At 44.8% G+C, this 72,089-nt stretch overlaps 3 protein-coding genes and 1 non-coding gene across 4 annotated transcripts; 3 read left to right on the forward strand and 1 right to left on the reverse strand.

Annotated features, from left to right (window-relative positions):
* The first annotated feature begins 887 nt into the window (after window positions 1-887).
* Window positions 888-1,457, forward strand: LOC147974437 (uncharacterized). Its single transcript, XM_087519472.1, has 2 exons — window positions 888-1,064; window positions 1,155-1,457. Exons 1-2 carry the CDS (start codon window positions 888-890, stop codon window positions 1,455-1,457), a joined length of 480 nt encoding a protein of 159 aa, XP_087375598.1.
* A 20,454-nt stretch (window positions 1,458-21,911) lies between these two features.
* On the forward strand, window positions 21,912-23,541 carry LOC147974438 (L10-interacting MYB domain-containing protein-like). The gene is made up of 3 exons (XM_087517486.1): window positions 21,912-22,043; window positions 22,517-22,833; window positions 22,919-23,541. Exons 2-3 carry the CDS (start codon window positions 22,519-22,521, stop codon window positions 23,477-23,479), a joined length of 876 nt encoding a protein of 291 aa, XP_087373612.1. The 5' UTR covers window positions 21,912-22,043; window positions 22,517-22,518; the 3' UTR covers window positions 23,480-23,541.
* Window positions 21,919-25,243, forward strand: LOC147974439 (uncharacterized). The gene is made up of 3 exons (XM_087517485.1): window positions 21,919-22,043; window positions 23,773-24,544; window positions 24,625-25,243. Exons 2-3 carry the CDS (start codon window positions 23,773-23,775, stop codon window positions 25,095-25,097), a joined length of 1,245 nt encoding a protein of 414 aa, XP_087373611.1. The 5' UTR covers window positions 21,919-22,043; the 3' UTR covers window positions 25,098-25,243.
* A 31,866-nt stretch (window positions 25,244-57,109) lies between these two features.
* Window positions 57,110-58,648, reverse strand: LOC125553398 (uncharacterized). Its single transcript, XR_015601959.1, has 3 exons — window positions 58,296-58,648; window positions 58,009-58,206; window positions 57,110-57,819 (listed from the first exon to the last, which is right to left on the reverse strand). It is a non-coding gene; the product is annotated as an uncharacterized LOC125553398 (transcript).
* Window positions 58,649-72,089: the final 13,441 nt, after the last annotated feature.

Here is a 72,089-nt window from a genome sequence, read left to right on the forward strand (position 1 = left end):
ACACGTTTTAGATATGAAAATGAAAAAGTAAGTTCAGATCCTTCTTACTCACTCCAAAATGAAGCTATGGAGATTTTTCTGATTTTTTTTCAAACCCTAAACCCTCTCTCCCTATTCTACGAACTCTGAAAATGTTCATAGGTGATAGCTCATTTGTGTGAAGACTTTTTTCATGAAAATGACCTACACCAAGTTTATATTTTTTTCTCATAACCTTGTCACATATGACGGCTATGTGCGCAAGAATTACAACATTTTGAATTTTTTTTGAATTTTTTAAAAACATTTGAACTTGATTTCGACAGATCACTTAAAAAATGATTTTTCAAAAAAACGCCCCTATACCGAGTTTATATATTTTTATGGTCACTACGTCTCATAAAAGGATGAACTACGTTTGTTTTATATTTTTGCGATTTTTTCTAATTTAGTTATGGCCATTTGAAATCTGGTCAAACCCTAATAACCCCGTTGACTCGCTCATAACCCCGCAGAAATGCTCCAAACCCTAGCGTCGAACATGCGCCGTCGGATCCTACCAAGCGCCAAACACCACCCGTCAGATGTGGGGTAGGCATGCGCGATCCGCGTGATGCATCCTAATTGGCTACTGCACTGTCCTTCTCGGGTTTTTTACGATCTGCCCCACTTTACATATGAAATTGTATTTTTCGCACATGACCACCACATGTCAGTGTTAAGAGTTGGTTCAAATATTGAAACTGCAAAATACAATGTGGCAAATCGTCAATATAGCTTCCCCTTCTCCTTTTCTCCATCTGACAGACAAAGGCATCGAGCAGATCGAGCAATTCCTCTGTTTCTTTCCCCATCTTCTCGTTCTTCTTCCTCTCGAGCAATTCCTCTGTTTCTTCCTCTCGGGCGATATGTCGACCTCCTCGTCAGCCCCCCGTTCCACGTGGCCGGTGTATGGTCCAGTGCCGATGACTCGATGCACTGACTGCCCACGGACTGCACCACTGAAGCGGTTGACTTCGAAGGAGGAGAAGAATGGGAACTTTGGGCGCGAGTTCGTCAAATGCGAGAGCAAGCCGGAGGGGCAGGTTAGATCTGAGTTTTCCTCGCATCCTTTATCTCTAATTTCTCAAAAAATCTGTCAGATTTGGATTTAGGTTACATGATTTCATTTTCAGATCATGAAGAAATGCCACCATTTCAAGTGGATGGATGATTACATCCAGAGGCTTCAAGGGTCGGGCTTGCTGGATTCGAGGGGGAATGCAATCAGCGAGTCCAATCTGCCCCATGACAGTGCCGCTCTGGCAGCAGCAGCGCGTCCGGAATACCCGACGGTGGTAGATGTCGAACTGAAGACGGAATTGAAGAAGATGAACAAGAACTTCAAGCAGCTGATTGAGTTGAAGAAACAATCCAATCTGATAGCTTTAGGAATACTTGTTCTAGGAATTTTTTACTTGATGGCCATCTCTCGTTAGAGATGTTTGTCTACTGTTGTTGCCACTGTTTAGCAATCCAAGTCTGTTTATCTCAAATGCAACTCTGTTTAGTGCAACTGTCGATCACTGAATGTATGCAGTTTACTGTTAAGTTTCGACATTTTCAGTTTCGGCAGAAAACAACTACCAGTTCAGTGATAGGATTATTTTGTTAGCTAATAACCTCGAGTATTGGATCATACCATAGCTCATCAGATGACAGTAAGTAGTACTTGAGCAGCACAAGGAATATACATCAAGTTCATCTCTTCTCTCTCGCACTTGCCAAACTTTTGTCCTCGAGTTCGTCAGTTCTGCTAAAAAAAACCTAGTTCGCTGGCCCAAAAAGAAGCCCAGAAACAAGCGATGTTTCTTTTTTTGTTTAGGAAGGATTGCTTTGTTCTTTTTTGTTTCTGATTGCTTTTTTCATTAATTTGATTGCCCAATCTCTTCTATCTCATTGAGGAATTTTTTTGGCTTTCCTTTATGGGTCCCTTCATTTTTTAGAATCAAAGTATTTGCAAACCGCAGTATTATTATGCCTAGCGAACCAATACTTCATGATTAGAAAAAGAGGTCTAAACCTCTTTTTTATATACTTCAAACATAGTGTAGTTAAAACTACACTTTTGACTAAAGCCAAATATCTCAAAGTATTTGATACTTCAATATTTCTGAAAACCAAAGTATTCTTTGAATACCTAAAAAATACAGAGCTCTCAAACCAAAGCCGTGTACAAATGTACAATATGTTCTTATTTTTAGAAGGCATCTATAAACACATCATTTTTAGTTTGTTTGGTTAATTTTTCCCACGCCAATTAGCCGTGTCTAAACTTGGGACAAGCAAAATACAAACATAACAAAGCATTAATATAACACACATAACTTAACTTAGATAGGGTACGGTTGCTAGGGCAACATAAGTTCTTACATAGACACCATAGATAATAGTTAACCTTACATAGATAGCTCGGGCAACACACACACCAAACTCACACTACATAGTAGATAGATAGGGTAGCTAGGGCAACACCGCCATGTCTTCACCTTAACCGCCGGCTTCACCGTCTTCTTCGCCGCCGGCTTCAGTACTCCTCCTCCTCATGGCCGTTGTCGCCGAGGTAGTACGGGAGGCTGTGCATGCGGTTGCGAGCGGGGAAGACGCTCTCGAAGTCGGTGAAGATATTATAGGTCGTGAATGCGATGAACTCGCACCCACACCAATACACCTTGCCGAGCAGGTAGTAGGCATCGAACCTGTTGGTGAAGTGGACGACGAGCCCTACCACTGGAGCGTTGGCGTGGGGACGCTGCTCCACGAGGTTGAACATGGGCGGCGAGCCCGCCGGGAGGTGGTGGAAGCCCACACGGAGGAACCCCCGTGCAAGCTCAGTGCTTCCCCTCCAGCGGGAGAACGCCCACACGCGGAGGGATTCCTCGACGACGACGTTGGCGGGGTACCGCCGTTCCGGCACGGTGGGCGGCGCTTGGAACGTCGGCCCATTGTACTGCATCTTGCTCGCTTCGCTGAGTGGAACGGCTTTGGCTTTTGGGGGAAGAAGAGAAGAAGTTGGAGGCGCAGATGGATCTGTAGAAGAAGAGGCAATGGAGGGCAGTTTAAATAGCCGGGGGAGACGAAGTGGGTACACGCGCAAACGGCCGGCGTAGATCGTGACTCAGTGCGTGCGTGAACCGATGTGATCATCAATGTGTGAACGTGAATCGATGCGAGCGTGCTTTGCGTGCTCTGCGTTGGCGGCTGCCTGCCTCCCCCTTCTGCATGCTCTGCGTTGGCGGCTGCCTACCTTCCATTCACGAGCATGCGTGCAGCCTGCGGCGTGAACCAATGCCTCGTCATATGGACGCGACCGTGCGTGCAGCCTGCCCCTTCTGCCACCGGCACGTATGCCTGCGACGCGTGAAACGACGATGTGGAGCGACTGAATCCACCGGCAACCGTGCGGCACGGATCGATGCGTGCGTGTCGGCTTGCATGCATGCAATTAGGTCTAGGTCACTAGATGCGTGCGTGGCGGTGTTCGCATGCATAGCAGGCTACATCGATGCCAAAGCCGGGCATGCATAGTAGGCTGCATCCATCGATAGCAGGCTTTTTTAATTTATTACCAACAAACTAACGGGCCCGTCCTATGAACACAAACACGGCCCAACCAGCGAAGCCACAGCCACAGTCAACAGAGTCCAACATGGCCCCACAAGCCAGTTAACGGCCAAGACGACAAACGTCTGTTATGAACATTTGTGAGAGTTTTAGCTAAGGGAATGGGGAAAAGTGAGCAAAAGTTTGAAGCGTGGGGAAAACTGAGCACAACTAAGGAATTGGGGGCACAGATGGAATAAGCCCTTATTAATATTATTTTTTTAAAAACTTTTTTTTACTTATAACAGGGGATGGGCCCCACTGCTTAGTGGCCCACTAGGTCACTGGAGCGGGTGTTTAACGGGGCAGGCGCTGCCCCGGGCGAAGGCCAAACCCGCCCAGGTGCGAGGCGAGGCCGGCGGGGCGCCGCGGGGCGCTGGCGAGGCGCGGCGGGCCGGAGCCGGAGCGGGGCGAGGCGCGGGGCTGTAGAGGCGGGGGGCGAGCGACGGCGTGCGGCGGCTTGGCCGGAGCAAAGCCGCGGCAGTGGGCGGCGGGGACGGCGAGCTGCGGCGGTAGCAGGCGAGTAGGGGGGCTAGCAGGCGGCGCAGGGGTCGGTGAGGGGAGCGAGAGGCGGGGGCTGGCTCGGCAGCCGGGCGCGCGGAGCACCACAGCGGGGGCTTCGGCGGCCCCGACCAGAAGCGGCGGGTAAGGGCGACGCGAGGCAAGGGAAGGAGGGAGCGGGCTGCGGGGCGCGCAGGAGCGCGGGCTTCAGGCGGCGTGGGACCTCGGCGGCAAAGGCGAGCGGCTGCAGCAAGTAGCAGTAGGTGCGGCAGAAAGCAGAGAGCAGCGGGAGCAGGGGCGCGGCAGCAATGGCGTCATCAACAGAAGCAACGCACGAGCAGCACATCTGCGACATGGGCAGCAACACCAGCAGTAGGAACGGCAGCTAGCGATTAGTAACAGCAGAGGGCAGGCACGCAGGCGCGCGTGCACGCACAGGCCGCGGCCAGGGCGAAGGCGGGCCCGGGAAGGAGCGGACAGGGGCACACGGGATTCGGACCAGGCATGGCGAGCCGCGAGCGTGAGCTCGGTCACAGGGGATCTGGTGTCCTACGTCGAGAGGAAAACGGGAGGGGAAGTGGGAAAACCGAGGAGAGCTCACTACGGGGAGGTTGTGGACAAGCTCGAGGGGGTTGAGGACGCACGAGGACGGCCGAAGGCGAGCGGATCGACGATGTGGACGACGATGACCGTGGTTGGGGAAGAAGGCCGATGGCAATGGCTCGAGGGCTCCGCGGTCGAGCTCGCCCTACTCCGGTGTCGGGGACGATGGTGCCCATCTCCTGGTCTTCTCGTTGCAGCTCGCGGTGGGTGGCGACCACGACAAAGATGGCGGCGCGACGGCGGTTGCGCCCAGGCGCAGACGAATCTGGGAGGGAGGGAGAGACGATCGAGGGGAAAGTGGGCGTGCTAGGGGTCGCAAAGGGGTCGATGGAGCCTTATCCATCATGGGGAAACGCGGGATGGCCGACACGCACGCCTAACGGCGGACATGGTGGCTGGATGTGTGCCACGATCTCTGTCTTGAACAGGGAAAGGGGATGACCCCCATTGGGCTGGGCCAGTGCATTGTAGCGGTTGGGCCAAAGTGAAAAAGAGACTTTTTTTATTTCTGTTTTGTATATTTCTCAGACGTTTTCCATCTTTACATTTTAGTTAGTAAAAGACTTTTGTTGTACATGAAACTTCACACATAAATTACACACAATAATTCTAGACCACACACAAAGTTTCACAACGTTTGGAAAAGCATAAACATTTGTTTTATTTTGAAAAGGCCAGTTGAATTGTTGCTAGAGTACTAATTTAATTCCCTGGGGGATTTTGGGAATTCAAATGAGGCTGGTTTCAACATGACCATGGCCAGGGGAATTTATTAGACAAAGTGAACATTTTTGCTTTACTGCTTGAAGAAATAAATATTTGAATTTATTTTTAAAATTGAATTTGAATTGGTTTTGAATCTAAGTGAGATTAGCAACAGTAACAGTGATGACTAGGCATCATTAGTAGGGGATTATTGTAGCTTGATTATCCGGGCGTTACAAATCTCCTCCACTACAAGAAATCTCGTCCTGAGATTTAAGAGGTGGAGTAAGGGGGAAGCTATAAGGACGAATGTCTGAAAGGATTAGCATCCGGTAGTTATCTCAAGGAAGGAGATTTTAGAAGCACCAGGACGTATTGAGAGTGCTATACAGAGATTCAACAAGTTTTAATCAAGTAGGCAACCAGCTGATGTCTAAAATAGGTGATGAAGGGGCTCAAAGCAGAGAAGAATAATGTTGCCTCTGATACCGAAATGAAACATGGTGAGGAAATTAGCTCGTGTATTATATACGAAACCGAGTGCCAAGAATATTTCGGAATCAAGGTTGTACAGGAGAGTCAGGTTCCGATCCTATGGAACTGTGGGTTATGGGCCCACCATGTGGTTCAAAAGTAGGAAGGGCGGTTATGTTTGCACAAACATGATAGCAAGGTAGGTCAGAGGATAGCTTGTTAGTTATGTTGGCAACAACGTTGGTACCAAGGGCGAGGGACGAAGAGAACCATTTTCCTGCTCGCAAGGCGAGGCAGGCCAATAGACAGAGTTCTCGTCCATAGGTGGCTACCGGAATGTCATCAACACTAGTAACAAGATCTTACTGACAGAGTTTGTACACCGAGGTGTTTACTTAAGCAGGGATTTATTACTGCTTAGATCATAAAATTTATAAGAGAGGTTAATCAAACCAACGGAAAGGAAAATGTGTCTATCAAACTTAACAGACCAATGGAAAGGAAAATGTGTTTCACACAAGAATTGGGAGTATATCCTTCCCAGAGAAAAGCGAAGCATGATATACATGATAGTACATTAAGTGCAAAAGCATTTAAATAAGGGGCGAGCGAAGACTTAGGATATTACCCATACAACCGTGTTTGGATAATAAATCAAGAAGCATTTAGCATTTCGCTTCAAATGTTCGTGTTGATATTCGGAATACCACAGTCATGCTTCGAGATAGCACTGATATGGTGTTTCAATTAAGGATTGGGTCTGTAGATCATAAGAGATTCAAAGGAACATTTCCAATATTATCTCGGAACGTAAGGTATAACCAAACAAAATCAGGTCTGTGTTGGCAGGGAGTCAAGATGTCATCGATGATATCACAGATCATCGAGGGGCAGGGATGGTATTTCTGGCCATGAATTCAGTTGACATCTCTGAAGAAGCCAAAGTGTTGATGGTGATCACGACAAATTTTGTCGAGAGACTCTATGAAGATGCCATCGAGTAGAAAAGGAAGGATGAAGTGAAAAGGCTATGAGAACCACGGATTCGACACAAGCTCGAAGTCAAGCTTGTTGTTCGAGGTGAAATGATAAGATGAGGAAGATCGACATAAGTTTAGCTCATCGTCGGAAGTTGCTCCGGGCATAAGGACCAGGTAGCACGGTTAGAAATAGCATGATAATGATTTAGTCGATCAGGCTAGGAATAAGATGATGGAGTATCACTTCAATTAAGAATTTACAAGAGGTAGTGCAATGACACAATATCCTCGAGATAACAGGGGGCAATACTCGAGGTAGATCAAAATAGAGATTGGGCAGATGAAATGATAGGCAGAAGACAAGTATTTTAACTTGTCCGGGAAATGGAATCAAGGAGAAAAATAAGGTCGGAACCACGATTGCAAAGAATCAATTTACAGATGCAAGATGAGCTCATACAAGGGAGCATTTGATTATAAGAGAAGCTTCCATGATAAGATCTACATCGTTTCTATGGGCATGAACACAAAGTTCAAGGTCGACTCCCACTTCTTCAATGCATAACCTTTCATTCACTCCTCGTTTTCGAAGAAATTGTAGCGCAGAAAAATTATCTGGCGAAGTACCAAAAGAGTAAGGCTCGTGAGAACTTTTGGGTTCACACAAATTATGGAAGGCATAAGTTCAACCCGTCGGGGCATCTTAGGAACATTTGCAAAAACTTTAGAGGTAATTAACTCAAGCTCGGAAGCGGAGCATGGTTGACAAAAGGAGAGGATACAATTACCAAAGGTGTTATGTATCTGGGAAAGAACGTCACGAGATTCTTTGATTATGAAGGACATTGTCGGATAATAATCCAACCAAGGATATGGCGGTCCATAAAAGATCTGATGTGAGTATCGATACTCACCCAGAAGAAGAAAGAATGCAAAGGCATCGGGTTATAGATATAACTGGATAACTTCCAAGCTTGAATACCAAGGAATTACGATTTTCAAATCAGAAGATCTGAAGCAGAGGCTCTGATCAAAAGATAATTGAGTTGAATCGATACAGATCGACAATCAATCAAGGTTTGATTTTACAAGAACAAGCTCATGTTTGGAGTGACGTCTGAGCCGGAAGGATGAATGCTAGGATCTGATTAAGGATTACGAGCATTTGCGACATATTGGATCAAGGGACTCGGAACGATAGTGACAGAGGATGTCAACGAAGATTACTAGAAATATGGAATTAACCATAATGCGAGCAAACAAGAATTTTAACAACAATAGGCTGCTGAGGATTTTCGGAAGATCGAATGGTATTTCGAAGACTTTTGTGAAATACCTAAACAATTGGGGATGAATGAATCCTCGATAATTGTGAAGAATTATTCGTACAAGTATTCAGGCAGAAAAGGAGCTGCAACATAGCAGGCACAGTGGATTCTCAAAATAACTGAAAGTATTACTAGGCATCTTGTAATAACAAGATCAACTTGGGATGACAATATGAACGACAGGTGTATGTAGTTATCCAGAGGGGTTTATCGGTGATATGGAATTGCAACGGCGAAGGGCACAAGTGTTTCGGGGAAACATCGGAGAGTATCTTCTAAATCTTCTGAAGCAGCAAGCGATCATCTGGACTGAAGAGGCTCTCCGGGAGAAAGTGGGTACGAGATCCTAATGTCAGACTTAGTAAAATGTTTAACCCGAATAGACGAGAGATCAGAGTCCCAGAGTATAGACGAGGAATAAAAGATCCTAATACCACCCAATGGCGACGTGGGCCCGTAAGCCACACATCCAAGTTAGTAAAAGTTTTTCATTGACTAGACTCAACTTCGGCCAAGGAGTTGGAAGGGGGGCTACCTACAGGCAGTCGGCTCTGATACCAACTTGTGACGCCCTCGATTCAATCGTACACTAATCATACACGCAAATGTGTACGATCAAGATCAAGGACTCACGGGAAGATATCACAACAGAACTCTAGACACAACTTAAAATAGTACAAGCTTTATATTACAAGCCAGGGGCCTCGAGGGCTCAAATACATAAGCTCTAATACACAAGAGTCAGCGGAAGCAACAATATCTGAGTACAGACATAAGTTAGACAAGTTTGCCTTAAGAAGGCTAGCACAAAAGCAACAACGATGGAAACGGCAAGGCCTCCTGCCTGGGAGCCTCCTAACTACTCCTGGTCATCGGCGGCCTCCACGTAGTAAGCATCGACGGTGGCATCTGGCTCCTGGGCTCCGACATCTGGTCGCTTCAACCGGAAAGAGGAAGAAAGGGAGAAAAGGGGAGCAAAGCAACCGTGAGTACTCATCCAAAGTACTCGCAAGCAAGGATCTACACTACATATGCAACATTATCAAAGGAAGGCTGTATATGTGGACTGGGCTACAGAAATGCCAGAATAGAGAGAAGGCCTAGTCCTATCGAAGACTAGCATCTTCAGCATCTTCAAGCATCTTACAACATCAGAAGGGATAAGAGTAGCATAAAGTAAAGTAGTAGTAGTGTTATCAACCTCGGCCAGAGATCCTTTCTCAACTCCCTGCGAGAAAGCAATCCCAGAGCCATACTATCCAGTTCTCATCTCCATTTCTCATATCCATTTCTCATCACAGTCCATTTCTCATCTCAGGTATCCAGTTCTAGTTGTATCGATCGGGATACAACTCCAAGTGTCCGTTACCGTAGGACAGGCTATTGATAGATGTTTTCTTCCCTGCAGGGGTGCACCAACTTACCCACCACGCTCGATTAACTCCGGCCAGACACACTTTCCTGGGTCATGCCCAGCCTCAGCAAACAATACGCCGCAACCCGACCTAGGCTTAATAGAGAGGCCAAGACGCCGGTCTAAACCTATGCCCCCAGGGGTCATGGGCCATCTCCCCGGGAACTCCTGCACATTGCGTACGCGGCCCGTGAGCAGACCTAGCTACCTCCCTAAAAAGGTAGGAGCTTACCAGTCCAACCCGGCGCGCGCTGCTCAGTCGCTGACGTCTATTAAGATTCGGCTGATGTATACGACGCAGAACGCCCATACTATGCCCATATGATGGTTAGTCCTATCAGGGCAGAGGCCCCTCGGATCAAATATCCAAATCGTAGTGGATTAGTAACGCGCGGTAATAAGCAGAGACTCACGAAAGATATGACCCCGTTGCCCCGTCTCGAGGACTTGCGGCAAGGGCTAGGAATGCCCGGCCACACCTCGTAATTATCTTGCGGGCACCTTCCAGGTCCGCCCGACTCCACATCACTCGCAATTAAGCTCACACGGGTACCCCTCAGGGCCAACCCGTCTTTAGTAACAGGGTCCGGTGCAAAGTCATAGTAACCATAGTAACCGTGTGTCTAACACCAAGGGGGAAAACCTTAGGAATCACCCTTGTCGGATTCCCACTCGATGTAAACATCAAGGTGAACGTAAGAGGAACCACCCTCGAGGTTCACACTTGAGGGGTTGCACGACAGAGTCGTATCGGAAGTGGTTAAGGAGGAAATCACCCTCGATGACCACGACTGAATAGCTACTCTACAGAGATCTCATCAGGAGTGATGTATGAGGTTCCACCCTCGGCACTCGATGGTAACTCTGCAGAGTCGAGCAACAAAGGGGCGTGATGTGACGTGAGGTGTCAGGGCCTGGTCTTCGATCCCGTTGATCGGGTCTTCTGATAATCCAGCGGGGCAGTCGGGTCAAGTGGGGGGTCACTGATGGGTCTCTAACCAACCTATACTAAGCAGTTTAGGATAAGCAGGTAAGGTACAACAGCAGATACAAAAGCAGGCTATGCAACAGAATAGGAGCAAACAATAACAGTAGCAAAATCTAATGCAAGCATGAGAGAAATGGAATGGGCGATATCAGTATGATCAAAGGGGGGGGGGCTTCCCTGGTTGCTCAGACGAGAAGGAGGGGTCGTCGGTGACGTAGTCGATCACTGGGGCATCAGCATCGTCACGGGGTCTACCGAAGAGAAGAGGGGGGAGAAACATTAAATACATAGCAAGCAAGTGCATAACAGGACAACAGACAGAGCTAGACGTGTTCTAACGCGGTGCTAAACGATACCGGCGAAGGGGGAAGTCAACCGGGAATTTTTCCCGGTTCCGGACCTGTGTCAGACAGATGACCGGAGGAGGAAAGTTCCATGTTCAGCATGCTAGGGGCATGTGACAGATGAATGGACTGCATATTCGGATTCGTTGTATTTTTCTGAGCAACTTTCATGTAGAAAACATTTTCATCCGAGTTACGGTTTAATTTCTATGAATTTATAAAGTTTTAAACAATATGCTGAAAATACTATTAATTCGAAAATAAACAGGAAATTGCTAGGTGTGCCCAGCCCTGCGTACACAGATTGTGCACCGAGGCTGACAAGTGGGCCAGGGGGTCCCGGTTGACCAGTCAATGTTTGACTGGTCAACAGGGGGTGGGGCCATCCTGTCATTGACTGTTTCGTTAACTAACTAGTTAATTTAGTCTAGTTAGGCTATTAGGCTAATTAACTTTAATTAGTTTAATTAAACCTAATTAACTAATTAATTATATTATATTTATTAATATTATTTTTTAAAAACTTTTTTTACTTATAATAGGGGATGGGCCCCACTGCTCGGTGGCCCACTAGGCCACTGGAGCGGGTGTTTAACGGGGCAGGCAGTGCCCCGGGCGAAGGCCAAACCCGCCCAGGTGCGGGGCGAGGTCGGCGGGGCGTCGCGGGGCGCCGGCGAGGCTCGGCGGGCCGGAGCCGGAGCGGGGCGAGGCGCGGGGCTGTAGAGGCGGGGGCGAGCGACGGCGTGCGGCGGCTTGGCCGGAGCAGAGCCACGGTAGTGGGCGGCGGGGACGGCGAGCTGCGGCAGCAGCAGGCCAGTAGGGGGGCTAGCGGGCGGCGCAGGGGTCGGCGAGGGGAGCGAGAGGCGGGGGCTGGCTCGGCAGCCGGGCGCGCGGAGCACCACAGCGGGGGCTTCGGCGTCCCCGGCCAGAAGCGGCGGGTAAGGGCGACGCGAGGCAAGGGAAGGAGGGAGCGGGCTTCAGGCGGCGTGGGACCTCGGCGGCAAAGGCGAGCGGATGCAGCAAGTAGCAGTAGGTGCGGCAGAAAGCAGAGAGAAGCGGGAGCAGGGGCACGGCAGCAATGGCGTCATCAACAGAAGCAACGCACGAGCAGCACATCTGCGACATGGGCAGCAACACCAGCAGTAGGAACGGCAGCTAGCGACTAGCAACAGCAGAGGGCAGGCACGCAGGCGCGCGTGCACGCGCAGGCCGCGGCCAGGCGAAGGCGGGCCTGGGAAGGAGCGGACAGGGGCACACGGGATTCGGACCGGGCATGGCGAGCCGCGAGCGCGAGCTCGGTCACAGGGGATCCGGCGTCCTACGTCAAGAGGAAAACGGCAGGGGAAGTGGGAAAACCGAGGAGAGCTCACTACGGGGAGGTCGTGGATGAGCTCGAGGGGATTGGGGACGCACGAGGACGGCCGAAGGCGAGCGGATCGACGATGTGGACGGCGATGACCGTGGTTGGGGAAGAAGGCCGATGGCGACGGCTTGAGGGCTCCGCAGTCCAGCTCGCCCTACTCCGGTGTCGGGGACGATGGTGCCCATCTCCTGGTCTTCTCGTTGCAGCTCGCGATGGGTGGCGACCATGACAAAGATGGCGGCGCGACGGCGGTTGCGCCCAGGCGCAGACGAATCTGGGAGGGAGGGAGAGACGATCGAGGGGAAAGTGGGCGTGCTAGGGGTCGCAAAGGGGTCGATGGAGCCTTATCCATCATGGGGAAACGCGGGATGGCCGACACGCACGCCTAACGGCGGACATGGTGGCTGGATGTGTGCCATGATCTCTGTCTTGAATAGGGGAAGGGGACGACCCCCATTGGGCTGGGCCAGTGCATTGTAGCGGTTGGGCCAAAGTGAAAAAGAGACTTTTTTTATTTCTGTTTTGTATATTTCTCAGACGTTTTCCATCTTTACATTTTAGTTAGTAAAAGACTTTTGTTGTACATGAAACTTCACACATAACTTACACACAATAATTCTAGACCACACACAAAGTTTCACAACGTTTGGAAAAGCATAAACATTTGTTTTATTTTGAAAAGGCCAGTTGAATTGTTGCTGGAGTACTAATTTAATTCCCAGGGGGATTTTGGGAATTCAAATGAGGTTGGTTTCAACATGACCATGGTTAGGGGAATTTATTAGACAAAGTGAACATTTTTGTTTTACTGCTTGAAGAAATAAATATTTGACTTTATTTTTAAAATTGAATTTGAATTGGTTTTGAATCTAAGTGAGATTAGCAACAATAACAGTGATGACTAGGCATCATTAGTAGGGGATTACTGTAGCTTGATTATCCGGGCGTTACACATCACGTCCGAGACAAGTTGACCGACTCCTGCCTGCATCTACTACTATTACTCCACTCATCGACCGCTATCCAGCATGCATCTAGAGTATTAAGTTAAAAACAGAGTAACGCCTTAAGCAAGATGACATGATGTAGAGAGATAAATTCATGCAATATGAAATAAACCCCATCTTGTTATCCTCGATGGCAACGATACAATACGTGCCTTGCTGCCCCTTCTGTCACTGGGAAAGGACACCGCAAGATCGAACCCAAAGCTAAGCACTTCTCCCATGGCAAGAAAAACCAATCTAGTAGGCCAAACCAAACTGATAATTCAAAGAGACTTGCAAAGATAACCAATCATACATAAAAGAATTCAGAGAAGATTCAAATATTATTCATAGATAGACTTGATCATAAACCCACAATTCATTAGTCTCAACAAACACACCGCAAAAAGAAGACTACATCGAATAGATCTCCACGAGAGAGGGGGAGAACATTGTATTGAGATCCAAAAAGAGAGAAGAAGCCATCTAGCTACTATGGACCCGAAGGTCTGAGGTAAACTACTCACACTTCATCGGAGAAGCTATGATGATGTAGAAGCCCTCCGTGATGACGGCCCTCTCCGGCGGAGCTCCGGAACAGGCCCCAAGATGGGATCTCGTGGATACAGAAAGTTGCAGCGGTGGAATTAGGTTTTTGGCTCCGTATCTGATTGTTTGGGGGTACGTAGGTATATATAGGAGGAAGGAGTATGTCGGTGGAGCAACAGGGGGCCCACGAGGCAGGGGGCGTGCCCTAGGGGGGGCGCCCCCCACCCTCGTGACCGCCTCTTTTATTCCTTGGAGCAGGGTCCAAGTCTCCTGGATCACGTTCGGTGAGAAAATCACGTTCCCGAAGGTTTCATTCCGTTTGGACTCCGTTTGATATTCTGTTTCTTCGAAACACTGAAATAGGCAAAAAAACAGCAATTCTGGGCTGGGCCTCCGGTTAATAGGTTAGTCCCAAAAATAATATAAAAGTGGAAAATAAAGCCCAATATAGTCGAAAACAATAGATAATATAGCATGGAGCAATCAAAAATTATAGGTACGTTGGAGACGTATCACCATATCATATGACTTATATTGATTGCATGTGATGTTTATCTTTTATGCATCTTATTTTGCTTAGTTCAACGGTAGCACTATAAGATGATCTCTCACTAAATTTCAAGGTACAAGTGTTCTCCCTGAGTATGCACCGTTGTGAAAGTTCATCATGCCGAGACACCACGTGATGATCGGGTGTGATAAGCTCTACGTTCACATACAACGGGTGCAAGACAGTTTTGCACACGCACAATACTCGGGTTAAACTTGACGAGCCTAGCATATGCAGATATGGCCTCGGAACACTGAGACCGAAATGTCGAGCGTGAATCATATAGTAGATATGATCAACATAGTGATGTTCACCATTGAAAACTACTCCATCTCACGTGATGATCGGACATGGTTTAGTTGATATGGATCACGTGATCACTTAGGTGATTAGAGGGATGTCTATCTAAGTGGGAGTTCTTTAGTAATATGATTAATTGAACTTTAATTTATCATGAACTTAGTACCTGATAGTATTTTGCATGTCTATGTTGTTGTAGATAGATGACCCGTGCTGTTGTTCCGTTGAATTTTAATGCATTCCTAGAGAAAGCTAAGTTGAAAGATGATGGTAGCAACTACACAAACTGGGTCCGTAACTTGAGGATTATCCTCGTTGCTACACAGAAGAATTACGTCCTGGAAGCACCGCTAGGTGCCAAACCCGCTGCAGGAGTAACGCCAGATGTTATGAACGTCTTACAGAGCAAAGCTGATGACTACTCAATAGTTCAGTGTGCCATGCTTTATGGCTTAGAACCGGGACTTCAACGACGTTTTGAACGTCATAGAGCATATGAGATGTTCCAGGAGTTGAAGTTAATATTTCAAGCAAATGCCCGGATTGAGAGATATGAAGTCTCCAATAAGTTATACAGCTGCAAGATGGAGGAGAATAGTTCTGTCAGTGAACATATACTCAAAATGTCTGGGTATAATAATCACTTGATTCAACTGGGAATTAATCTTCCTGATGATAGTGTCATTGACATAATTCTTCAATCACTGCCACCAAGCTACAAGAGCTTCGTGATGAAATATAACATGCAAGGGATGGATAAGACAATTCCCGAGCTCTTCGCAATGCTAAAGGCTGCGGAGGTAGAAATCAAGAAGGAGCATCAAGTGTTGATGGTCAACAAGACCACCCGTTTCAAGAAAAAGGGTAAAGGGAAGAAGGGAAACTTCAAGAAGAATGACAAGCAAGTTGCTGCTCAAGTGAAGAAGCCCAAGTCTGGAACTAAGCCTGAGACCGAGTGCTTCTACTGCAAAGGAACTGGTCACTGCAAGCGGAACTGCCCCAAGTATTTGGCCGATAAGAAGGATGGCAAGGTGAAAAAAGGTATATGTGATATACATGTTATTGATGTGTACCTTACTAATGCTCGCTGAGGGAGTCCTGGACTAAGGGGTCCTCGGGCGTCCGGCCTATTAGCTTGGGCCGGACTGATGGGCTGTGAAGATGTGAAGACCGAAGGCTGCACCCGTGTCCGTATGGGACTCTCCTTGGCGTGGAAGGCAAGCTTGGCGACCGAATATGTAGATTCCTTTCTTTGTAAGCGACCTTGTGTAACCCTAGATCTCCCCGGTGTCTATATAAACCGAAGGACTTAGTCCGGAGGGGGAATATACTCATTACCATAGTCATACAGTCTAGGCTTTTAGGTTTAGCCATCTCGATCTCGTGGTAGATCAACTCTTCTAATACTCATATTCATCAAGATCAATCAAGCAGGAAGTAGGGTATTACCTCCATAGAGAGGGCCCGAACCTGGGTAAACATCATGTCCCTTGTCTCCTGTTACCATCGACCTTAGACGCACAGTTCGGGACCCCCTACCCGAGATCCTCCGGTTTTGACACTAACATTGGTGCTTTCATTGAGAGTTCCACTGTGTCATCCCGAAAAGGTTCGATGGCTCCTTCAATCATCGACAGTGACGCTGTCCAAGGAGAAACCTTCCTCCCCGGACAGATCTTCGTATTCGGCGGCATCGCGCTGCGGGCCAACTCGTTTGGCCACCTGGAGCAGATCGATAACTACGCCTCTGGCCATCAGGTCAGATTTGGGAGCTTGAATTACGTTGCGAACATCCATGGAGATTTGATCTTCGCCGGATTCAAGACCGCGGCGACCGCTCCTGGTCACCTTGACGAACATGACCTAAATCTGTCGTTGATAGCTCCTATGACCACTCTGGCCTTAGGTCTAGAGCACACTGCGGCATCCAAGGATTGGAGGCTCAACCCCACCACAGAGGCCACTGATTCCCCGGCGTTCCGGACTTAACCTCACACAATATCTGTGTCACTGGAATTCCAGACTCTTCTCTAGTTATAAGTTCCGAACCATGTGAGCCCGCGGACGCCGAACTTGATCGTTTATCGATCTTTGAATTTAGCGCCGCAGACATCTTCCAGAACTCGCCTTTGGGCGATGTGCTAAACTCATTAAAGACCGTGTCCTTGGCAGGGGACTCGCAGCCGAACTATGTCCGGTTCGAACTAGGGGCTGATGATCGAGAATTTTGCTTCCCACCCACCACCCACTTCATAGCCACTATCGAGGACTTAACCGACATGCTTGATTACGACTCCGAAGACATCGACAGTATGGACGGCGATGCCAACGGGGAGCAAGGCCAAGACCCATCATTCACTGGACGTTGGACGACCACTTCCTCATATGACGTATACATGGTAGATACGCCCAAAAATAATAGCAGCAATGACAAGGAAAACCCAGTGAAGGAGGACCCTCCTAAGATACAACCAAAGCGTCGGCGTCAACGGCGCCGCTCTAAATCGCGCCACAGTAGAGACAACAATACCGGCACAGGAAACGACAACACTCCGGATGGTGCCGAAGACACAAAGGAGCCCGAGGAACAAACTGCCGAACAAGACCATCGGGAAGAGGGGCAAGTCAGCCCTGACGAACAGGCCATGGAAGAAGACTCGGAGGACAATAGTTACCATCTGCTCTCCGAGGAGGAGGTGAGCCTCGGCAACGAAGACTTCATCGTGCCTGAGGAACCTCTCGAGCAGGAGCGCTTTAAGCTTCAGCTAATAGCCACTGCGAGGAGCCTGAAAAAGAAGCAGCAGCAGCTTCAAGCTGATCAAGACCTGCTCAATGACAGATGGACCGATGTCCTGGCAGCCGAAGAATACGGCCTTAAACGACCAGCCAAAAGTTACCCGAAGCGCAAATTGCTACCTCAGTTCGATGATGAGGCGCCAGAGCCCGCACCAGCATCACGCAATGCGGTCGATCGGCCAGCGTGTGGCCGGGACAAAACGGCAACCCGAGCCGAAAAACAGACAGTCCCACCTCGCCGTAAAGGCAGGGATAAGACAACTCGGAGCTATACATATGACCTTCGTCAAGACCTGGACAGTAGAGCAGGACATACAAGATCGATCTACGGATCGCGAGGATGTGCCTTGACACGCGATGACGGCTACCTATTCAGACGTGACAAACCTAGTCACGCCCGGGCCGATAACCATAGACGGACTCCATCGGAGCTACGTCGTGACGCGGCTCGATATAGAGGCGCCGCACCCCCCCCCCCTTTGCTTCACCGATGAAGTAATGGACCATGAATTCCCCAAAGGGTTCAAACCCGTCAATATTGAATCATACGACAGAACAACCGATCCCGCGGTATGGATCGAGGATTTTATTCTCCACAGTCACATGGCCCACGGAGATGGCCTCCATGCTATCAAATACCTCCCACTAAAGCTCAAAGGGCCAGCTCGGCACTGGTTAAACAGCCTGCCTGAAAATTCCATCGGCAGCTGGGAGGACTTGGAAGAGGCTTTCCTCGACAACTTCCAAGGTACATATGTCCGGCCATTAGACTCCGATGAATTAAGCCACATAGTTCATCAACCCGGTGAGTCAGCCAGGAAGTTTTGGACTAGGTTCCTAACTAAAAAGAACCAGATAGTCGACTGGCCGGATGCCGAAGCCCTAGCGGCCTTTAAACATAGCATCCGCGATGAATGGCTCGCCCGCCACCTCGTCCAAGAAAAGCCAAAATTTATGGCAGCCCTCACAACACTCATGACCCGCTTTTGCGCGGGCGAGGGTAGTTGGTTGGCTCGCAGCAAAAACACAGCCAGCGAGGCAGGCCCCTCTGAGGCTAAGAACGACAATGGCAAGCTCCGACATAACAGACACAAACGCTGAAGCAATAGTGATAATACCGACGACCCTACAGTCAACGCCGGATTCAGTGGCTCCAAGTCCAGCCAGCGGAAGAAACCATGCAAGAGAAACAATCAGGGACCATCCAGCCTGGACCGCATACTCGACCGCCCGTGCCAGATACATGGCACCCCAGACAAACCATCCAATCATACCAACAGAGATTGTTGGGTTTTTAAATAGGCCGGCAAATTAAACACCGAGAACAGGGAAAAGGGATCACAAAGCGAGGACGACGACGAGGAGCCCCGGCAACTGAACACAAGGGGACAGAAGAAGTTTCCCCCTCAAGTGAAAACAGTAAACATGATATATGTTACACACATCCCCAAAAAGGGAGCGTAAACACGCACTAAGGGACGTCTACGCGATAGAGACAGTTGCCCCAAAATTCAATCCATGGTCGTCATTTCTGATCACCTTTGATCACCGGGACCACCCGACTAGTATCCGTCATGGCGGTTCAGCCGCACGTCCTCGACCCAATCATTGATGGATTTCACCAGACGCGCACCCTTATGGATGGAGGTAGCAGCCTCAACCTGCTTTATCAGGATACAGTGCGAAAAATGGGCATCAATCCATCACGGATCAAGCCCACAAAGACTACCTTCAAAGGAGTCATACCAGGTGTCGAGGCCCGCTGTACGGGCGCAATCACGCTAGAAGTTGTCTTCGGGTCTCCAGACAATTTCCGAAGCGAGGAATTAATCTTCGACATCGTCCCCTTTTGCAGCGGCTATCACGCACTGCTCGGACGAACCGCGTTCGCTCGATTCAATGCAGTGCCACACTATGCTTATCTTAAGCTCAAGATGTCCGGTCCACGCGGTGTCATCACGGTCAACAGAAATACAGAACGCTCCCTCCGTACAGAAGAGCATATAGCTGCCTTAGCAGCAGAATTACAGTGCGGCCTTCTCAAGCAGAACCCTAATTCTGATGCCGAGCCCACAGACACCGTTAAGAGGGTCCGAACTACCCTGCAACAGGACAGCTCGGCTCGTCAGGAGCTCGACTAGCAATCCGGCCTCCGTCTCAGTCCCGATCAAGCGGTGGCATTCGCATCGCACGTACATAACTACGCACTCGAAATTCCATGGGCATCGACGGAGGCACAGCTAGCTTGCGACCCATAGTGCGGCTCAACCGGAACCGGATACGCACATACTTTCATGTTTACTTTTTCCTTTCAGGTCTCAATCCCACAGACCTCATCCGATGGCCTGATCAAGGGTCCTCTCGAAGGACAAACATACCAATACGGCAAGAATAAGAGCGGCCAGGATAGTCGACCTTGGTGGATGGTCTTATACGAGCTCAGCACGGGAGAGCCGCAGACATATGGGGGACTTCTCTATGTGGTTTCGTTAAACGATCACTCTACCTATTTTTCAGGACCCATGCGCAGCTCTCTCTTGGTGAAGGCATAGTAAAATAGCCTTTCTGGTTATTGCACTACTTGTATAAATGCGCTTTAACGCACCAACGAAATTATAATAGAAACAGTTTGCGGCGCAAATTTCCACGGCTCAAGCTTACCGCTGGTTCTTCCTCTTTCTTTCCTTTTTGCCTTTTCCTTCCTGGTAATTTTATCATATAACACCCGCACACTCGGTGTGTTCCACCTTGCCAGGGGCTTCATAGCACCCCACAACATGGCAACCCAAGTCCGAACACTTTTACAGTATAGTTCGGCACCCCGAATTTAGCATTATATGCATTGGCTTCGAATCATGTCTTTGGTCAATAGTTGGGTTGCCCGGCTCCTGTGCTTGCTACCTTACGTTCCGCTATATCGGCTTAGGTAGTAAAGGGAGAACTACTGCGGTTGTGCCCTGGTTTATCCAAAGGAGCACCTCAGTAGAGAAAGCCGAAAATTGTCTGTCATGATACGGCGAGAGCCGGTCAGCTGTTCGGAGGTTGCAAATCGTTGGAGATTTCTTCTGCATTACGCAAAGGATCGGTACTTCCCGATCAGACGCTCATAGCACTCCGGTTCAGATACTAGGGGTTGCGCCTATGTTTTATTGTAAAACTCCTATGGCTAAGTGAGGGCGTTTAAGCCGCATAGTCTGATTGCCTAGTTCGTTGCGCTAAACAACTCCTTCAAGGACCATATAATTGGATCAAGATTGTTTAGCTTCCAACCCGAACACCCCCGTACTGCCTACGTGGGGGCAGAAGCCGACGACTGGCCAACCCTCAGATTCCATACAACACGGCCGCACAGGAGGAAAAAATCAAAACATAACAACCATTATATTACAAACCGACTTTGTTTCATCATACAAGGCAAAGACAACACGAATGTATTCATTCGAAAATAATGTCTTGCTCACACTGTGTTGCCACAATGCGAGACCCCTCTAGGACATTTGCAAAATAGCGCCCGGGTGTGCTGTGCTCCTTGCCCTCTAGCGGCCCCCTGGCCAGCTCGACGGCGTTCATCTTCGCCCACCACATCTTGCAAGGGGCGAAGGCCATGCACGCACCTTCAATACAGGCCGATCACTTGACGACGTCCATCCGAGGACAACCGTTCACCAGCCGCCTCACGAGTCCGAAGTAGCTGCCGGGCATAGCTTCGGTCAGCCATAGCTGGATTATCAAATCCTTCATGGCTAGTTTGGCCACCCTATGCAGCTCCACCAGCTGTTTCAGCTGATCGGTGAAGGGCACGGGATGCTCTGGCGCAAGATACTGCGACCAGAACAATTTCTCCGTGGAGCTCCCATCCTCGGCTCGAAAGAACTCTGCGGTGTCGGACACACTGCACGGTAGATCTGCGAAGGCTCCTGAAGAACTCCGAATCCGGGTTAGTAAGAGATACTTCTTCCTCATATATTTGCTTTGCATACTAAGAGCCCGTTCGGAAGCAGTCCACGAGCTGGCTTCCGAAAATCGCTCCGAGAAGTCGCACCGAACGAGTCCACTTCAAGAATCTGGCTCCGTGGAGACGAGGATTCAGCAGTGCAAAAATCACGGAGACGAGAAGCTGCCCAGGCCCAGCTTCGCAAATATCAGAAGTGGGAGTTGCTCAAAATTACGGTAGCAATGCCACCCCGAAGTAAACTACTCGAATCGTTTTCCTCGACGTCTCCTCTGCTCTCGCACCTCAGCTCGTACTCTGCTCGTACAGAAACGAACGGGGCGACCTCCTCTGCTGTCGCAACCCTAGCCGCCGCCCCGTCGCCGGTCGGCCGCCGCGCCGCCGTCCGCCGCCGCTCCTCGGATCTACAGCCCGCCCCGCAAGTCTCCGTCCATCGACGCTCGCAGCAGCTGCCCAAAGTCCCCGTGGTGTTGTCTCCCCATCTGCCGCCACTCCCTCCGTTGGTCGCCGCCGGCAGCCGCACGAAGTAGAGGTCCCGACGGGCCTGGCCGCAAGATCCACGGTACAGAAGCCATTCCCCCAGGTCAAGGTGAGCAGCCACCTCCCCCCTCTTGTAGTACTCTGATTCAGCCTAGTTCATGCGCTGTGTGTGGACAGCCCCAATTTCCTGTGATATGAACTTGATGTGTGGACTTTTTGCGTATATATGTGTAGTGCAGTCTGTAGTGATATGAATTGATTTCAGATAAAATCAATAATTTCCTTATGTTGGTAGTACATGTTCATGCTGGTACAGTTTATTTTCCATATATTTGGGGACATGATTATATACTGATGGATGATGATTGTTTGCTACATATTCGTGCTGCTACTGATTGTTTGTGAGATGGTAGTGATTGTTTCCCAGAAAATTGGACACATGATTTATACTAATGGACACTGATTGTTGCTACATGTTCATGATGCTACTGATTTTGGTATTTATTTGTGAGATGGCACTGATTGTTTGGCATATATTTTCGAGGAAATGTGTATCCATAAAGTAACATCATTTTTGTATAGAAATGTCGTCAACTGGGTCTGCCGAATGGACCGATGAGAATACTCGGATTATCGTGGAGTTGTTTGTGAAACAAGTGAAGGCTGGAAACATGCCAAACACTCATTTGACACCCAGTGCATATGATGAGGTGGGAAAGGAGTTCTTGATGAGAACTGGGCTTGAGTACACACCAAAGCAAGTGAGGAACAAATGGACCAAGTTAAAATGTGAGTACAACACATTCAAGAAGCTCAAGTTGCGCGAGACTGGAGGGGGTTGGGACTTTGAGAAAAACACTGTTAAACAAGATAATGAGTGGTGGAAAAAGGCGAAAGTTGTAAGTTCGCATGCTTATGTTTCTCAGAAAATAAAATCTGAACTTGTCATGCTTTATGTACTAATGTCTCTCTTTCATACAATAGGACCTTCCAGGTTGTGGCAAGTTCAAGAAGCATGGACTCCGTAACGAAGAAGGCTTGCGCATCTTGTTTGAGGATATCAGTGTTGATGGCACTGACCATTGGAACCCCGCATCTGGTCTGCCTCCCCCCTCTAGTTCGGCATTGAAAACAGCCTTGAATGTTGACGAAATCACCGATCTTGATTTGGAGGATGATAGTGAAGAGCAACCTTCTCCGACAGTAGCTAGTTCATCTAAAGTGAGGCTTGGGGTCACGATTCCAGAGAAGAACAAGAAATCGAAGACTTCACAAGTGATGCAAGAGGAGATTAGAAAGATTAGTTCTATTACCCAAGCTTCACACACATCGTTTCAGTCTTTTCTACAGAAAGATGAGACCATTTCTGTTGCCTCTACCATGGATTTAGTTCGTGCTTGTGGTGCAACAGACGGCACTGATGAGCATTTCATTGCTACTGAGCTCTTTCTGAAGAGAGAGCAAAGAGAGATGTTCTTGCACATGACATCCGACTCTCGAAAGGGTTGGTTGCGTAGGAGGTTTGACCTCAAGTATGGGAACTAGTTTGTTCTATCTTATCTTAGCTATGGGAACAATATTTATGCGTATGTTGGTGAACCTATTATTATCTTGTGCTGTCGGTACAATATTTATGCCTATGTTGGCGACCTATTATTATCTTGTGCTATCGGTACAATATTTATGCCTGTGTTGGCGAACCTATTATTATCTTGTGCTCGAAACAATATTTATGCTTATGTTGGTGAACCTATTATTATCTTGTCGGTGAACATATTTATTCTTATGTTGGTGAACATATTGTTTTGCTTGATGCTAACTATTGTTTGATATGGCAGATGTCATCGGATAGTGATAGTGAGGATGACAATAGTTATGAAACAATGAGGAATTTGGTTATGCATCAACAACATAATATGAACATGCTTTGTTCAGGTGCAGCAGTCATATTTGGCAAGTATTGTGAAAGTTGGGTGATGAAGGCTGAACCTCGGAAATCTATTTTGAGTGGATTTGGATGGCTTCAAGAGACTATTGCCACACCGGGAGAGACCTACACAATGTTGAGAATGACGGCAAGTGTGTTCTTTGATCTTCATGACTTGTTGGTACGTAACTATGGTCTAAAAGAAACAACCTTTGTTAGCACTTATGAGTCTCTTGCTATGTTCTTGTGGACATTGGGAGGTTGTGAATCAAATAGAAGAACTCAAAATCGCTTCAAACATTCAGCGGATACTATCCATCGTAAATTCCATGAGGTTCTACAATGTGTAGTGAACATGGCATCTCACTACCTTAAGCCACAAGACCCAAACTTCCACATTGTGCATGATCTAATTAAAAAGGATAGGAGGGCTTATCCTCATCTCAAAGATTGCATTGGTGCAATTGATGGGACTCATATAAGAGCTTCTATTCCCGATGGGCCACCAAAAGTTAGGTACATTGGGAGGACGGGCATGACAACTCAGAATGTGATGGCGGTATGTGACTTCGATATGCACTTCACTTATGCTTCAATTGGGCAACCTGGTTCTATGCATGATACAAATGTATTATACCATGCAATTGAGAAGGACAGGCCCACCTTCCCCCATCCTCCAAAGGGTGAGCATTTCTTTTCATTACAAGTTTACACATGATGTTCTCTATCCTCCAACTAACATGTATGTGTGTTGTCAATTTAGGCAAGTATTACCTTGTAGATGCCGGGTATCCTAATAGAGATGGATATCTAGCACCATACAAAGGAGAACGGTATCATATCCCTGACTTCCAAAGAGGTTCACCTCCAAATACTCCTAAGGAGAAGTTCAACAAGATTCACTCTTCCAAACGCAATTGCATAGAGAGAACCTTTGGAGTGTGGAAAATGAAATGGCAAATTCTCCTCAAGATGCCAAACTACTCGTTCCAAACACAGATGAAGATTGTTGCAGCTACTATGACATTGCACAACTATGTTCGCCTCCATGACAAAGACGATCTCCACTTTATTCGATGTGAAAGAGATCCGGATTATGTGCCAACAATTCCGGATAGATATAAGAAGTATGTTATTCCTCCGAGTGCATCGGATGCTTCAACTTCAGAGGCAAGTGCTCCTGACATGGATAGGTTTAGGAATGAACTAGCCACGGCCGTTGCTCTTGGTTGGTGAAGTCATGCTTCTGGTCCATACTATTTGTTCCCTGTTTGATTTGCAAACATATGCAAATTTGATGCAGCTTTTGTGGTACTGCATATGTCAAACCTTGTGGTTCTTCATCTTAACTTGAGGGAATTCAAAACTCTACATGTTCAGTACATTTTTTGCATTTGTGCTAGCTAAAACTGCTCTCTGTATAACCAAAACTGCTCTCTGTACAGCCAAAACTGCTCTCTGTACATCGAAATATCTCTCTGTACAGCCAAAATCGAAGGAATCTGTACAGACAAAAAAAAGAACCTACTTCTAATCTGGCCTGCAGCGCACATGTGAGCCCAGCCGGCTTTCACTACTGAAATGGGCTTTACACCTGTCCACCTGAATGGGCTTGATCCTACCTTACTAGGCTGCCAGCCCATGCATACGTAGCTGCTCCCCACTGCTGCACCGAACGCTCGCTGGCTTCACGAGAATCCAGCTAGCACCAACTTCACGAGAAGTTGGCTCGTTTTGGAAGCCAGCGAGCTTCCGAACGTGGCCTAAATGCCTTACCTGCCGCAATCTTCCTGGCCTCCTGGATCTCTTTGAGGGCGCCCTGGGCCTCATTCCGGGCCATCTCCGCGCTCTGACGAGCCTTGGCGAGTTCGGTCTCTCGAACCGACGCATCGCGCTCCAAGGTCTCGCACTTCCTCACCGCGTCCTGGAGCTCTTGTTGAACCTCGCTGACCCGGGCCTTGAGCTTCTTATGGGCGACCTGCTCCTTGACAGCCTTCCCCTCGGCTTCGGACAGGGCTCCCTTCAGGGCCTCGACCTCGGTCGTCGCTTCTACATATATCCCGACATTTCATCCAATGCATATCATTTTACTTTCTTAATATAAAACGGGTTATCACATACCTTGTTTTTCTTGGAGCTGCCTCTTCACCTGGCCGAGCTCCCCCTCGGCCTGCTCCAGTCTCCGCTTCAGTTCGGAGACTTCGGCAGTATGTGAGCCGCGGCCAGCAGCGACGCCTGCATATTCATCCCAGACAAATTTAGTTAGTTTCCTGCAATAAAGGATTGATCCTCTGTCCGGCCTTTTCTTTCCAAAGCACCGGACAGTGTCTCAGGGGCTACTGTCTATATTGGGATTTTCTCTTTTTGCGTCTCTTACCTCAAAACCTGTCAGCAGGCTGCTGCAGGCTTCGGTTAGTCCGCTCTTGGCAGACTGAACCCTTTCAATCACCGTGCCCATAAGAACACGGTGCTCATCCACAATGGAGGCGCGTCGCAGCGCTTCCAGCAGATTATCCAGTACCCCTGGTTGGACAGGGGTCACCGGTGGAATTGGCGCACCCCCCTCTTTCGAAGGAGGTTGCTCGCCGGATTTCGGAGCGGTATTGGTCTCCGAAATCGTATCCGGCTGAGGGCCGAACTGAATACAGCCCTCCTCGCCCGTCTCCATGGGGATCTGTTCCCCCATGTGTCCGGCGGTGGAGGTCTCGCCCTCTACCGCCTCCCTGACAACGGCCTGAGCCTCTCCCCGGATTGGAGCGGCCCTTCGGGTCAGCACCTCGGTGTCGTCCTTGGCCTTGGGAGAATCAGCGGCCAGCGGAGACTCGCTGGCCATCGCCTTTGAGTCCAATGAACCCCCTGATGAGGATCGCTGGAAGCTGTCATGAGTCGGACTGTAATAGCACAATTAACTATGTCAATACATTGAAGAGGAGAAGCTGGACATATGGGTATGCGGGAGTCATAGCACTTGCGATGCAGCTTGAGGCTTAGTGCGGGGGTGTCGCTCCGGACTATTGTCGACGTCCCACACGGAGTTATCCGTGAAGGAGCCTTTCCCTTTCTTGGACGTCCCCGCCTCTAGGTTCATGGAGGCCGCCCTCTTCTTCCTTCCCTCTTCAGGGGGAGGGTTGTCCTCCTACTCCTCCTCATCGTCGTCTTCGGCGGCGGAGGAGCGGGTGTTGTCTTCGGACGTCGCATCCGAAGTGCCCTTGCGATGGGGGCCCCTCCGGACTCCCTTGGCCTTCCCTTTGGCCTTCTTCGCTGGCGCTGTATAGGGCGTCGGCACCAGCATCTTCGCTAAACGTGGAATGAATGGTTCTTCAGGTAGCGGAGCCGGACACTGGATCCGCTTCGCCCTCTCCATCCATTCCTGAAGAGGCAATGATAGTAAAAGTTCAGATATCCTCCATGAAGCAAACAAGTACAGGACGCGTTAGAAACTTACCTCACTGGCGGGATGGTTAATATCGTGCCCACGATCCGAATCCGTGGCTGGTGGTATCTTGTCACCCTTGAAAAGCAACTTCCAGGCATCTTCGTGAGTTGTTCTGAAGAGCCTCTCCAGGGTTTGGTGCCTCCTCGGATTAAACTCCCAAAGGGGGCGCTTTTGGCTTTGGCAAGGGAGGATCCGGCGAACCAGCATCACTTGGACTACATCGACAAGTTTGACATTCTTGTCCACCATGCTTTGAACGCGAGTCTGCAGTGCTATCAGCTCGTCTGGCGAACACCAGTTCGGGCTCTCCTCGACCCTGGAGGTGAGTCGCATGGGAGCGCCGGAGTTAAATTCGGTAGCCGCGGCCCAGTTTGTGCCACGGGGTTCTGTGATGTAGAACCATTGTTTTTGCCATTCCTTGACAGTCTCCACGAAAGTGCCTTTTGGCCAGGAGACATTGGCCAGCTTACTCACCATGGCTCTTCCGCACTCCGCGTGCTGGCCATCCACTACCTTCGGCTTCACGTTGAAGACCTTGAGCCACAGCCCGAAGTGGGGTTGGATGCGGAGGAAGGCCTCACACACGACGATGAACGCCGAGATGTTGAGAAAGGAGTTCGGGGATAGATCATGGAAGTCTATCCCGTAATAGTACATCAGCCCACGGACGAAAGGGTGGAGTGGAAACCCTAGCCCGCGGAGGAAACGAGGGATGAATACCACCCTCTCATTGGGCTTCAGCGTGGGGACGACTTACCCCTGGGCTGGAAGACGGTGGGAGATTTCCTTCGCCAAGTACACGGCCGCCCGAAGCTCAGTAATGTCCTTCTCCTTGACGGAGGAGACCATCCACTTGCCTCGACCTCCGGAGCCAGACATGGTCGGGGGCTTTCTGGATATGGAGAAGGATGGAGACTTGGGCGCTGGAGCTCAGGGATGGAAGGGCAGAGAGAGAAAAGGCATGGGTGAAGAACGGGGATGCTGATCTCCTTATAAAGGCAGTGAATATTGAACGCCTCCCCACTTGCCTTAAAACTTGCCTATTCCCAAGGGTTGTGTAAACGGCACGGTTGTGCAACCCATGCCCATATTGATGAGAATCCCGCAATAAGGGAACGTGATCTCTGCTTTGACAAGACGTGCCAATGGCGACCGCGTCTCGAAACGTGAAGCAGCAGATGAAAAACGGTTTGAAATTGTGATCGGGCAGACGTGATGTCATGATTACAAAAAGTTGTTAGCAGATTGGACTCGTGTAAAAATTATATTCTCTCTGCGGTTGTGTGTGGTGTGTGTTATAGGTCCGGACACGTTCAATTCAGAAGAAGGAACCCGCCTTGCAATGCCGAAGACAGACCTACGCGCCGGATACCTTGTCATTCAAGCCAGGTTCAGGGGCTACTGAGGGAGTCCTGGACTAAGGGGTCCTCAGGCGTCCGACCTATTAGCTATGGGCCGGACTGATGGGTTGTAAAGATGTGAAGACCGAAGATTGCACCCGTGTCCGGATGGGACTCTCCTTGGCGTGGAAGGCAAGCTTGGCGACCGAATATGTAGATTGCTTTCTTTGTAACCGATCTTGTGTAACCCTAGATCTCCCCGGTGTCTGTATAAACCGGAGGACTTAGTCCGAAGGAGGGATATACTCATTACCATAGTCATACAGGCTAGGCTTTTAGGGTTTAGCCATCTCGATCTCGTGGTAGATCAACTCTTGTAATACTCATATTCATCAAGATCAATCAAGCAGGAAGTAGGGTATTACCTCCATAGAGAGGGCCTGAACCTAGGTAAACATCGTGTCCCTTGTCTCCTATTACCATCGACCTTAGACGCACAGTTCGGGACCCCCTACCCGAGATCCGCTGGTTTTGACACCTACACTCGCAGTAGCACCTGGGTATTTGATACTGGTTCTGTTGCTAATATTTGCAACTCGAAACAAGGACTACAGATTAAGCGAAGATTGGCTAAGGACGAGGTGATGATGCGCGTGGGAAATGGTTCCAAAGTCGATGTGATCGCGGTCGGCACGCTACCTCTACATCTACCTTCAGGATTAGTTTTAGACCAGAATAATTGTTATTTGGTGCCAGCGTTGAGCATGAACATTATATCTAAATCTTGTTTGATGCGAGACGGTTATTCATTTAAATCTGAGAATAATGGTTGTTCTATTTATATGAGTAATATCTTTTATGGTCATGTACCCTTGAAGAGTGGTCTATTTTTATTGAATCTCGATAGTAGCGATACACATATTCATAATATTGAAGCCAAAAGATGCAGAGTTGATAATGATTGTGCAACTTATTTGTGGCACTGCCGTTTGGGTCATATTGCTGTAAAGCGCATGAAGAAACTCCATTCTGATGGACTTTTGTAATCACTTGATTATGAATCATTTGGTACTTGCGACCCATGCCTCATGGGCAAGATGACTAAAACTCCGTTCTCCGGAACAATGGAGCGAGCAACAGATTTGTTGGAAATCATACATACTGATGTATGTGGTCCAATGAATGTTGAGGCTCGCGGCGGGTATCGTTATTTTCTCACCTTCACAGATGATTAGAGCAGATATGGGTATATCTACTTGATGAAGCATAAGTCTGAAACATTTGAAAAGTTCAAAGAATTTCAGAGTGAAGTGGAAAATCATCGTAACAAGAAAATAAAGTTTCTACGATCTGATCGTGGAGGGGAATATTTGAGTTACGAGTTTGGTCTTCATTTGAAACAATGCGGAATAGTTTTGCAACTCACGCCACCCGTAACACCACAGCGTAATGGTGTGTCCGAACATCGTAATCGTACTTTACTAGATATGGTGCGATCTATGATGTCTCTTACTGATTTACCGCTATCGTTCTGGGGTTATGCTTTAGAGACGGCTGCATTCACGTTAAATAGGGCACCATCTAAATCCGTTGAGACGACACCTTATGAACTATGGTTTGACAAGAAACCGAAGTTGTCGTTCCTTAAAGTTTGGGTCTACGATGCTTATGTGAAAAAGCTTCAACCTGATAAGCTCGAACCCAAATCGGAGAAATGTGTCTTCATAGGATACCCAAAGGAGACTGTTGGGTACACCTTCTATCACAGATCCAAAGGCAAGACATTCGTTGCTAAGAATGGATCCTTTCTAGAGAAGGATTTTCTTTCGAAAGAAGTGAGTGGGAGGAAAGTAGAACTTGATGAGGTAACTATACCTGCTCCCTTATTGGAAAGTAGTTCATCACAGAAATCTGTTCCTGTGACTACTACACCAATTAGTGAGGACGCTAATGATGATGATCATGTAACTTCAGATCAAGTTACTACCGAACCTCGTAGGTCAACCAGAGTAAGATCCACACCAGAGTGGTACGGTAATCCTGCTCTGAAGGTCATGTTACTTGACCATGACGAACCTACGAACTATGAGGAAGCGATGATGAGCCCAGATTCCGCAAAATGGCTTGAGGCCATGAAATCTGAGATGGGATCCATGTATGAGAACAAAGTGTGGACTTTGGTTGACTTGCCCGATGATCGGCAAGCCATCGAGAACAAATGGATCTTCAAGAAGAAGACTGACGCTGACGGTAATGTTACTGTCTACAAAGCTCGACTTGTTGCGAAAGGTTTTCGACAAGTTCAAGGAGTTGACTACGATGAGACCTTCTCACCCGTAGCGATGCTTAAGTCCGTCCGAATCATGTTAGCAATTGCTGCATTTTATGATTATGAAATTTGGCAAATGGATGTAAAGACTGCATTCCTGAATGGATTTCTGGAAGAGGAGTTGTATATGATGCAACCTGAAGGTTTTATCGATCCAAAGGATGCTAACAAAGTGTGCCAGCTCCAGCGATCCATTTATGGACTGGTGCAAGCATTTCGGAGTTGGAATAAACGTTTTGGTAGTGTGATCAAAGCTTATGGTTTTATACAGACTTTTGGAGAAGCCTGTATTTACAAGAAAGTGAGTGGGAGCTCTGTAGCATTTCTAATATTATATGTGGATGACATATTATTGATTGGAAATGATATATAATTTCTGGATAGCATAAAAGGATACTTGAATAAGATTTTTTCAATGAAAGACCTCGGTGAAGCTACTTATATATTGGGCATTAAGATCTATAGAGATAGATCAAGACGCTTAATTGGACTTTCACAGAGCACATACCTTGACAAAGTTTTGAAGAAGTTCAAAATGGATAAAGCAAAGAAAGGGTTCCTGCCTGTGTTACAAGGTGTGAAGTTGAGTCAGACTCAATGCCCGACCACTGTAGAAGATAGAGAGAAGATGAAAGGTGTTCCCTATGCTTCAGCCATAGGCTCTATCATGTATGCAATGCTGTGTACCAGACCTGATGTGTGCCTTGCTATAAGTTTAGCAGGGAGGTACCAAAGTAATCCAGGAGTGGATCACTGGACAACGGTCAAGAACATCCTGAAATACCTGAAAAGGACTAAGGATATGTTTTATGGAGGTGACAAAGAGCTCGTCGTAAATGGTTACGTCGATGCAAGCTTTGACACTGATCCGGATGACTCTAAGTCACAAACCGGATGCGTGTTTATATTGAACGGTGGAGCTGTCAGTTGGTGCAGTTCTAAGCAAAGCGTCGTGGCGGGATCTACGTGTGAAGCGGAGTACATAGCTGCTTCGGAAGCAACAAATGAAGGAGTCTGGATGAAGGACTTCATATCCGATCTAGGTGTCATACCTAGTGCATCGGGTCCAATGAAAATCTTTTGTGACAATACTGGTGCAATTTCCTTGGCAAAGGAATCCAGATTTCACAAGAGAACCAAGCACATCAAGAGACGCTTCAATTCCATCCGCGATCAAGTCAAGGAGGGAGACATAGAGATTTGTAAGATACATACGGATCTGAATGTTGCAGACCCATTGACTAAGCCTCTCTCACAAGCAAAACATGATCAGCACCAAGACTCCATGGGTGTTAGAATCATCACTGTGTAATCTAGATTATTGAATCTACAGCAAGTGGGAGACTGAAGGAAATATGCCCTAGAGGCAATAATAAAGTTGTTATTTATATTTCCTTATATCATGATAAATGTTTATTATGTTGGAAATATGCCCTAGAGGCAATAATAAATTAGTTATTATTATATTTCCTTGTTCATGATAATCGTTTATTATCCATGCTAGAATTGTATTGATAGGAAACTCAGATACATGTGTGGATACATAGACAACACCATGTCCCTAGTAAGCCTCTAGTTGACTAGCTCGTTGATCAATAGATGGTTACGGTTTCCTGACCATGGACATTGGATGTCGTTGATAACGGGATCACATCATTAGGAGAATGATGTGATGGACAAGACCCAATCCTAAGCCTAGCACAAAGATCATGTAGTTCGTTCGCTAAAGCTTTTCTAATGTCAAGTATCATTTCCTTAGACCATGAGATTGTGCAACTCCCGGATACCGTAGGAGTGCTTTGGGTGTACCAAACGTCACAACGTAACTGGGTGACTATAAAGGTGCACTACAGGTATCTCCGAAAGTGTCTGTTGGGTTGGCACGAATCGAGACTGGAATTTGTCACTCCGTGTGACGGAGAGGTATCTCTGGGCCCACTCGGTAGGACATCATCATAATGTGCACAATTTGATCAAGGAGTTGATCACGGGATGATGTGTTACGGAACGAGTAAAGAGACTTGCCGGTAACGAGATTAAACAAGGTATCGGGATACCGACGATCGAATCTCGGGCAAGTATCATACCGCTAGACAAAGGGAATTGTATACGGGATTGATTAAGTCCTTGACATCGTGGTTCATCCGATGAGATCATCGTGGAACATGTGGGAGCCAACATGGGTATCCAGATCCTGCTGGTGGTTATTGACCGGAGAACGTCTCGGTCATGTCTGCATGTCTCCCGAACCCGTAGGGTCTACACACTTAAGGTTCGATGGCACTAGGGTTATAAAGGAAGTTTGTATGTGGTTACCGAATGTTGTTCGGAGTCCCGGATGAGATCCTGGATGTCACGAGGAGTTCCGGAATGGTCCGGAGGTAAAGATTTATATATGGGAAGTCCTGTTTTGGTCACCGGAAAGGTTTCGGGGTTTATCGGTAATGTACCGGGACCACCGGAGGCGTCCGGGGGTCCACCGGGGGGGCATGGGCCCCAGAGGCATACATGGGCCAAGTGTGAGAAAGCACCAGCCCCTAGGTGGGCTGGGGCGCCTCCCACTAAGGCCCATGCGCCTAGAAGGCGAGAGGGGGCAAACCCTAAGGGCAGATGGGCCCTAAGGCCCATACTCCCTGCGCCTCCCTCTCCTCCCCCCTTGGCCGCACCCTTCCTTGGAGGAAGGGGCAAGGCTGCGCCCTCCCCCTCTCCCTTGGCCCTATATATAGTGGGGGGAAGGGAGGGCAACCATACCTCAAGCCCTAGCGCCTCCCTCTCCCTCCCATGACACATCTCCCTCCTCCCGCAGCACTTGGCAAAGCCCTGTTGGAATCCCGCTACTTCCACCACCACGCCTTTGTGCTGCTGGATATCCATCAACCTCTCCTTCCCCCTTGCTGGATCAAGAAGGAGGAGACGTCGCTGCTCCGTACGTGTGTTGAACGCGGAGGTGCCGTCCGTTCGGCGCTAGGATCATCGGTGATTTGGATCACGACGAGTACGACTCCATCAACCCCGTTCTCTTGAACGCTTCCGCGCGCGATCTACAAGGGTATGTAGATCCACTCCTCCCTCGTTGCTAGATGACTCCATAGATTGATCTTGGTGACACGTAGGAATTTTTTTGAATTATTGCTACGTTACCCAACAGTGGCATCATGAGCTAGGTCTATGCGTAGTTTCTATGCACGAGTAGAACACAAAGTAGTTGTGGGCATTGATTTTGTTCAATATGCTTGCCGTTACTAGTCCAATCTTGATACGGTGGAATCATGGGATGAAGCGGCCCGGACCGACCTTACACGTACTCTTACGTGAGACTGGTTCCACCGACTGACATGCACTAGTTGCATAAGGTGGCTAGCGGGTGTCTGTCTCTCCCACTTTAGTCGGATCGGATTCGATGAAAAGGGTCCTTATGAAGGGTAAATAGCAATTGGCATATCACGTTGTGGTCTTTGCGTAGGTAAGAAACGTTCTTGCTAGAAACCCATAGCAGCCACGTAAAACATGCAAACAACAATTAGAGGACGTCTAACTTGTTTTTGCAGGGTATTCTATGTGATGTGATATGGCCAAAAGGATGTGATGAATGATATATGTGATGTATGAGATTGATCATGTTCTTGTAATAGGAATCACGACTTGCATGTCGATGAATATGACAACCGGCAGGAGCCATAGGAGTTGTCTTAATTTATTTATGACCTGCGTGTCAACATAAATGTCATGTAATTACTTTACTTTATTGCTAACCATTAGCCATAGAAGTAGAAGTAATAGTTGGCGAGACAACTTCATGAAGACACGATGATGGAGATCATGATGATGGAGATCATGGTGTCATGCCGGTGACGATGATGATCATGGAGCCCCGAAAATGGAGATCAAAAGGAGCAATATGATATTGGCCATATCATGTCACTATTTGATTGCATGTGATGTTTATCATGTTTATACATCTTATTTGCTTAGAACGACAGTAGTAAATAAGATGATCTCTCATTAAAATTTCAAGAAAGTGTTCCCCCTAACTGTGCACCGTTGCGACAGTTTGTAGTTTCGAAGCACCACGTGATGATCGGGTGTATAGATTCTTACGTTCACATACAATGGGTGTAAGACAGATTTACACACGCGAAACACTTAGGTTGACTTGACGAGCCTAGCATGTGTACAGACATGGCCTCGGAACACAGAAGACCGAAAGGTCGAGCATGAGTCGTATGGTAGATACGATCAACATGAAGATGTTCACCGATGTTGACTAGTCCGTCTCACGTGATGATCGGACACGGCCTAGTTGACTCGGATCATGTAATCACTTAGATGACTATAGGGATGTCTATCTAAGTGGGAGTTCATAAGATGAACTTAATTATCCTGAACATAGTCAAAAGGTCTTCGCAAATTATGTCGTGGCTCACGTTTCTGTTCTACTGTTTAGATATGTTCCTAGAGAAAATTTAGTTGAAAGTTGATAGTAGCAATTATGCGGACTAGGTCCGTAAACTGAGGATTGTCCTCATTGCTTCATAGAAGGCTTATGTCCTTAATGCACCGCTCAGTGTGCTGAACCTCGAACGTCATTTGTGGATGTTGCGAACATCTGACATACACGTTTTGATGACTAGATGATAGTTCAGTGCGTAATGCTAAATGGTTTAGAATTGAGGCACCAAAGACGTTTTTGAAACATCGCAGAACATATGAGATGTTCCGAGGGCTGAAATTGGGATTTCAGGCTCGTGCCCATGTCAAGAGGTATAAGACCTCCGACGATTTTCTTAGCCTGCAAACTAAGGGAGAAAAGCTCAATCGTTGAGCATGTTCTCAGATTGTCTGAGTACAACAATCATTTGAATCGAGTGGGAGTTGATCTTCCAGATGAAATAGTGATGGTTCTCCGAAGTCATTACCACCAAGCTGCTTGAGCTCCGTGATGAACTATGATATATCAGGGACATATATGATGATCCTTGAGATATTCGCGATGTTTGACACCACAAAAGTAGAAATCAAGAAGGAGCATCAATTGTTGATGGTTGGTGAAACCACTAGTTTCAAGTAGGGCAAGGGCAAGAAGGGATAATTCATGAAACGGCAATTCAGCTGCTGCTCTAGTGAAGAAACCCAAGGTTGAACCCAAACCCGAGACTAAGTCCTTCTGTAATAAGGGGAATAGCCACTGGAGCAGAATTACCCTAGATACTTGGTAGATGAGAAGGCTGGCAAGGTCGATAGAAGTATATTGGATATACATTGTGTTGATGTGTACTTTACTAGTACTCCTAGTAGCACCATGGTATTAGATACCGGTTCGGTTGCTAAATGTTAGTGAACTCGAAATAAAAGGCTGCGGAGTAAACGGAGACTAGCTAAAGGTGAGCTGGCAATATGTGTTGGAAGTTTTTTCCAAGCTTGATGTGATCAAACATCGCACGCTCCCTCTACCATCGAGTTTGGTGTTTGCGTTGAGCATAGACATGATTGGATTATGTCTATCGCAATACGGTTATTCATTTAAAGAGAATAATGGTTACTCTGTTTATTTGAATAATACCTTCAAATGGTCTTACACCTGAAATGAATGGTTTATTGAATCTCGATCGTAGTGATACACATGTTCATGCCAATAAGATAGTAATGATAGTACCACCTACTTGTGGCACTGCCATGTAAGTCATATCGGTATAAAATGCATGAAGAAGCTCCATGTTGATGGATCTTTGGGCTCACTCGTTTTTGAAAGGTTTGAGACATGCGAACCATGTCTATTGGTGTATATGCATGAAGAAACTCCATGCAAATGGACCGTTTGGACTCACTTGATTTTGAATCACTTGAGACATGCAAATCATACCACATGGGCAAGATGACTGACAGCCTCGTTTTCAGTAAAATGGAACTAGAAAGCAACTTGTTGGAAGTAATACATTTTGATGTGTGCAGTCCAATGAGTGCTGAGGCATGTAGTGGATATCGTTATGTTCTTACTTCATAGATGATTTGAGTAGATGTTGAGTATATTTACTTGATGAATCACGAGTCTGAATTATTGAAAGGTTCAAGTAATTTCAGGGTGAAGTTGAAAGATCGTCGTGACAAGAGGATAAAAGATCTATGATATGATCATAGAGATGAATATCTAAATTACGAGTTTGGCACAGAATTAAGACATTGTGGAAATTGTTTCACAACTAATACAGCCTGGAACACCATAGTGTGATGGTGTGTCCGAACATCATAACTGCACCCTATTGGATATGATGCATACCATGATGTCTCTTATCGAATTACCACGATAGTTTATGGGTTAGGCATTAGAGACAACCACATTCACTTTAAATAGGGCACCACGTAATTCCGATGAGATGACACCGTATGAACTATGGTTTAGAGAAACCTAAGCTGTCATTTCATAAAATTTTGGGGCTGCGACGCTTATGTGAAAAAGTTTCAGGCTGATAAGCTCGAACCCAAAGCGGATAAATGCATCTTCATAGGACACCCAAAACAGTTGGGTATACCTCCTGTCTCAGATCTGAAAGCAATAAAGGATTCTTTCTAGAATCGGGTCCTTTCTCGAGGAAAAGTTTCTCTCGAAAGAATTGAGTGGGAGGATGGTGGAGACTTGATGAGGTTATTGAACCGTCTCTTCAACTAGTGGCAGGGCACAGGAAGTTGTTCCTGTGGCACCTACACCAATTGAAGTGGAAGCTTATGATATTGATCATGAGACTTCGGATCAAGTCACTCCCAAACCTCGTAGGATGACAAGGATGCATACTACTTCAGAGTGGTACGTAATCCTGTCTTGGAAGTCATGTTGCTAGACAACAATGAACCTACGAGCTATGGAGAAGCGATGGTGGGCCCGGATTCCGATAAATGGCTCGAGGCCATAAAATCCGAGAGAGGATCCATCTATGAAAACAAAGTGTAGACTTTGGGAGAACTACTTGATGGTCGTAAGGCTGTTAGGTACATATGGATTTTAAAAGGAAGACGGACAATGATGGTAAATGTCACCATTAAGAAAGCTCGACTTGTCGTTAAGATGTTTTCCGACAAGTTCAAGGAGTTGACTACGATGAGACTTTCTCACTCGTAGCGATGCTAAGAGTCTGTTGGAGTTATATTAGCGATTACTGCATTATTTATGAAATCTTGCAGATAGGATATCAAAACATTGTTTCCTCGATGATTTTTGAGGAAAGGTTGTATGTGATACAACCGGAAGGTTTTGTCAATCCTGAAAGATGCTAATAGGTATGCAAAGCTCCAGCTATCCTTCTAGGGACTGGAGTAAGCATCTCGGAGTTGGAATGTATGCTTTGATGATGATCAAAGATTTTGGGTTCATACAAAGTTTATGAGAAAATTGTATTTCCAAAGAAGTGAGTGGGAGCACTATAGAATTTCTGATGAATATATGTTGTTGACATGTTGTTAATCAGAAATGACGTAGAATTTCTGGAAAGCATATAGGGTTATTTGGAAAGTGTTTTTCAATGGAAAGCCTGGATTAAGCTACTTGAACATTGAGCATCAAGATCTATATGGATAGATTAAAACACTTAATGGTACTTTCAAATGAGCACATACCTTGACATGATCTTGAAGGTGTTCAAGATGGATCAGTCAAAGAAGGAGTTCTTGCCTGAGTTGAAAGGTATGAAGTTAAGACTTATAGCTCGACCACGGCAGAATAGAGAGAAAGGACGAAGGTCGTCCCCTATGCTTAAGACATAGGCTCTATAGTATGCTATGCTATGTACCGCACCTGAAGTGTGCCTTGCCATGAGTCAGTCAAGGGGTACAAGAGTGATCCAAGAATGGATCACAGGACAGCGGTCAAAGTTATCCTTAGTAACTAGTGGACTAAGGAATTTTTCTCGATTATGGAGGTGGTAAAAGAGTTCGTCGTAAAGGGTTACGCCGATGCAAACTTTGACACTAATCCAGATTATTCTGAGTAGTAAACTGGACTCGTATAGTAGAACAGTTATTTGGAATGGCTCCAAATAGAGCGTGGTAGCTGCATCTAGGAGATGACATAGAGATTTGTAAAGCACACACGGATCTAAAAGGTTCAGACCCGTTGATTAAAACCTCTCTCACAAGCAAAACATGATCAAACCCCAGAACTCATCGAGTGTTAATCACATGGTAAATGTGAACTAGATTATTGACTCTAGTAAACTCTTTGGGTGTTAGTCACATGGGGATGTGACCTTGAGTGTTAATCACATATCGATGTGAACTGGATTATTGACTCTAGTGCAAGTGGGAGACTGTTGGAAATATGCCCTAGAGGCAATAATAAATTAGTTATTATTATATTTCCTTGTTCATGATAATCATTTATTATCCATGCTAGAATTGTATTGATAGGAAACTCAGATACATGTGTGGATACATAGACAACACCATGTCCCTAGTAAGCCTCTAGTTGACTAGCTCGTTGATCAATAGATGGTTACGGTTTCCTGACCATGGACATTGGATGTCGTTGATAACGGGATCACATCATTAGGAGAATGATGTGATGGACAAGACCCAATCCTAAGCCTAGCACAAAGATCATGTAGTTCGTTCGCTAAAGCTTTTCTAATGTCAAGTATCATTTCCTTAGACCATGAGATTGTGCAACTCCCGGATACCGTAGGAGTACTTTGGGTGTACCAAACGTCACAACGTAACTGGGTGACTATAAAGGTGCACTACAGGTATCTCCGAAAGTGCCTGTTGGGTTGGCACGAATCGAGACTGGAATTTGTCACTCCGTGTGACGGAGAGGTATCTCTGGGCCCACTCGGTAGGACATCATCATAATGTGCACAATTTGATCAAGGAGTTGATCACAGGATGATGTGTTACGGAACGAGTAAAGAGACTTGCCGGTAACGAGATTGAACAAGGTATCGGGATACCGACGATCGAATCTCGGGCAAGTATCGTACCGCTAGACAAAGGGAATTGTATACGGGATTGATTAAGTCCTTGACATCGTGGTTCATCCGATGAGATCATCGTGGAACATGTGGGAGCCAACATGGGTATCCAGATCCCGCTGGTGGTTATTGACCGGAGAACGTCTCGGTCATGTCTGCATGTCTCCCGAACCCGTAGGGTCTACACACTTAAGGTTCGATGGCACTAGGGTTATAAAGGAAGTTTGTATGTGGTTACCGAATGTTGTTCGGAGTCCCGGATGAGATCCTAGATGTCACGAGGAGTTCCGGAATGGTCCGGAGGTAAAGATTTATATATGGGAAGTCCTGTTTTGGTCACCGGAAAGGTTTCGGGGTTTATCGGTAATGTACCGGGACCACCGGAGGGGTCCGGGGGTCCACCGGGGGGGGCATGGGCCCCAGAGGCATACATGGGCCAAGTGTGAGAAAGCACCAGCCCCTAGGTGGGCTGGGGCGCCTCCCACTAAGGCCCATGCGCCTAGAAGGGGAGAGGGGGCAAACCCTAAGGGCAGATGGGCCCTAAGGCCCATACTCCCTGCGCCTCCCTCTCCTCCCCCCTTGGCCGCACCCTTCCTTGGAGGAAGGGGCAAGGCTGCGCCCTCCCCCTCTCCCTTGGCCCTATATATAGTGGGGGGAAGGGAGGGCAACCATACCTCAAGCCCTAGCGCCTCCCTCTCCCTCCCATGACACATCTCCCTCCTCCCGCAGCACTTGGCAAAGCCCTGTTGGAATCCCGCTACTTCCACCACCACGCCTTGGTGCTGCTGGATCTCCATCAACCTCTCCTTCCCCCTTGCTGGATCAAGAAGGAGGAGACGTCGCTGCTCCGTACGTGTGTTGAACGCGGAGGTGCCGTCCGTTCGGCGCTAGGATCATCGGTGATTTGGATCACGACGAGTACGACTCCATCAACCCCGTTCTCTTGAACGCTTCCGCGCGCGATCTACAAGGGTATGTAGATCCACTCCTCCTCGTTGCTAGATGACTCCATAGATTGATCTTGGTGACACGTAGGAAATTTTTTGAATTATTGCTACGTTACCCAACATATTATTCATGCTAGAATTGTATTAACCGGAAACTTAGTACATGTGTGAATACATAGACAAACAGAGTGTCACTAGTATGCCTCTACTTGACTAGCTCGTTAAATCAAAGATGGTTATGTTTCCTAACCATAGACATGAGTTGTCATTTGATTAACGAGATCACATCATTAGATAATGATGTGATTGACTTGACCCATTCCGTTAGCTTAGCATTTGATCGTTTAGTATATTGCTATTGCTTTCTTCATGACTTATACATGTTCCTATGACTATGAGACTATGCAACTTCCGAATACTAGAGGAACACTTTGTGTGCTACCAAACGTCACAACGTAACTGGGTGATTATAAAGGTGCTCTACAGGTGTCTCCGATGGTACTTGTTGAGTTGGCATAGATCGAGATTAGGATTTGTCACTCCGATTGTCGGAGAGGTATCTCTAGGCCCTCTCGGTAATGCACATCACTATAAGCTATGCAAGCAATGTAACTAATGATTTAGTTGCGGGATGATGCATTACGGAACGAGTAAAGAGACTTGCCGGTAACGAGACTGAACTAGGTATAGAGATACCGACGATCGAATCTCAGGCAAGTAACATACCGATGACAAAGGGAACAACGTATGTTGTTATGCGGTTTGACCGATGAAGATCTTCGTAGAATATGTAGGAGCCAATATGAGCATCCAGGTTCCGCTATTGGTTATTGACCGGAGACATGTCTCGGTCATGTCTACATAGTTCTCGAACCCGTAGGGTCCGCACGCTTAACGTTCGGTGACGATCGGCATTATGAGTTTACGTGTTTTGATGTACCAAAGATAGTCCGGAGTCCCGGATGTGATCTGGACATAGCGAGGAGTCTCGAAATGGTCGAGACATAAAGATTGATATATTGGATGACTATATTCGGACACCGGATGAGTTCCGGGGGTCACCGGATATTTATCGGCGTGCCGAGGGCTTATCGGAACCCCCGGGGGATATAATGGGACAACATGGGCCTTGTAGGAGAGAGAGGAGAGGGCCTAGGGCTGGCCGCGCCCCCCCCCCTTGGGAGTACGAATAGGAAAAGGAGGGGGCGGCACCCCCTCTTTCCTCCCTCCTCCTTCCTTCCCCCTTCCTCCTTCCTAGTTGGACTAGGAAAGGGGAGTCCTACTCCCACTAGGAGGAGGACTCCCCCCTCTCCTTGGCGCGCCCCAAGGCCGGCCGGCCTCCCCCCTTGCTCCTTTATATACGGGGGCAGGGGCACCCTAGAACACACAAGTTGATTGTTCCAAGCCATGTGCGGTGCCCCCCTCCACCGTAATCCACCTCGGTCATATCGTTGTAGTGCTTAGGCGAAGCCCTGCGCCGGTAGCTTCATCATCACTATCATCACGCCGTCATGATGACGAAGCTCTCCCTCGAAGCTCTACTGGATCGTGAGTTCATGGGACGTCACCGGGCTGAACGTGTCCAGATAGCGGAGGTGCCGTACGTTCGGTACTAGGATCGGTCGATCATGAAGACGTATGACTACATCAACTGCGTTGTCATAACGCTTCCGCTTTCGGTCTACGAGGGTACATGGACAACACTCTCCCCTCTCGTTGCTATGCATCACCATGATCTTGCGTGTGCGTAGGAACTTTTTTGAAATTACTACGTTCCCCAACAGATATGGGATCATGGAACTACAACCGATTGAAACTGGAATTTCATCAGAAGTTTTATCCTATGCATCTTGTTCATCGTGATCGTAATTATATATATAATTTTTGGCCTTGCGAAGGAGAAAGCATCGCTCAAGCTTGGGGGAGGCTTAAGTCAATGTTATATTCATGACCCAAACATGAGCTCTCAAGAGAAATTATTATTCAAAAAATTTATGCTCGGCTTTCTCTCACTAATCGCTCCATGCTCGATACTTCTTGTACTCGTTCTTTTATGATGAAGACTATTGAATTCAAATGGGACTTATTGGAAAGAAGTAAACGCAACTCTGAAGATTGGGACCTCGACGAAGGTAAGGAGTCAGGTATAACCCCTAAGTTTGATTGTGTTAAATCTTTTATGGATACCGATGTTTTCCGCGAATTTAACACTAAATATGGACTTGACTCTGAGATAGTAGCTTCTTTCTGTGAATCATTTGCTACTCATCTTGATCTCCCTAAGGAGAAGTGGTTTAAATATCATCCTCCCATTGAAGTAAAAGTAGTCGAACCTATTAAAGTTGAAGAAAAGACTATCACTTATAATGTTGATCCTATTGTTCCTACCGCTTATATTGAGAAACCACCTTTCCCTGTGAGAATAAAGGATCATGCTAAAGCTTCAACTGTGGTTCGTAAGAGTAATACTAGAACACCTACACCCCATGAGCAAATTAAAGTTGAACCTAGTATTGCTATGGTTAAAGATCTCTTAGCCGATAATATTGATGGGCATGTTATTTATTTCTGTAATGAAGCTGCTAGAATTGCTAGACCCGATACTAAGGGTAAACATAGACCTGTTGTTGGCATGCCTATTATTTCTGTTAAAATAGGAGATCATTGTTATCATGGCTTATGTGATATGGGTGCTAGTGCAAGTGCAATACCTCATTCCTTATACAAATAAATTATGCATGATATTGCACCTGCTCAGATAGAAGAAATTAATGTTACAATTAAGCTTGCCAATAGAGATACTATTTCACCAGTTGAGATTGTTAGAGATGTTGAAGTCTTGTGTGGGGAAGTTAATTATCCTACTGATTTTCTTGTTCTTGGTTCCCCACAAGATGACTTTTGTCCCATTATATTTGGTAGACCCTTCCTGAATACTGTTAATGCTAAGATGGACTGCGAAAAGGATATTGTTACTGTTGGTTTAGGGGATACGTCTCATGATTTTAATTTTGATAAATTTCGCAGACAACCCCATGATAAAGAATTGCCTAGTAAAGATGAAATTATTGGTCTTGCTTCTATTGCCGTGCCTCCTAATGATCCTTTAGAACAATATTTGCCAGACCATGAAAATGATATTATTATGAATGAAAGAAGGGCAATAGATGAAGTATTCTTTAAACAGGGACCTATTTTGAAACACAATTTGCATGTTGAAATTCTAGGGGATCCTCCTCCACCCAAGGATGATCCCGTGTTTGAGCTTAAACAATTACATGATACTCTTAAATATGCTTATCTTGATGAAAATAAGATATATCATGTTATTATTAGTTCTAACCATTCAGAGCAAGAAGAAGAGAAATTATTGAAAACTCTGAAGAAGCACCATGATGCTATTGGATATACTCTTGATGATCTTAAGGGCATTAGACTCTATGCCAGGACAAAATAAAATTGGAGAAATATGCTAAACCAGTTGTTGATCACCAACGACGGTTAAATCCTAAGATGAAAGAAGTGGTAAGAAAAGAAATACTAAAGCTTCTGGAGGCATGTATAATTTATCCTGTTGCTGATAGTCAGTGGGTAAGTCCTATCCATTGTGTCCCTAAGAAGGGAGGTATTACTGTTGTTCCTAATGATAAAGATGAATTGATCCCACAAAGAATTGTTACAGGTTATAGAATGGTAATTGATTTCCGTAAATTAAATAAAGCTACTAAAAAGGATCATTACCCTTTACCTTTTCTTGACCAAATGCTAGAAAGATTATCCAAACATACACATTTTTGCTTTCTAGATGGTTATTCTGGTTACTCTCAAATACCTGTGTCAAAAGAGGATCGAGAAAAGACCACTTTTACTGGCCCTTTCGGTACCTTTTCTTATAGACGTATGTCTTTTGGTTTATGTAATGCACCTGCTACCTTTCAAAGATGTATGACTGCTATATTTTCTGACTTTTGTGAAAAGATTGTTGAGGTTTTCATGGATGATTTCTCCGTTTATGGAACTTCTTTTGATGATTGCCTAAGCAACCTTGATCGAGTTTTACAGAGATGTGAAGAAACTAATCTTGTCTTGAATTGGGAGAAGTGCCACTTTATGGTTAATGAAGGTATTGTCTTGGGGCATGAAATTTCTGAAAGAGGTACCGAAGTTGATAAAGCTAAAGTTGATGCTATTGAAAAGATGTCGTGTCCTAAGGACATCAAAGGTATAAGAAGTTTCCTTGGTCATGCCAGTTTTTATAGAAGGTTCATTAAAGACTTCTCAAAAATCTCTAGGCCTCTGACTAATCTCTTACAAAAATATGTTCCTTTTGTCTTCGATGATGATTGTGTAGAAGCATTTGAAATACTTAAGAAAGCTTTGATTTCTGCACCTATTGTTCAGCCACCTGATTTGAATTTACCCTTTGAAATTATGTGTGATGCTAGTGATTATGCTGTAGGTGCTGTTCTGGGACAAAGAGTTGATAAGAAACTAAATGTTATCCAATATGCTAGTAAAACTCTAGACAGTTCCCAGAGAAATTATGCTACTACCGAAAAAGAATTTTTAGCAGTTGTATTTGCTTGTGATAAGTTCAGACCTTATATTGTTGATTCTAAAGTAACTGTTCACACTGATCATGCTGCTATTAAATATCTTATGGAAAAGAAAGATGCTAAACCTAGACTTATTAGATGGGTTCTCTTGCTACAAGAATTTGATTTGCATATTATAGATAGAAAGGGAGCTGAGAACCCCGTTGCAGGTAACTTATCTAGGTTAGAGAATGTTCTTGATGACCCATTACCTATTGATGATAGCTTTCCTGATGAACAATTAGCTGTCATAAATGCTTCTCGTACTGCTCCATGGTATGCTGATTATGCTAATTACATTGTTGCTAAATTTATACCAGCAAAAGAAAAAGGTTTTCTATGATTTAAGACATTACTTCTGGGATGACCCACACCTTTATAAAGAAGGAGTAGATGATGTTATTAGACGTTGTGTACCTGAGCATGAACAGGAACAGATCCTACGCAAGTGTCAGTCCGAGGCTTATGGAGGACACCATGCTGAAGATAGAACCACGCATAAGGTATTGCAATCCGGTTTTTATTGGCCTACTCTTTTCAAAGATGCCCGTAAGTTTGTCTTGTCTTGTGATGAATGTCAAAGAATTGGTAATATTAGCATACGTCAAGAAATGCCTATGAATTATTCACTTGTTATTGAACCATTTTATGTTTGGGGCTTTGATTACATGGGACCGTTTCCTTCCTCTAATGGGTATACACATATTTTAGTTGCTGTTGATTACGTTATTAAGTGGGTAGAAGCTATTCCAACTAGTAGTGCTGATCATAACACCTCTATTAAGATGCTTAAAGAAGTTATTTTTCCGAGGTTTGGAGTCCCTAGATATTTAATGACTGATGGTGGTTCACATTTTATTCATGGTGCTTTTCGTAAGATGCTTGCTAAGTATGATGTTAATCATAGAATTGCATCTCCATACCATCCACAGTCCAGTGGTCAAGTAGAACTGAGTAATAGAGAGCTCAAATTAATTTTGCAAAAGACTGTTAATAGATCTAGAAAGAATTGGTCCAAGAAACTTGATGATGCATTATGGGCCTATAGAACTGCATATAAAAATCCTATGGGTATGTCTCCGTATAAAATGGTTTATGGAAAAGCATGTCACTTACCTCTCGAACTAGAACACAAGGCATATTGGGCCATTAAAGAGCTCAATTATGATTTCAAACTTGCCGGTGAGAATAGGCTATTTGACATTAGCTCACTTGATGAATGGAGAACCCAAGCCTATGAGAATGCCAAACTGTTTAAACAAAATGTTAAAAGATGTCATGACAAAAGGATACAAAAGCGTGAGTTTAATGTAGGTGATTATGTTTTGCTATACAACTCTCGATTAAGATTTTTTGTAGGAAAACTCCTCTCTAAATGGGAAGGTCCTTACGTTATCAAGGAGGTCTATCGTTCCGGTGCCATAAAAATCAACAACTTCGAAGGCACAAATCCAAAGGTGGTGAACGGTCAAAGAATCAAACATTATATCTCAGGTAATCCAATAAATGTTGAAACTAATGTTATTGAAACCGTAACCCCGGAGGAATATATAAGGGCCACTTTCCAGAACGTTTCAGACTCCGAAAAGGAATAGGTATGTGGTCAGTAAGTAAACTGACTCCAAAATACTTCTAATGGTAATTTTTCTCTGTTTTGGAATATTTAAGAAAATAGGAAAATAATAAGTAGTCCGGGAAGGACACGAGGCGTCCACGAGGGTGGAGGGCACGCCCCACTGCCTCGTGGGCACCTCGTGTGCCCTCCGGACTCCGTTTTCTTGCACGATACTTCTTTTGGTCGGTAAAAAATCATTATATAATCTCCCGAAGGTTTTGACCACCGTACCACGCAATTATCCTCTGTTTTTGTTTCGAGCTATTTTCTGCCAGAGTTGTCAAGGCCAGGCATCATGTCGTCCCCCTCCTCCAACAATGAGGGAATCGATGCGTGGCTAATGAAGATAGAGCTGAAGAGAGAAAAACCCGGGGAGATCAACAAGGATGATAGGATCAAGAAGACCACGAAGGATCAAGCTCCGGCAGCAGAAGAAGAAGAAGACATCCTTCAACCTCATTACAATCTTCTTACCCCAACTGAGATCGAAGCAACCAAGATGATTGAGTTAGCTCGCATACAAAACAAGTATCTCACACGTGAAAATATTTTGTTGAAGGAGCATATCACCGCTCTTAAGGGCATTATCCACAAATTGGAGGATCTCCTACGCTCGATGTCTGATACTACACCATCAACAACTCCATCATCACCACCTCCGGAGAACTGAGTATCGGGTATGGGCACTCCCCTTGGCAACTGCCAAGCTTGGGGGAGGTGACCCGGTATCATATCACCATCACACTCCTATCTTTACCGTTTTTCTTAGTTCGATCCTTTTAGTAATATCTTGATCTCGTAGAATAAAGTTTTAGTATGATCTAGTTTTGAGCTTTGCTTTATGATCCTTCTATGTAACTGAGTCCGTGAGCCATATATAATAAAGATCAGTTTTGAGTCAAGGGCTTGATTACCTTATTATGATCTTGAGGGAATAAAAATAAAAGATAAAAGAAAGAATAAACAAGAATTAAAGAGATCATATTGATCTTATGGAGAGTAATGAGTTCACATATAAAGAGTATGATGAATAAAAGTTGTTGAGAGTTGACAAACATAGTTTTGGTCATCATTGCAATTAATAGGAAGTAATAAAGAAAGAGAGGTTTTCACATATAAATATACTATCTTGGACATCTTTTATGATTGTGAGCACTCATTAAAATATGACATGCTAAAAAGTTGATGTTGGACAAGGAAGACAACGTAATGGGTTATGTTTTCCTATATCTGAAATAAAGTATATTGCCATGGATCATCCAACATGTTGAGCTTGCCTTTCCTCCTCATGCTAGCCAAATTCTTTGCACCAAGTAGAGATACTACTTGTGCTTCCAAATATCCTTAAAACTGGTTTTTCCATGAGAGTCCACCATATCTACCTATGGATTGAGTAAGATCCTTCAAGTAAGTTGTCATTGTTGCATGCAATAAAAATTGCTCTCTAAATATGTATGATTTATTAGTGTGGAGAAAATAAGCTTTATACGATCTTGTGATGTGGAAGCAATAAAAGCAACGGACTGCATAATAAAGGTCCATATCACCTTTCCTTATGCAAGTATCTTGACTTGCTGAAAAGCTCTTACATTGACTCTTTCTGATGTTATGATAAATTACAATTGCTTCAATGACCGAGATCATAGTTTGTTAGTTCTCAATGAAGTTTTTGATTCATACTTGACATTGTGAATAAATTGTTACTTTAGCATAAGAAATCATATGACAATATATATATATATATATATCTGTGTGTGTGTGTGTGTTGCTGCTATAAGAATGATCATGATGCCCTCATGTCCGTATTTTATTTTATCGACAACTCTATCTCTAAACATGTGGTCATATTTTTCGATATCGGCTTCTGCTTGAGGACAAGTGAGGTCTAAGCTTGGGGGAGTTGATACGTCCATTTTGCATCATGCTTTTATATCGGTATTTATTACATTATGGGCTGTTATTACAAATTATGTCACAATACTTATGCCTATTCTCTCTTATTTTACAAGGTTTACATGAAGAGGGAGAATGCCGGCAGCTGGAATTCTGGGCTGAAAAAGGAGCAAATATTAGAGACCTATTCTGCACAGCTCCAAAAGTCCTGAAACTTCACGGAGGCAGTTTTTGGAATTAATAAAAAATACTAGCAAAAGAATCAACCAGAGGGGGCCACCCACCATCCACGAGGGTGGGGGGCGCGCCCTACCCCCCTTGGCGCGCCCCCTGTCTCGTGGGCCCCCTGGCAGGCCTCCGGTGCCCATCTTCTGCTATATGAAGTCTTTCGTCCGAGAAAAAAATCAGAAGCAAGATTTCGGGACGAAGCACCGCCGCCATGAGGCGGAACCTGGCGAAACCAATCTAGGGCTCCGGCGGAGCTGTTCTGCCGGGGAAACATCCCTCTAGGAGGGGGAAATCATCACCATCGTCATCACGAACGATCCTCTCATCAGGAGGGGGTCAATCTCCATCAACATCTTCACCAGCACCATCTCCTCTAAAACCCTAGTTCATCTCTTGTATCCAATCTTTGTCCCAAAACCTCAGATTGGTACCTGTGGGTTGCTAGTAGTGTTGATTACTCCTTGTAGTTGATGCTAGTTGGTTTATTTGGTGGAAGATCATATGTTAAGATCCTTTATGGATATTAATATCCCTCTGATTATGAACATGAATATGAATTGTGAGTAGTTAAGTTTGTTCCTGAGGACATGGGAGAAGTCTTGCTATAAGTAGTCATGTGAATTTGGTATTCGTTCGATATTTTGATGAGATGTATGTTGTCTTTCCTCTAGTGGTATTATGTGAATGTCGACTACATGACACTTCACCATTGTTTGGGCCTAGAGGAAGGCATTGGGAAGTAATAAGTATATGATGGGTTGCTAGAGTGATAGAAGCTTAAACCCTAGTTTATGTGTTGCTTCGTAAGAGGCTGATTTGGATCCATATGTTTCATGCTATGGTTAGGTTTTACCTTAATACTTTTTTTGTAGTTGCGGATGCTTGCGATAGGGGTTAATCATAAGTGGGATGCTTGTCCACGGAAGGGCAGTACCCAAGCACCGGTCCACCCACATATCAAATTATCAAAGTAACGAACGTGAATCATATGAGCGTGATGAAAAGTAGCTTGACGATAATTCCCATGTGTCCTCGGGAGCGTTTTCCTTCATATAAGAGTTTTTCCAGGCTTGTTCTTTGCTACAAAAAGGATTGGGCCATCTTGCTGCACCTTATTTACTTTTATTACTTGTTACCCGTTACAAATTACCTTATCACGAAACTATCTGTTACCGATAATTTCAGTGCTTGCAGAGAATACCTTATTGAAAACCGCTTGTCATTTCCTTCTGCTCCTCGTTGGGTTCGACACTCTTACTTATCGAAAGGACTACGACAGATCCCCTATACTTGTGGGTCATCAAGCTCCTCCTTTCTTTGTGCTGCAGCAGCCTCTTTCTTTGATTTCTTATCTATTTTTTTGTTGCAGCAGCTTCTTTCTCTGCTAGCTTCTTGGCAGCTTCTTGCTCTTTTTTAGCCTTCTTCTCAGCCTCTTTCCTTGCTTTGTACTCAGTAGCTACAGTTCTCATCAGCCTCCAAAATAATCTGCCTTGTCTCTGCTTAAGCCTGCTTTTTTATTGTTGCTTCTTCTTTCCTCTACTCTGTTCTGAGCAGCTGCCTCACTCTTCCGCCATGCCTCTGCTGGCTTCTTCTCCTCTTGCTTATGTCTCTTCCTGGAAGCTTTGTGTTCCTTCTTTTCCTGTTCTTCTCTCCTTGCTGCAAATATAGCAATTTTCTAATCTTCTAAGTATTTGTCTCTTTGCTTTTTTTAAGGCAAGCAACTTCTTGGCCATCTCTCATTGCTGAATGGTGCTTGTGCTCCCTTGGTTTTGATTCACCAATAGTTGGGCAGCAGAAATGAACGTAGACTCTGAAATAGGTCCTTGTGCAATCACTCTTTTATAAGGGTAATAGCAATCCCACTGATTCGTTCCTTCTAAGAAAACCTATTGTTTGCAAAACTTTCACTAGAATATGCTTATTCTTGCATATTATAGAAGTGCATTTTTTGTGCAAATTGTTTGCATTTGTTTCATTATTTGTTTTATTTTCTTTATTCTTAAAAGGTAATCCCAGTACCAGCAATTCATTTCTTAGGTAAACTTCATTATTTTGGTTTTTATTTTAGTTTCTTTCTTTTTTAAGGGTAATGCAATGCTACTAATTGATTACTTGTTTGAAAAAATATTTTTTATGAAAGTTTCACTATTACATTCTTAATTTTACATATTATAAAAAAGCACATTTTTTGTGTACATTGTGTGCAAATTTGTCATTTTTTATTCTCTTTCTGCTTAAAGAGTAATGCAATTGTCATTAATTCATTCCTATCAACACCATTCTTAGAGTTATTGGCTCCAAAGATTCTTTCCTGTGAAAATTTCACTATTACATTCTTATTCTTGCATATCTTAAAAAAAGCACATTCTTTCTGTAAATTATGTGCAAATTTTGTCATTAGTTGTTTTTATTCTCTCTTTCTTCTTAAAGGGAATGCAATTGCCACTAATTTGTTCCTATCATCACCATTCTTAAAGTTCCTGGTTTTTTGTTCATCTATTCTTTAGGTGTATAATAGGGTTATTATTGCATATTATAAAAATGTGTAATTTCCATGTAAATTGTGTGCAAGTTTTTGTTTTAAGTTTTTGCCAGTTTTTTCTTGTTTAAGGGTAACCAAAGCCACTAATTCATTATTATTTAGAAAATTTCATTGTTTGGTTTTTAGTATTTATTTCAATTTTAATATAGGGGGGAAGAATAAGGGTGGAGAAAGAAGCCACCTAGGCCTTTGGATCTGGATTAAATGGTGAAGAATGATTTTATTGAAGCAAAAATAATAATTCAAATGCCCAAGACATTGTTGCCCTCTTTTTCATTTTCTTTCATATTTTAGGTAATATAAATACCCTTATAATTCATTTTCCTTAAATAATGTTTTTTTATTTTTAGTTTTAATTCTGCTAAATCCGCATGATAGAAATAGTCGATGTTGGGCATGCCATGCATGTGATGTTTCTCTGTGTATTGTGCATGTGGGCTTTTCTGCGTGGGCATGTGGGCGACTGTGCATGCTTTATGTGGTGTGTCGTATACATGTGTGTGCTCAGGCGTCACATCCTCTTGCTGGTGAAGGGAAGGCACGAGCCCAAGTGGAATACGTGGGGCTACAAGATGCTAAAATGTGTGACTGGCCAAAAAATGAAATTCAGTTGATCGTGGCCTAGCCGGTCCCATTTTTTATTCTTTTAGAAACACCTCTATACTGTTAGCTCAAAATGTTCTCAACTTGTATGTTTGCACCCTCCAACCTTTTTTACCTCTTCTATTAGTCCCCATGCACATGATTCCTAGCTTGGTCCGTACCTATCTGCGTGGGGGAAATACCAGGATATGCACTCATGACTACAAGAAAACTCAGATACTGCAACGCAAATCCCCGTGACGATGGCTGAAACCATCATGAAAAATGCCTAATGCTTGACTTTTGTACCTAGTGTCACTGCTTACCACGGATCTGGGACGGACACATAATCATTGCCGTCATGCATTAATCAAAGAGAATGTCACTGAATCGCGTCCACCATATGGTGCCTCTTGGCTACTAAATTCTATGATAGTTTGGTATTTTGCACGAGAATATAGTAGGGTCATATGAAACTGCAATTGTGTGACGGTCGTATTTTTTCATGTAATATCTAATCATGAGAACATGGATAAGTGAGTGGTGGGACCTATGTGTCAATGTTCCAAGAATCTGTACCTTTTTTTGAACTTCTGCACGCGTGTATATATATTTTAGACCAACATGTTATGTATAGGTTGAAGCGTAGCACAGCCTACGGCCTAGTGTAAAGCCCCTTGATCAGAGCGGCCTTATTTTTCTTCATCACAACCTGCAGCCTAGCAAGCCTAGAATAACAATGTCTCCTATTTACCGCATAGGTTGACACTTGTCGACCAAACGCGCACCGGGAACTCCTATCTGCCGTATTTTTTGGCAAATAGACTCGCGACGCAACATACATAGCCTCACAAACACGCATTGGGAGATCTTGCCTGCCGCATTTTTGCGTCTCATAGACTCTCGATGCACACATATGAAACCTTGTTGTTTGACCCATTTTCTGGCACTGTACGAGCAAAAAATCGCAAAATGCGTACGATGAAGAGGGATTGGAACTCCTGACCTCGCGCACCAAGACACTGAAACCATGAACTTTTGTAACCAAGTGAGCAGCGCGAAGTTTTTAAGAAATGTAAGCAGCGTCAGAGTTGAACATTTGTTGAAAATTTGAATGTGTTTTTTTTTTGTGAAAAATGATTATTTTTATAAAAATGAATATTTTCTAAATTATGAATAAAATTTTCAAACTCAAGTAGTTTTTAAATTTCTGAATAATTTTCAACCCTGTGAACAATTTTCAAATTCTGAACAACAGGAACATTTTCTGAATCTGAGAACTATCTTTGAAACAAAAACATTTTCTGAAATCAACAAACAAAACTTTGAAGATGCAAACATTTTTTGAAATCCCTGAACATTTTTTGAAAATACGAACTTTTTTTTGAACTTGTGGACATGTGTGTATATGTTTTTTTGTAGACCAGCATGTATGTATAGGTGGAAGCACAACACAGTCCATAGCCAGCAAAACGCCCTTTTCAAAGATTTTTCTACGTGGGCTGAAGCGCAGCTCAGCCAGCGGCCTAGTTAAGCCACCTAAACACAGCGGCCTTTCTTTTGTTCAGCACAGCCCGCAGCCTAGCAATTTTTACGGAAATAGAATTTTTTTCTGAATTTATGTCCAAAAATTAAAACCGAAACATTTTGGAAAATTTGGAGACATTTTTAAAAATGCGAACATTTTCTAAAATTCCCAAACATTTTTATAAAACACTAAAAAAAATTTAATTTGTGAAATAAATGTTGAAACGAAACTTACATAATTTTAAAAACGTGAACAAAATTTTGAATTCCAAAAAACGGATCTCAAAAGAAGAAAAGGAAAACAGTTCTCCATTGAACAGGCAGCGCAAGCGACCCAACGAATGAGATGGGTATCCCATTTAACAGAAGAATTGCTACCGGCCTTTTAACCAAATTTTTTTCTTTTATAGGTTTTCGTCCTTTTGGTTCTCTTTGGGTTTTATATATTTTTTCCAAAAAAAACCTTCGTCTTTTTGGACAGTTTAAAAATCTAACTGAATTTAAAAAATTATCGTGTTTAAAAAATTATGTTTCAAATATTCTTCCAAATTTTAAAAAGTCCGTTTTTTCAAATATTCTTCACAAATTCGAAACATATTTTTTTAAGAATTGGATAAATTGTTCTCATTTCCAAAAATTCTGCACAAATTCAACACATGTTTTCATTTTTTTAATTATATTCTCAAAAAATGTTTGTCTTCTAAATATTTAAGTTTTAAAAAAGTGTTCACAATTTCAAAATATGTTTGTGTTTAAACAATATTCTCAATAGTTAAAAATATGATTGCTACAGTAGCCCCTAGTTCGCTACTCACTCGCTCTGACTCACGCAACAATTCATAGATGATCCGGCCCACCAAGACGAGGCCCTCTGTGCGACAACCCTTCTATTTGACACAAAGAGCGTCCAATATGAGGTCCCGAGCATGTGCAATCATGGTACCAAAGCCAACTTGACATGAATATGCAAGTCTCAAGTTCCTATGTGTTTTCCCCATTGCTTTGCAGTAGCTAACCATTGTGTCGAATGGTAAGTTCCTATGTTAATTGCACGCGAGGATGATGCGATGTACAAAAATTGCACGCGAGGATGATGCGGCGTGGTGGTAGCCCATGGTGGTGGTTCGGGTCGGTCCGTGCCGGCGGCTGGGCGTGCTTTGGCGTCTGTCCATCGGCAAGCGGCTTGTGTGCTTGTCTCCACTCCATTCCCAAGTTGCGCTTGTGCAAGATGTGTCGAAGGGCTAGACTTTTCCCATCTCTGTCCACCGTTGAGGGGCGATCTGTTGCCGTCATAGAACTGTTCGCACCAATATATTGTTTCCGGTTTTGGGTGTCTATCGTAATACAAAAAGGATAATAATATTGGAATAATTTTTTGGTGCATCCTGTCCACCAAAAGTACACCATGTCCGGGTCTTAAGCGATACATGAACCTTACGTGACATTTGTAATTAAGGTGAGAATACTCAACCAAGGCTGGAGCACGACAAACTTGATCAGCTTGAGTATGCAACTTCCAAATTGCGCGTGATTGGTACTGACGAAGGTGTCATGTACCAGAAATGCTCGCCCTAATAGGCCAACTAGATCAGACTGAGTATGCAATTCCCAAGTAGTCCCCATGACAACTGCGCTGCACGAGATTGGCGTAGCTCATCACAATTGGCTATAAACTAGCTGAAAGTTTCTCTACACGAGGTCAGATCAGATGTTGGAAATGCTTTGTTTCCAGTTTGGTATCGGATGGTCTAAGTGCATCTTCTCGAGAGAAAAGATGCTTATGAACGATGCAAGATTATTATAGTGCAAACGCATGCAGGATGCCATATCGATGCTTACATCCGGATGTGGGCTGGGTAGTTGGTAGTATACGAGTATGCCAGCCATATGTCAATCATATGAACCTAATTCTCGGTATATACTCCAACCTATTTCACCTTTATCCATTATCAGTGCAACTTTATGCATATGCATATGATAAGCTTCGGTCACGACGAGTATGGCAACAGATGTACAATTTTCCTTTGGTACACAGGGGTTGAGGTCAACACATTAGGGCTCCTCCTTACCTACATTTACCAAAGTTTTTAGTAGCACGATATCTCAGAGCTATAGCGTTTGTAGGGACATCACGCTAAATGGAATCGTGTACAATTTGGCGCCTCTAGCGCCATTTAGCGATGCCACTATTTGTCATAGCCAGCTATTTAAAACTACGATATATACACGTGGTGGCACTTGGAAGTGAGGACATTGGGATGTACAAGACCTCTTCAAGTGCAAGTATCATGCAGTGCCACATACACATTAGGACGACGTGGCACTATAATTAATGGTGAATGATAAGTATTATGATGCCATGGTGTACTAGTATCTCTATGCACACAACAAATACTTTGGCATCATAGCGGTTGTAGAAATTACATCCAAAGATGTCCCTTAGATATCCTAAGAATATGCATTTATCGGACTTGGGTGCAAGCTTGTCTTTGTGGAGTCACTTGACATATGCTTCCCAACCACAAATGTTTAGAATAGACAAATTGAAATTCTATTTAGTCCATATCTCATATAGTGTCTTGTCTAGAGATTTTGGTGGCACCCTACTTAGTGTGAAATTCGTAATTTCTAGAGCATAACCTATAATGTCGATGGTAGATCAGACTGACTTGTCATCGATCGAACCATGTCCAACAAGGTGCGATTCCTCCGTTCCGGTGCACCGTTTCTCTATGCTAGACCTAGAGGAGTGAGTTGTGGAACTATTCCACGACTCTTCAGATGATCATCAAACTCGTGGCTCAGGTACTTGCCTTCATGATCTAGTCATAGAAGTTTGATCTTACTGAGTTGATTCTTAACATTGTTCTAAAACTCTTTGAACTTTTCAAAGATTTCCGACCTCTGCCTCATCAGTTAGACACATCCATATGAGCTCAAGTCATCATTGACGGTCACAAAAAGTATAGGTAACCACCTCATGCATCGTGCACATTGGATCAGGGACTATATTCTCTAACTGTGTCGAGTAACCTAGATATTCATTGGGAGTTTGAAATTTTAATTTGATATGTGGAGGCTCAACTCATAAAAACCCGTCCATTGATCATGGGGGCTAGGCTAGGATAGTTTATTTCATTAGATTTAAAATTCCTTAATTAGATTATTAGCCATTTACGGTGTTGAAGCTGGCTTAAGACCAACTGATTAGTTCGTGTCTGAGAATTTTATTACGTCAGACGGGCTCTGCTCTCCCAAATATCATGCACGTGCAGCCCGTAGCAGAACTTCACTATATGCATTAGCACATATGAACATGACACAGGGATAAGACTACATTCAGCACTTATTAATAAGAACTTTATTTCTCGGGCCACACTGAGCCGATAGCCAAAAGCGTAGAAGATAAAAATTAAAGAAAGTACATGCAATTAGGACAGCATATCCCTTCCTTCTTATTGCTGGAACACTGAGAAGCTGACGAGTAAAGCAGTAAGTTTTCCTAAGGAACACTTACTTCTACTAATTTGGGGATGGGCGCACATAGGCTCCAAGCTGATCAACAAATTGCCCAGACCGCCCGTAGTGTCAAAAAACGTCTTATATTATGGGACGGAGGGAGTAGTATTTGCCTTGGCTCCTAAGCACCACGAGGGAGTACAAATGTGGTCCGAGATTGTCAACGTTATATATGTGATCCATGACTTGAGCTCATTATCCAATTGATGACTGAGTTACATTTGAACGAAATACAAAATTCACTCACCGGCTGCTTCATCCCATCGGCACCACCAAATGGACCGATAGTCCGCCTTGCACCGAGTTGGACGATGTAGGTGAAAGCAATGGAATCAATAACTTCGTTACTCTGAATTGTGACACTTTCTAGACGCTGAGGTAGCTCTGCCTCCGGGATTTCAAATGGTGTCCCTCCATTCCCACCTCACGGCCCAACCTTTTGTAGGGAGTTCTGCACAGGCATGTATATATAAATATATATGTGTGTGTGTGAGTGTGTGTTAGAGCTAAATTAGTAGTAGAATGATGTACTCACATTTTGCATGTGTCCAAATCATGACAAAAATACAAATTAGCTAGCTAAGCTTCCACAGTTTAAAGAATTAAGGAAGAACACGATCGAGGGAAAAATGAATCTAACCGGCTTTGGGAAGTTGAAGCACACAACACGGAAACGAAGCTCTCTGATGCTTCCGGTTCCGGCTGGCAAATCCTTGATTTTTTTTTGTAGGTAACAACACCTTGTGCAAAAGCGAACTCGCCAGTCCCACCCGTAACCACCCATTCACCTTCGTCGGAAACCAAATGTCCTTGCACACTGAGGGAGGACCCCTTAAACCTAAAATACAAGTTTGTAAGCATCACGCACAAAAAAAATATGGCAACATAAGTTTAAAGCAAACATGCATGTTCGGAAAAATGACAAACCTCTCATCGGTGAACACTGTGTTGAAGGACATAAACCAGGCTGCGTTGTTCTTGCCGGACCCTTGATGCAGGCCTTGTGCACGCACGACAACCTTCGCCGTGGTGTCAGGACCATCACGTATGTCCCAGTCAGTAGCGACGGTGACACCGAACCCCTGGGGAAGCTTTGGATTCACTGTAATGAGCTGGTTAGCACCATTTGTTGCTTCGAACTGCTGTTGCACGAACAAGTGGAAGAGATGCTCCTGGTACTGCACCGGTGCGCTAACCGGAGCGGTGGTTTGGTAATAGGAAGGGTTTGCCTTGGCCATGCTGATCGAGAGTAAGCAAGCTAGCTTGATGTCTAGGGTTCTTGTGTGGATTGGTTGTGGAATGAGATGAAGTGAAGGAGGCAATTTATAGGCATGTTAGGCACCACCGGGTCGTTTGAGCGCCTACACTCCCTCCGTCCGCGTCCGGAATTAACTGTCGCTGAAATGAGTGTATCTACCCATTAAAACACACTTAGTTACACTAATTTCAACAACGGTTAATTCCGGATGGAGGTTGTACTTTGGAATTTTGAATTTTGGAAGTGAACCACCATCAGGCAACTGCATGCTGCCAAACTTAATTTATGTGATCATGTTGCTTCGGATTAGGATCACAAGCTTGATAAATATATCTAAGTAGCCACGGCATTGCTTCAGATCTAGATGTACAACCACATTATGGTGACATTGGCTAAATTAAAAACTGACACGTATTGTGGATCTCCATACCATTTCAAAACACCCTGCGATTGTATACAATTCTGCAGTCGCAGTTGTGACAGATAATAGCCATGAACCGTGCTCACATGCATAGCAAGTTTTTTTATGTACAAAATGACAATTGAAAATTTGAAAATTTTGAATAAACCGTATAGCAAGGGGGAGGGTGCGAATGCATAGTAAGGGGGAGCAGGGGCGAAGTTGAAAAGAATGGCACGGTGAGGGAGGAAATGTGTGGGATGAGGGTGTCGAAGTCCTATGTGGCGGCGGTCCGGACTCCCGCAAGCCCCTCCCCCTGTTCCCTAGTTTGCTTCCGATTTGCGAGAAAAAGGATGTCCGAACCATCGAGCGGACCGATATAGAACCACATTGGACGGAAAACAATTTTGGACCGCGTGGTCTAGATGATTGCGGGCAGTTTGAGGGTCGGTGTTGAAGATACCCTTATGTTCACTTATATTTTCCTATTATGCTTGCGGGTGTGGTCCCGCCGTCACCGAACCACCGTTCTTCTCCATGGTGTTTGCTGCCAATCCAAAATTGAGAACCAACTATGGCTGCGGTCTGCTTGAACATCAGTTGCAGACACCCCACTGACTTCTGCAACGGGGGGCCGTGCGTCGAGAATGACATGGTCCATCTGAGCGACCACACATTTTCGGCTATGACCCTGCCGGACCGGGAGTCGGAACTGCGAGGGGATACAAGGATTTAATGTAGAAAATTCCTCCAAGACGAAGGGGAAAAACCACGAGCGTCAGCCAACAAATCTTCACTATATAGGAAGAGGTTACAAATGACAGGGATTTACAACTGATCAATTTTATACCGTGTGGTGCCTTATAAGAGGTACATATAACAGCGGTGACCTAGGTCAATATTGATCCATACCTCACGCAGGGAGGGGGGCGAAGCCCCCCCCCCCCCACCTCCCGCACCCTAGGCGTACCTGACAGGAGTGGCCCACATGGGCTAACTTCAGTCGTCGCTACACTCCGCTCCGACCCAAGCCTCCCGACGACGGGCCTCTGGCCCGCTCGTCATAAGTTAGTCTTTATACTTATATATGAATTTAGATCACAAGATAACAAACTCCACCTTGAGATAAATTCTATTTTGTAGCATGAATGAGGGTTCAGCGCCAAGCAGACACTAGGGATATTGAGTTATACCAACTAAGTTTGAGCAACTTAGCAACAGGAATTGGCTTTGTCAATATATGAGCAGGATTACCATGAGTACTAATCTTGCATACCTTCGGTTTACCTTGATCTATAATATCTCAAACATAATGGTATTTAACATTGATGTGCTTTGTCCTCTCATGGAACATCTAATCCTTAGTAAGATATACCGCACCCTGACTGTCACAAAACGAATTAATGCAAGAATTATCTCCAAAAATCTGTGCATGCAAAACTTTCACCCAAAATGATTCTTTACATGCTTCTGCAATAGCCATGTATTCTGCTTTAGTGGTAGATTGGGAAACTACAGGCTGCAACATTGCCCTCCAACTCATGACACAACCATCAATAGTGAACACATAACCTATAAGGTACGTTCTCTTATCCAAATCGGTGAAAGCAAAATCTAAATCCACATGGCCAACTAGTCCCTTACTAGTCCTGCAGAATTTCAAACAAGCATTGGAAATGCCATGAAGGTACCTCAAAATCCATTGAACAATCTTTCAATGTTCTTTACTAGGGTTAGCCATGTATCTACTGACCAAACTCATTGCAAATGAAAAATTAGGCAGAGAACACACCATGGCATACATTAAAGAACTGACTACACTAGATTATGGAACGCTTGACACATACTAAAAAATTTCATCCATACTAGGACATTGAGAAGATGAAAATTTGAAATGAGGAGCAACGTGAGTGCTTATTAACATAGCATCATGCATGTTAAAATGATGAAGAACTTTCTTAAATGTAACTTTGCCGACTAAGAAATAGCAAACCAGAATTTTCGTCCCTCATAATCTTCATACATAGAATTTTCTCAGCAGTACGAGGATCCTTCATCTTCAACTCACTACTTAATTGTGCCTTTAAAGCAGTGATCTCTTTCTTGCCCTTGCCCTTGCCCTTGGCAGCAATCAACATGTCGTTAACGTATAACAACAAGTATATAGGTGATCCATCAAAAATTTAATGTAAGCACAACTATCATATTCAGACCTCTTAAATCCATGTGTTATCCTAAATGAATCAAACCTTCTATACCATTGTCTCCGAGACCGTTTCAAACCTTATAGGGCCCTCTTTAATTTTCAAGTGTTGTTAACTTATGCATAAAGGACTGTACAAAATATCGGCTTGTTCGAGGCTTAGCAATTGTGGAAAGCACATAGACATTTCATTATCTTATTGCTTCTTGACAGAGTATTTGAATATTTTATCTTTTTCAGTATAAAATTCAAATATTTGGGTATTTGAATATTTTGTGGCGTGTGCAAGGCGCTTTCGTTGCATTAGTTCTTCTTTTTTTGCGGGGCGTTGCATTAGTTCTTCTTTTTGCACATCAAAAGGGAGTTTTATTCATGAATCATAGGGTTGTAGTCATGGCCATAAGTCCTCGCAACATGGAGGACATCTACTCATCCACACCGCAGTACACGACTCAGTGCGGCTATAATTAGCCACAATCTGCTATCCTATTTTGAGTTCTCTTAATTTTCTGTAGACTAAACTCTCTATCACCCATCAACAACTTAATCTCAGCTACCACGTGTCTGTAGGCCGAACGAGACAAGTTGTCACCTGTAAGGATTGAAAGATCCTCCGAGCAATTTAATTGGACGAACACTGGTCGATCCGTATGTTCAATAGCGAGAGCCATGCCTTGCATTAGTGCATGTATCTCTGTCTCAAGAGCCTCATTGCAATGAAAGATTATTCGATATGCGGCAAAGATAATCGACCCATCCTCCCGTCGTGAGACCATACCAGCACCAACATTGAAATCTTGTACTGAGAAGGACCCGTCGATGGACAGTGCAGTCCAGCCCTTAGGTGGCGGTGGCCAAGGGGCCGACATTATTGCATGCTGCACCACCGGACCTGGCTTCTCCTCCCGAACAAGCATTTTGCCTTTTATAATTTCCTCCTAATTGTGCCTTTGTGTGAGATAGAGTGATTTATAATAGCTGTCCAGAAACTCCTTTGTGATCTCCACGGGAGGTATCTCCTTTCCATGCACCACTTCATTCCTAAGTTGCCAGATTCTCCAGATAAGCAAGATAACCATATCTCGGATATGACTATCGCATGTTGCTATAACGTGTAATAACCAGTCTTTCCCATTGTCGACTAGAACCTCATCCGCTGGAAAAGGCCATATCGAACGCATTACTTGCCAGACACTTCTCGCCTGAGGGCATGCAATAAGAGCATGGAACGAACTCTTTATGTCACGGCCGCATACTCTACAACGACCAATGGTTGAAAGGTGCCGATATACCTTGTTTTGGTCCATCGCAAGTGCTCATGCTGCTGTTTTTTTAGAGAAAAAGGGCCCCTGCCCCGGTTCCATTAATTAAAATGAAACCACAGAATCTAGTATATCATTACAGCCCGCGGGGGAGTTTTCATCACTCTCCAGCATAAAATTCAGCATGGTCTCTGCTACAACCTCATACATTTTTTAAACCAACTACTCGAAATGTCTACTCTCAAGCTGCTGTTTTCCATGCGGTAATGCGCATCTTCAACGGAACTTTTGCCCACCACACGTAGTTCCACAAAGAGCGTTGGCTACCTGGATTTGAACTTGATGCCCCTCCAGCATAGATTTTATCATGTTCTTTTGTAGCCAGGTTATAGGTGCTTTTGACTGTGAACCGGCCGGATTTCTCAAGGAACCATGCGAGAAAATCCACACGATTCCATGGTGACGTACGTATCATCAGAATTTGTTATATATCAACATCCCAAAAATGCTCCTGGAGCCGCTTAATATTCCATCCACCGTGATCATACAGAAAATCTAAGACTCAGTAGAACCGACAATTTCTTTTCAGGGTAATTGGTCTTTTATCATGTCCTCTTGGAATCCAAGGATCCCGCCACGTGCGTACTTTGGAACCGCCCCCTATCCTCCAAATAGCACCCATCTTTACCTGTTGTAAACCATGTTCAATACCTTTTCAGATTATCGAAGAGTTATCCGAAAAGATGGTGTGAAGAAGATTTTCATTAGGATAATATTTTGCTCGAAGCAAGTAAGCACATAAACTGTCTGGGTACCCGAGCAATCTCCACGAACATGACCTGGTTAAAAGCATAAATACCTCTAAACCTCATGCCTCCCTTGCATTTTGGGAGACCGCATTTTATCCCAGCTGAGTCAAGCCATCTTTTTTTTTCCTTTATCAATGCCCCACCAATAGGTCCAATACTGTCTTAGTTTACTCCCTTCGTCCTGAAATGTAAGATGTTTTCTGATACTATCAAAAAATATAGAAAAAGAACATCTTATATTTCGGGACGGAGTAGTTCTTTGGCATAGAGGAAGACAGTAAAGAAAAAGATGGTGCCCAAAGGGATCTAATCTAGGCAGAGTGGATGTTGCATCGAGTCAAAGATCACGTGACGCCATGACCCAATGCGTGCACCGTGTCGGCCGCCTCGGGAGTATATATTTAACTTACTGTACTCGTCTCGGTGGGTGAAGCTCATGCACGGCGACAGTGAATCACGTGCACACATTGGGGCATGCCTCACGTGCCCTGCACGCCTATCGTATAAATACATGATTGTCACGTGCATGCTTTGCGTTAACCGGTTGATTAGAGCACTACCTCAACGGATTAGAGCACTACTTGTGAGCTTTTAACCCGATGCATCACTCGTTACTAGGCGTTAGTTAACCTGTATATAAACCAGCCAGAGTCTCTGCACAAAAAAAAAAGAGAGAGAGAGACTCAGAGTCGATCAGCGATCTGGTCGCATCATAGATCTTGATCATTACCGCGATATATTTATATAATTCAAACTAGCGCATATGCTTGCAACGGGAGAAAGAATAGATATGCATTAAATTTAACCAAAATAGCCCATGCATTATAGTAGATACAAAATAAATTCAAGATTTCGTGTTGTAGCTCTCAATCCGTCTGCTTCTGCCTCACCGTATCTTTTCTTTGGTGTGAAAAATTGTTGGGCAACCATGCAACTATCAAGATGCAAAGTTAATCCTTAAAAGACAAAAAAAAACTATTTAGAAGTGTATGCGGAACTGGGCTATGAACTTTTTACAGGACAAATTACAAAAAAAAAATGAAATTTATCGATCAAGCTGACTAATCACGGTAAATATATGACACTTTCATAGATTACACAAGAAATTGATGAAAATTTAATTATTTGATTTGTATCGAAACAAACTATCTCAGTTCCCCCAAAAGAAACAAACGTTTTGAGAAGTGCAGAATTACCTCATTATTGTGAGCTCGGTCAATATTTACATAGAGTTACCCTCATGACCCCGAAAAACTTGTCAAGCGTCCGATGATTAATAGTAGCAAGTGGCGGCAACGTACATAGCAAAAAAAAAAACGTACTGTACATACTAGCACAACAAATACTTTACGCATCATATACCCATTCGATGATCTGATAATACAACTCGACTGCTCTGTGTCGCTGCTGTGGATCGAGGGCGATGAGGTAAGTGATAACCTTCTTCTCCGTCACGCGGAGGAGCACTGTCTGCTGTATGGTGGAAGGCAAAGTACGGCTGCTTGGTCAGACTTTCATATCATTTCCAGTTTTAGACCCCATGAATTTCTACGAGCAAACTGACCTTAGGATGCTTGATGAGCCCCTCTGTTGGGTGCAAATTGTCTGCTGCAACTAATAGATCGCCAGGACCTGATGGCTTCACTAATGAGTTTTATAAATCTTTTAGTGTTGTGCTTAGAGCATCTCCAATAGATGATGTATATTTTGGTGCTCCAAACCGGTGATGGTCTAAATTTGAAGCATCAAAAAATGTTTTTTACATCTTCAAAAAAGGCTCAACTCCAACAGATGGTCCAAAACGAAGATGTAGATAAAAGAGCAACTCCAACAAATGGTCCAAAACGGAGATTGAAACGACCAACTACTACTTCATCTCAACATAGTTCAAACGAAATTCAACATAGTTTCATACACAAATTCAACTACTACTTATTCGAACTACTGGATGAAACTACTCCTCGTCGTCGAAGCTGCGGAACTGCTCCCAGAACTCGTCCTTGGTCGGGTCATCGCACCCCTCGTCCTCCTCCGCGGAGTCACCCCAGTCCTCATCCAACGACTTGATAGGGATCACAGTCGAGGGGCCGACCTCGTCCTCCTTCTTCACCCCCTTCTTTATCGCCTCGACGTCGCGCTTCCAGTAGTGCACCAGCTCAGCCTGGACGTACCGCGGATGCTCTCGCGCAAACCGAGCCATCGTCGCCTCGCCGCTCTCGCCGGGAGCGACGACAACCGCCAGTCTCTTCTTCGCCTCCTTCGACGACATCTCCTCCATCCGGATGCCCTGCAGCACAAGCCACTCCGCCACCGCCTGGGACTCGACCTCCGGGAAGTTGAGGTCCGTCTTCGGCTGTCCGGCACGCCACACCGCCACGTCGTAGGCACGCACGGCCTCATCGGCGGTGGGATATGTGTCGAGCCACCAACGCCGCCCGGCGTCGGAGAACTCCACTCCGAAGTTCCCGGAGGGCTTCGCCCTCATGCCGGAGAAACCGGACTTGTCCTTCGGCGGCTTCTTTGGCGCCGTCGGGGAGCGGGCGCCGGCCAAGCGGGGAGCGAGTCGGGGCGGCTGCCGAGCGAGGAGTGGGGTGGCGGCGTGCGGCGCGGGGCGGCAGCGTGCGGCGCGGGGCGGTGGCGGACGGAGCGGGGCGGCGGACGAACCGGAGGCGGAGGCGGCCGGAGAGGAGGCGGACAGAGCGGTGCCGGGCTGAGGCGGACGGAGAGGAGGCGGATGCGATGGGACGACGCGGCGGCAGGCGGCGGCCCAGGCGGGGGGCTGGATCTACGGCGGGGCGGCGTCGGGGAGCTGCGGCGGGGCGGCGGCTGAGCGGGGAGAGGCGGCGGGCAGGTCGTGGGCGGGCGGTCGCAAGACGGAAGGGGAATGAACTGGCGGTTGGTCGTTTGGCGGGCGTCCGCAATTTTACATCAGTTGCATCTCGTGATGTAAATTTGCATCACGAAGTTTTCAATTTTACATCTTCGGGAGGCGGGGGTTCAATTTTTTTTACATATGAATTGTATGTTGAAACATCGCTTTTTGCTCTCGAAGCTTCAAAAATTAATTATTTTTAAATATGTACCGTCTATTGGAGGAGATGCTCTTATAAGGAGGATCTGCTAGCTTACTTTAATGAATTCCATCAACATGCACTCGACGTTACGGGGACTAGCTTCCCAAAACCAAAACCAAGAACAGCTCTCTCCCGCTGCAATCTTATATGGGGCAGCCCATGCAGAACGCCTCGTTAAGTGGCGCAGAAGGTGCTGAATAGGAACTGGAGAGCGGCGCTCACGCGGCTCCTCTCGTGGGCTGGCCCAACTAGTAGGAGAGAGGTCGCTGGTCAAGCGTGTTTGTTCCCGATTCTTTGGTCATTCGGTTAACAATTGATTGGTAGCGGTGGACCGGTCTACCCTTGACCGGTTGACCGTCTACTATTCGACAAAAAACAACTACTTTTTTTTAAAAAACAGGAATTTTAAAATTGTTCATCAATTCGGTAAAAAACACGGGTTCAAAAAAACAATTCAGGGATTTGAAAAATAAGAAGTTTAGAAAATGAAAAAATTCAAAAATAAATAAATTTTTCAACAAAATTTTAAAAAGTTCATGAAAATTGAAAAAGAAGTTCACATATTGACAAAAACATCATGAATTTGAAAAAAGTTCAAGACTTCAAAAGTTCATAATTTGCAAAAAATAAGAAAAACGAAAGGTTCACAATTTTGAAAAAAAAAATCATAAAACATTTGAAAATTTCCATTGATTTTAAAATAAGATATCACACATTTGAAAAAAGTTCATGGATTTTTAAAACAAAGTTCACTTATTTGAAACAAGTTCATGGAATTTTGGAAAAACAGTAGTAAAGGTTCATCGATTTGAAAAAAATTCACAAATTTTTAAAAGGTCCATTGGTTTTGAAAAAAATACGAAATTGGAAAAAGTTCATGCATTTGTAAAATAAAAGGGAAAATAAAAAATAAACAAAGAATATAAAAAGGAAGAGGGTAAAAAGGAAAGAGAAAAATAAAAATGGACGAAACAAGTCTAGGTACAGCTCACTCACTCTCGCTGCAACCTTATATGGGCCGGCCCATGCAAAAGGCCTTCGGGTGCCAGTTAATGAAATGCACGTTCACTAATGCAGAAGGCGCACGACATAGAGTATACTGAAATGGCTTGAGCAACTGCCTTGATAAGTACCTCTTTTTCTACATAAGACAACATCTTCTCCATCCACCCCTTAATCTTTTCCCATACTCTATCCCTCAAGTATTTAAAAGTGCCATTCCTCGAGTGACCCACATCAGTAGGCATGCCCAGGTATGTGTCAATTAGCTGCTCATCATAAACCTGGAGGGAATTTTAATACTATCCCAGACTGATTGCGCACACCCCTTACTGAAAAAAATCGATGATTTGTCATTGTTCACTCTTTGTCCCGACGCATTACAATACGTATTTTAGCAGGTTTGACACAACCACTGCCCCCTCGTTACTAGCCTTGAACAGCAGCAGGCTATCATCAGCAAAGAGTAAGTGGTTAACAACTGGGGCTGTCGGTGCTACCTGAACTTCAACAAAGGCTGACGATTGAGGAACGGATTTAAGTAGGCACAAAAGGCCCTCCGCTGCTATCAAGAAGGGATAAGGGGAACTTGGATCTCCCTATCGAATACCTCTCATAGGTCTGAATTGCTGCAATTGTTCTCCATTGAAAAGGATTGAGAATGAAACAGATGTGATCATATTCATTACCACACTTATCCAATGTGGCGTGAAACCAAGCTTCACCATAATTGCTTGAAGATAATCCCATTCAAGCCTATCATAAGCCTTCATCATATCAAGTTTTAAAGCACAATGACTATTACCTTTTGACTTGCTCCTCTTCATAAAATGCAAACACTCATAAACGGTAATTATATTATCTGTAATCAATCTGCCAGGGACAAAAGCTGATTGCTCTTCTGGCATTACTAGCAAAAGAGCCCGTGCATTGCAACGGGAGAAAAAACACAACACACACTCTTAACCGAACAATCATCACTCAAGAGCACAATAGGTCTATCTCCTTTATTTTAGCAACGCATCATATTTGTGTTGCCGCTTATCCTTCTTCTCACCCTCGCCGGCGGTGGTCTCAGTGTTCACACAAACCAAAATGTGTTAGAGTGTGGTTAATCCTAAGACGTCTCTCTCTCCCTCTCTCCTCCCTCTCCCTCTCTCTCGCTTTCTCTCACACTCGCGATGAGAAATTTGTTGTTTTCCCCTGCAACGTATTGAGAGGTATGCATGTGTAGTTCTTGATGTTTTTTCCCCTATATGATTATAGTGGGTGTTTATTTCCAATCCGGGTCGCCGCCTGTATGAGAGAAAAATAGATCGTGCGCCATAGTTATAAGTTTGCTTCCAAAACAATATTTAAAAATATTTAACAGGTAAAATTAACATCATATACAGATTTCACACATTTTTCTAATCAAATTTCATATATAACATGTTAAAATCGGAGTTACGGTTTAAAAGATACGTATAATTTAGAAAACCATTTGTTTGAATTAAAGATCTTCCAAAATAATATTTTTAAATACTTAACAGGTTAGAATAATCTTATATTCATATTCTACATATTTTTTAATCAAATTTCATATATAACATGTTTAAATCGGAGTTACAGTTTAAAAGATATGGATGGTTTAGAAAAGCATTTGTTTGACTTAAATATGATCCGCGGATGGAATACCTAAAATGATAGGTATTTTTTAAAAAAACTGTAAAATAACGGTTTGGCGTAACTTAAATTTGGACTGCGGGTTGATTTCATGAAAACGCAGAGGCTTTTTTGCAAATTGGCGTGACGGACGGGCAGAAACCCTACGTGCTTTATTATTAGGTAGAGATATCTGGCAGCAATTTCTTCAACCTATTTGCAATCACCTTCAAAGCAATTTTGTACAACATGTTGCATAGACTTTATAGGTCTAAATTGAGATTGCCTAGAGGGATTTGTGAAAGTATTACATCGATGATACGGCAATTCTGGTGGGGCAGCAAGAGGGGAAAGAGTAAACCTTGCTGGATTTCATGGGACATATGCACCAAGCCAAAACACTTGGGAGGGTTGGGTTTTCGAGATATAGAGCTTTTCAACTTGTCACTTCTGTCAAGACAAGCATGGCGTATAATTCAGGATCCGATGACTCTAAGTGCAAGAATATTACAAGCTAAATATTATCCATCTTCATCCTTCATGGAGGCCGAGCTGGGAAATAACCCGTCTCAAATTTGGAGGGCCATTATTGATGGAAGGGGAGCTCTTGCACAAAGACTGATCAAGAGAATTGGGACAGGGGAAGGAACCAAGGTGTGTGATCACAACTGGATACCTTGTTCGGGGATGATGAGTCCAATCGTATCTCTGGTGCATGAAAAACCAACTTGGGTCTCTGAATTGATTGATAGCTCATTAGCCAGTGATGTCTACTATGCAACTTTATTCTTGTAGACACGTGTTGGGCCTCCAAGCGCAGAGTTTTGTAGGACGGTAGCAATTTTCCCTCAAGTGGATGACCTAAGATTTATCAATCCGTGGGAGGCGTAGGATGAAGATGGTCTCTCTCAAACAACCCTGCAACCAAATAATAAAAAGTCTCTTGTGTCCCCAAGACACCAAATACAATGGTAAATTGTATAGGTGCACTAGTTCGGCGAAGAGATGGTGATACAAGTGTAATATGGATAGTAGATATTGATTTTTGTAATAAGAACAATAAAAAAACAGCAAGGTAGCAATTGATAAAACGGAGCACGAATGGTATTGCAATGCTTGAAAATGAGGCCTAGGGTCCGTACTTTCTCTAGTGCAATCTCTCAACAATGCTAATATAATTGGATCATATAACCATCCCTCAACGTGCGATGAAGAATCACTCCAAAGTTCCTATCTAGCGGAGAACATAAGAAGAAATCGTTTGTAGGGTACGAAACCACCTCGAAGCTATTCTTTCCAATCAATCTATCCAAAGAGTTTGTACTAAAATAACACCAAATAATTTCAGATTCATAATACTCAATCCAACACAAAGAACCTTAAAGAGTGCCCCAAGATGTCTACCGGAGAAACAAAGACAAGAACGTGCATGAACCCCTATGCGTAGATTACCCCAATGTCACCTTGGGAATCCGTGAGTTGAGTGCTAAAACATATATCAAGTGAATCAAAATAATTCCCCATTGTCACCATGGGTATTCATATGCAAGACATATATCAAGTGTACTCAAATCCATAAAAGTGTTCAATCCGATAAAACGAAATCTCAAAGGAAAAACTCAATTCATCACAACAAGATAGAGAGGGGAAAACACCATATGATCCAACTATATTAACAAAGCCCGCAATACATCAAGATCGTGACATCTCAAGAACACGAGAGAGAGAGAGAGAGAGAGAGATTAAACACATAGCTACTGGTACAAACCCTCAGCCCCGAGGGTGGACTACTCCCTCCTCAACATGGTGGCCGCCGGGATGATGAAGATGGCCACCGGTGATGATCTCCCCCTCCGTCAGGGTGCCGGAACGGGGTCTAGATTACTTTTCGTAGATACAGAGGCTTGCGGCGGTGGAACTTCCGATCTAGGGTCTCCGCGAGGGTTTTTGGAATATTTGACGATTTATAGGGCGAAGAGGGGGTACGGGGGGGGGGGGCACCGAGGTGGGAACAACCCACCTGGGCGCGCCTGGGCCCCCAGGCGCGCCCTGGTGGGTTGTGCCCCCTCGGTGCACCCCCCAGGTGCTGCTCTAGCCCATTGGATGTCTTCTGGTCCATAAAAATCCATAAAAAGTTTCGCGGTGTTTGGACTCCGTTTGATATTGATTTCCTGCAATGTAAAAAACAAGCAAAAAACAGCAACTGACTGGGCACTGGGTCAATAGGTTAGTCCCAAAAAATGATACAAAGTTGCTATAAAATGATTGTAAAACATCCAAGAATGATAATATAACAGCATGAATACTTCATAAATTATAGATATGTTGGAGACGTATCAGCCAGCTGGCATGAGGAGAAGGTCTGGTCCGTGTTCCTACCTGTTAATGCTGCAGATATTCTCAAAATCCCACTATGTACTAGAAGAGTGGATGATTTTTGGGCGTGGGGAGAAGATGACAGAGGCATTTTTTCAGTTAAATTGGTCTACAGATTTCTAGTGAATCTGAAGTTAAAAAATGAAGCTTTGTTACACGTTGTTGGTGGGCAGTCGAATACTAATGATGAGGAAAGGGCTTGGACTTCACTCTAGAACCTGAAAATTCCTTCAAATATAAAAGTGTTTTTGTGGAGACTGTGCCATGAAACTATACCAACAACTGATTTATTGCATCACCGAAATATGTCCACCACGAGGGTATGTGAGTTTTGCACAGCCCAGGACTGTTGGAAACATGCTCTGATAGACTGTGTGATGGCAAGGAGTGTATGGTCTTGATGCTCAGAAGAAACAGTGGAGGTTATGTTGGACAACTTGTTTATGAATGCAAAGAATTGGTTGTTTACCGTCCACAATGCATTACAGCATGAAGATTTCACTCGTGTGGTGGTGACTCTATGGGTGATTTGGCGAACAAGGAGGAGAGCCATACACGAAGATATTTTTGAAAGTCCTTTCGCAACTAATTCTTTTGTCTATTCTTATATTAGCGAGCTTCAGTTTCTGGAGAAAGATGCGCCGGCATGGCGTAGGACATCGGAGCCCCGGCCTGCTACTTGGCTACCTGAAAAAT

This window comes from Triticum urartu, chromosome 4A, assembly GCF_056163025.1.
Source record: "Triticum urartu cultivar PI428250 chromosome 4A, HENAU_Tu73, whole genome shotgun sequence".
Lineage (NCBI taxonomy): Eukaryota > Viridiplantae > Streptophyta > Magnoliopsida > Poales > Poaceae > Triticum > Triticum urartu.

Excerpts from the sequence above, each read along its gene's own strand:
- LOC147974437 (XM_087519472.1), top strand. The coding sequence starts at position 888 with ATGTCGACCTCCTCGTCAGCCCCCCGTTCCACGTGGCCGGTGTATGGT. Across the intron at positions 1,065-1,154 it reads AGAGCAAGCCGGAGGGGCAG|ATCATGAAGAAATGCCACCA; the intron begins GTTAGATCTGAG and ends TTTCATTTTCAG.
- LOC147974438 (XM_087517486.1), top strand. The coding sequence starts at position 22,519 with ATGTCGTCAACTGGGTCTGCCGAATGGACCGATGAGAATACTCGGATT. Across the intron at positions 22,834-22,918 it reads GGTGGAAAAAGGCGAAAGTT|GACCTTCCAGGTTGTGGCAA; the intron begins GTAAGTTCGCAT and ends TTCATACAATAG.
- LOC147974439 (XM_087517485.1), top strand. The coding sequence starts at position 23,773 with ATGTCATCGGATAGTGATAGTGAGGATGACAATAGTTATGAAACAATG. Across the intron at positions 24,545-24,624 it reads CTTCCCCCATCCTCCAAAGG|GCAAGTATTACCTTGTAGAT; the intron begins GTGAGCATTTCT and ends TTGTCAATTTAG.